General features: G+C 48.0%; 2 protein-coding genes and 1 long non-coding RNA gene across 6 annotated transcripts; 1 reads left to right on the forward strand and 2 right to left on the reverse strand.

Moving 5' to 3' along the window:
* Nucleotides 1-7,882: 7,882 nt before the first annotated feature.
* On the reverse strand, nt 7,883-42,948 carry UBE2G2 (ubiquitin conjugating enzyme E2 G2). 4 transcript variants are annotated; one of them, XM_054542398.2, is made up of 7 exons: nt 42,812-42,930; nt 42,390-42,504; nt 26,876-26,911; nt 26,736-26,781; nt 16,150-16,268; nt 12,381-12,521; nt 7,883-10,325 (listed from the first exon to the last, which is right to left on the reverse strand). In XM_054542398.2, exons 4-7 carry the CDS (start codon nt 26,774-26,776, stop codon nt 10,213-10,215), a joined length of 414 nt encoding a protein of 137 aa, XP_054398373.1. In that variant the 5' UTR covers nt 26,777-26,781; nt 26,876-26,911; nt 42,390-42,504; nt 42,812-42,930; the 3' UTR covers nt 7,883-10,212.
* Nucleotides 42,174-47,740, forward strand: LOC129052340 (uncharacterized). Its single transcript, XR_008517351.2, has 2 exons — nt 42,174-42,335; nt 42,457-47,740. It is a non-coding gene; the product is annotated as an uncharacterized LOC129052340 (long non-coding RNA).
* On the reverse strand, nt 46,708-59,635 carry SUMO3 (small ubiquitin like modifier 3). The gene is made up of 4 exons (XM_024239337.3): nt 59,167-59,635; nt 55,080-55,208; nt 50,143-50,214; nt 46,708-48,133 (listed from the first exon to the last, which is right to left on the reverse strand). Exons 1-4 carry the CDS (start codon nt 59,185-59,187, stop codon nt 48,044-48,046), a joined length of 312 nt encoding a protein of 103 aa, XP_024095105.1. The 5' UTR covers nt 59,188-59,635; the 3' UTR covers nt 46,708-48,043.
* Between the last annotated feature and the right edge of the window lie 11,879 nt (nt 59,636-71,514).

Genomic DNA, 71,514 nt, shown 5'->3' on the forward strand with positions numbered 1-71,514 from the left:
GCTGCCTTGGGCTGAGTGGGGAATAGACAAGAAGTGGAGGGTGCTGGGGACACGGAGCTCTGGCCAGGCCAGCATGGAAAGAGCCCCCGAGTCCCTCTGAGATCCCCTGGGCATCCAGCCGAGAAACCAGAAAGGCCACAACTGAGAAGTGAGGAAGACGCCCTCAAGTAAGGTCTACCCTAGATGCTGGCCATGCCTAAAGGCAAGTCCTGGCAGGAGCTACAGGAGAGAAGGAGGGTGGACATGGAGTCCCACTCAGGTACAGAGACTTGGGAGGCCCCTGTGACATTTCTCAGACCCCACCCAACAAAGCATAAAACCAAACTCAGACCAACTCAGGTGGACCCACCAGTTCTCAAGCGCCAAGGGGACCAAGAGCAACAGTTCTCTTCCGGAGAAGGGGAGAGTCCAGGGCGTCTTCCATGAACAGTTACATTGCTTTTCTCTCCATGCTCATCACTGCCTTGTTCTGAAGCAGCTCCAGCTGTGCTGAGCTGCACGGAGCAGGGGAGACATTCTCAGAGCATTCCAGATTCCAGCCAGAGATGGTGGGGAAGGTGCCCTGGAGCTCCTGGGAAGAGGGCTGGGCTAGGCCTCTCACTCAGGTGTGGACCAGCGAAAGTTCTTGTCTCCCCAAAGCTGCACAGAGAAAAGGTCCACGCCACACAGAAAAGCTCCCAAGAGCTCTGCCGCCACCACCAGAGTCTGGAAACATAACATTCAAAATACTCACATAAAATTACTCAACATATAGTGAATTTAAAAATTACAATTCCCGAGGAAAAGATAATCAACAGATGCCAACCCCAAGACGCGGCCGAGGCTGGAACCATCAGAAGAGGCTCTAAGGCAGTTCCGGTAGCGTCCTCCGGAGGCGAAGGTGAGCACACCTGGGTTGCGTGAGAAGACAGGCGTTCCCAACAGAGAAACAGAGAGCAGGAAAGAAACCTACACAAAGACTGTAGAACTAAAAAATACAACATACGAAATACAAATTTTACCCCATGGGCACGTAGCAGAATGGAGATGGCGGAAGAGTCAGTGGCCTTGAAGATGGGTGAATAGAAACGGCGTATTCTGAAGAACAGAGAGCAAAGGGTCTGTGTGTATGTGTGAGCACGTGTGGGTGGCTGTGTGCCTGGGCGCGTGTGGGCGTGGCACTGTGTGGGTGTGCAGGTGTGGGGGTCTGGCACGCTAGGGTGGTGCAGGGGCGTGGCCAGGTAGCTCCCTGGTCCATTCCCCACCCCACTGCCCTCCAGCACCTAATGTTCGGCATGTCACGGGCTCTGCCCTCCTCTCCTTCCCTGTCACCACCCACATCATTGTCCAGGGCAAACCCCAGCCCTGGGTTCTCAAACAGAAGCAGCCCAATGGAAGGTTAGGCTGACTCGGTCCAACTGAGTTCCGGGGTTGGGTCCCTGTTTGGGGGCCCATTGGCCAGCACCCCAGCCCCTGCCCACTGGAGGCCAACAGCACACCGCCCCTCACTGTGAGAACCAGAAAGGTCTGCAGATGCCGCCCAGTGTGCCCAGGAGGCCAGGCAGCCCCTTGTTAGGAAACCCTGTGACAAACACAGAAGGGGACTGGGTTGGAGATCACACTCAACTGGAGGTTACATTTTCACATTTCTTGCTAGAAGCAACCGGAATGGACAGGCATTGGCAAGCCGATTCCAGGACCTCTGGCCAGGAAGCCTGTGGCCTGCAGCTCTCTGTCCAGCTCCCAGTGTGCTAAGAGTCGACCTTGACCATGCCCCAACTGCCAACTTCAACCAGGAAGGGCTGCCACAGCCGGGCTCGCTAGGTACCCTTGCTAGGTAGCTAATTTAGTCTCGTCAGAGCCACCAGACACAGACTCTCATGACCCCACGGCATCAAGGAGGGTTACATGGCTGGTGGGGGCAGGATGAGGAGCCAACCTGTCTTCCATCCAGGGACGCAGCTCCCAGGCCAGATGGCGACCCAGCTCCACCCAGCCCTGGGGTCTTTGTAGGCAGGCCCAGGAGTGGCCAGCTAAGGGCACGTGTTTGTCTTGCCCATGTCCCCATCAGTTCCAGGGATCAGGTTCTTGCCACATCCACCTCTCAGCAGCCCCTGTGGGAGGAGAGAGGGGTGTGCTCCAACGCTGGCTGTCAGCAGGGCTGCTCTGGGGCTGGGATGAGTAGCCTTCCCAGGTGCCCACTCTGGGCTGCTCTGGCCCTAACTCTACCACGTATGCCCCTGGAGTCCACGAGCCGCTGGCCTCACTGCCCCTGGGCTCCACCCTCCATAGCAGGTCAGGGCTGACACGACAGGACATCTGCAGAGCAGCCCAGGCATGAGGAAAGAGACAGAGACAGATGGAGAGACAGAGACCGAGAGACAGAGAACTTCACAAAAGAGCAGGCCAAATGCTTTGCTGGAACTGCTCCAAAGACGCCCCCACAGGCACACACACTCTCCTACATGTGTGCACACATCTGCACACACGTGTGCACACACACACATGCTTGGTGACGTGGAACCCGAGGTCTGGGTGGGATCAGCCCCCGCCGGGACATTTGGGATCGTGCTGCAGCCCCATCCTCTGCTTTAGGAGCTCCTTCAGGTGGGAACCAGTCCAGCAGGAGAAACCCGTGAGAATCCCCAAGTCTCTTCTGCCCTTAAGCTGCAAATGTTTCATGTGGTTCCAACTCATTTAGTATATTATCCAGGATTTCAAAGATCCATTAGCAAAGGACAACCTTCCACGTTTGTTTCCATCTGAATTGGTTCCAACATGAGACAGTCCTCTGCCGGAAAGCCCCACACATGCACACAACCTGAGAACTCTTCTGGTTTCTTGCTGCTCCTCCACCAGCCCTGAGCAAACAGGAGTGCCGCGCACAGAGGCTGGGGCCATGGCAGGTGTCCAACGTGCTCCCTGCCCAGCAGGGATGTGCCTGTCATGAGACGTCCAAGGGACAGGCACCCAGCACACCTGGGGTACCCAGCACACCCAGCACACCCGGGACACCTACACACCCGGGCACCCAGCACAACCAGCACACCCAGAACACCCAGGGCACCTACACACCCAGGGCACCCAGCACACCCAGGCACCCTGCACACCCGGGACACCCAGCACACCCAGGCACCCAACACACCCGGGGCACCTACACACCCGGGGCACCCTGCACATCCGGGCACCCAGCACACCCGGGCATCCAGCACACCCGGGGCATCTACACACCCAGGACACCCAGGCATCCAGCACACCCAGGACACCCTGCACACCTGGGGCACCTACACACCCAGGGCACCCAGCATACCCGGGCATCCAGCACAACCGGCACAATTGGGGCACCCGGGACACCCTGCACACCCAGGGCACCCACACACCCAGCATATGCCGCCCCAGGCCCATGGAACTCGTGCTCTGATCTGAAAGTTCTCTTCAGACTCAGACTGGAATGTTGAGGATCCGAGATGGTGGCCGCCTGGTAGGGACCTGGCCCTGTGGTGGGAGAGTGAGCAGCTAGGCCCAGGCCTCTCAGTGGGTGACCTCCTGGAGGGATACCACCCAGGGTGGGGCTCCATCCACCCCACGTTGGAGAAGTTCTCCTTCGGACAGGCCTGAGTGGGAAGGCATCCAGGAGCCATGTTGTTGACTGCTGCCAAGTCTCAGGTGGCCCCGTGGCTGTGCCCTGGAGGTGGCCCCATGTCACCCTTGTGAGGACGATGCCCCCTTCCCTCCTGGCACACATGTGCCCACTGCTACCTGAAGAGCTGACTGGGCAAGGGGCACAGCTGAAGACAAGGGGATGTCTGACCACAGCTCAGACATGCGCTAGGCTGGGAGGGACCAAGAGAGGAGATCCTGCCCCGAGTGGCGGGCGGGGGCGGCCTCCTGGACACGCCCACCACAGGGAGGGATGCTGTCTCCCGAGCTACTCTGTGTTCTCTGTGCTTTGCACACATGGTCTTAATCCTCACCACCACTCAGGGCTGGGGCGTGACTGCCATCAAACGCATTCCCAGACCAGAAAACAAAGACCTAGACAGCTTCCCTAGCTAGTCCAAGTCATACAGCTGCTGGGGTCTGAGGAAGGCCAAGCCCCCAGCAGGCTGGCCAGAGCCACCTTCAACTGCCAGGCCCACAGCTCACCCACAGCCACTGACCAGGCAGCAGTGGGTCTGCCCCATGTCAGCCTCTGCCCAAAGGGCAAGACCACAGAACATACCCTGCTCTCCTTCCAACCCCCCCCACCACCCCACGCCAACTCCACCCATGCCTATTCTGCAGGCCCCAGACAACAGTCCTGGCGATGCCATGAGCAGCTTTCAGGTCTGTGGCCCCTACACGACAGCACCCCACCCACAGTCACAGGACAGGGTGCCACTGCAAAGCCTAAACCGGGGATAGGGCCCTGCGTCATCTCCCGACCACAGAGATGGGGCTGAATGCTCTGTGCTTACACACCTGAAAAACCAGTTCCTTTCACTTTGCCACCCTAGCCTCTCATGAAATTGTACTCAAAAAAGAAAGCGATGGCAAAAGAAAGCTACAGTATGCGTTCTTGGTATCCCTGTGACAAACGACTTAGAGCAACAGCACTGCCAGCTACCAGGCTGGCCGATCTTCACCCCAGCCCCAGGGGGGTTCTGATAAGGATGTAGGGGAGTGAGTCACCTGACCAGTGCACCACCCAGCTGGGGGCAGGGCCGCAGGCGGCTGCAGGGCCACACTTGTGGGAGGCGGACAACATGCGTGGCCACTGCACGGGGAGGAAAATCTGGAGTCTGGAGCAGAAGGAAAGTGGCTGGGGTGTCCCCGCTGAGCTGGTGGACAGAGGAACTTCCAGGCATGTAAGGGAGGGTGCTGAGAGCCGGGCCCTGGTATCTCCTGGCCCCGAGTGGAAGGTGAGGCTTTGCCAAGTGCAGCAGGTGGGCTAATGAGCCTGATGGTGGGGGGACTTAGAGGACCAGACCAGGGTGCGAGAAGAGGCGTGAGGTGGCTGTGTCGCAAAGGCCAGCACCTGAAGCGGGGGAAGGTGGAGCAGTGAAGGCTGCCCAGCAGGCCCCTAGGTCTACGTGGACACTGCATAGGACGGTGCAGTGGGCCTCATGCCACCAACCACACCCCATGGAGGCAGAGGGGCCACAGTCCTGGAGGGTGGGGGGCTTTGCAGATTCAGCGATGCATCAGGGCACGGCGAGGACCATTTCTTGGCTGGGGCTTTGGCAAAGGACCTCACCTCCCCCACCTCAACTCCTCAGAGCACGTCCTCGGACATCTCATGGCTGGGTTCACAGGGAAGCCTTCATAGGGGAAGATGCCCGGACGTGTGAGGACTTGCCAACTTCTGGTGTCAGAGCTCGGGCCCTGGAGGTCAGGTTCCACCACAGCCAGCAGTGCTCACAGTCCAGGCATGGGAACAGGGGCACAGGAGGGGCACAAAGGTGGAGAACCCCACCTCCCTGACGCTCCTACGGAATCGCCAAACCAGTGCGCCCACCCAGCAGAGGGCAGGGCTGAGACATTCAACAGGGTGAGGCCAAGGGCAGGGGTTACAGATGTTCGCCAGGGGATGACGAAAGGCATGGGCCAGCTGCCTCGGGGGCACCAGACAGTTGGCACTGCACAGTGGGTGGGTTCGGTGGGTGTTGAGGCCTGGAAGGTGTGTCAGGGATGGGGAGGGGGTGCAGGCTATGGCTGGCTGAGTGGTGCTGGGGTTTGGGGGAGGAAGCTGGTATTTCCTGCCTCTGCAGGGAGGTTCACATTGCTTTGTCCCCTCAACAAAGCCAGGCTCTCGTGACAACGGGGCACAACCTGGACAGATCTGAGGAGCTGAACACCTCCAGCTTCCACAGGGCTCAGCCAGGACCTGGGCCCAACAGCATTCCCTCCCAGATGGGGCCACCACCCCACATCAGCACGACAAGACCTCCTCCCAGGGTGCCCCCCACAGCCCAGGGTCCAGGCCCCAGGCCAACATCCAGAGGGGCTGGCATTGTCCACAGCCCCTCTCCAACCCCTGCCCCCACCCCAACCGGCCCCACGGTCCCCTCCAGGGCAGGGTTTCCAGAATCCACCTGTCCTTAGTGTGTTCACTGCCCCTTGGCAGTACCGAATCTTTGTACCTGTTTCCTGTCCCCTCCTTGTGTCCAGGTAGCATCCCCAGGGCCCTCGCCTCCAGCACAAATTCCAGCCTGCAGAAACCTTGTCAGCTCAGGGGGGCCACGGTGCAGGGCAGGCCCAGGGGAGGGAAGCTGGGGCTGCCCTGGGGTGCCTTTCTGTGCAGCTGGAGCAGTTCCGTATCCTATGAAGAAACTGATACAGAACAGCACTCCTCTCAAAAATTAGCAACCTCATCTACACAGAGACTGGACTGGAGAAGCCCCAGCAGGTGCAGCAATCCTGGAAGTGAAAGTCAGAGCTGTGGACACCACCCTTGCTGTGGCCCAAGCAGTGAACTGTGGCCGCTAACCCCCAGGAAGGGTGAAAAGCCCCGACACCCAGAAGATGAGACCCTAGAGCTTCCCTGGCCACCCCAGCAGCCCTCCCCATCCCAGGAAGCAGACAGGCACATGGGAAAATCAAGGACGGCACTCAGCCAGACAGGCAAACAACTGTGGCAAACCAGTGCCAGCAGACAAAACCCAGAAACAGAGCAAATGAAATGGTAAAAATCACTGTCAACCCCCAAGGCTATCTGTGCAGAAAGGGTCCACACAGTGGGTGGGGACGGCCGTCCTGAGGCCCGCTGGCCGGGCTGGCCCTTGGCTGGCGTCTGGGAACTGGGATTTCCGAGGGGCTCCCCGAGCCCCGCCTCACTGGGTCTGTGCTGTTTGTACAAGGTGATTTAGGCAGAACACCCACATCCCTGCTGAGAGTCTGGAACTGTAGCACAGCCCAGGCAGAAGCTGCTCACGTGACCAGTGTCCAGGTACATCACCAGGCAGGGCATCCCCAACATCGCACGCACAGCGTCCCAGCTGCTTGCAGGGTGAGTGAGGAGTGTCCTGCGTGACCCCCACCCCAGGAGAGCCCTCCAAAGCTGAGCCTGGTGCTCCTGGACTCAGCCCCAGGAACCTTTCCCTTGGCCGATTTTGCTCAGTGTCCTCCCTGTGGGAAATCACAGCCGTGACTACCACGACCTGCGTGGCCTCCGTCCTCCTGGAGAATCGCCGCCCTGGGTGGTCTTGGGGACCCTAACTCAGTATCACATTAGAGTTCTTAGTCATTAAAAAGTATGCTTAGTGAGAACACTGGGCAAAGGGCAGAACAGACACGCCTGGGGGCCTGTGCTGAGGCACTCGCCCAGTGCACCCTACCAGGAGCAGCCTGGGAACCAGCCCAGGGAACGAGGCGCCAGCACCTGGGGAAGCCTGGGGACCCTGCCTCACAGGATTACAAAGGAAAGCTGACCGCCAACTACCAAAACAGAAACAGCAAATCACTGACACAGGAATCTGCCTCTTTATTGACATGCTAAGTAACAAGACGCAGAGGCAGGTCTCATCGCAACCGACCGTGACCACAGAGGACCACAGAGGAGTGACGACAGGGAGCTGTGCTTCTACGCAAGTGCAGGAGGGAAAGGCAGTCGGAACAGCCTGCTGGCTTCTAGTGGCCAAATGTGCCACTCACACGATGGCATCTGCTGAAAAAGCTGCACAATGTCACTTATAGGTTAGTGAACACGTCTGCCTCACAGACCCCAACTAACCTGAGAATTCCAGAGGAAGACTACAGAATGACGGAAGGGAGAGGAGAAACAGAAGAAAATGTGCCAGAGCTAACCCAAGTCTGCAGAAAAGCCCCCGCCGTGAGGAATCCCAGCTGGGATGATCTGGTGTGCTCCCTGGGGGCAGCGGCCACAGGCTCCTCTGACCTGACAATACGACAAAGGGACACACACTGCAGGGCAGGGAAAACACAGAACTTTATTTCAACAGAGTGATTAGGTTCCACCACACAACAGGGACACCATGGGATTGTTTTTTCATTTAATAAATACAAATGAATAAAAATACTTTGTCAAGAGACTGCCTCTCCTCCCTCTCCCGATCTCACAGAAGCCTCCAGGCAATTGTGTGCCCCTCCAGGGCCTGCACCCACAGACCCCATCTACTTGCACAAATGACTCTTCTTTACAAAGAGGGCTCCACCTCATTTGCCTGCAAATACTACTTAGGTACAATACCGCTCCTTTCCCCCATCTCCTTCCAAATACGAGTTCTTGCCCTGCGTTCTATTTTTTTTTTTGAGACGGAGTCTCACTCTGTCGCCCAGGCTGGAGTGCAGTGGCGCAATCTCAGCTCACTGCAAGCTCCGCCTCCCAGGTTCACGCCATTCTCCTGCCTCAGTCTCCAGAGTAGCTGGGACTACAGGCGCCCGCCACCACGCCCAGCTAATTTTTGTATTTTTAGTGGAGACAGGGTTTCCCTGTTAGCCAGGATGGTCTCGATCTCCTGACCTCATGATCCGCCCGCCTCAGTCTCCCAAAGTGCTGGGATTGCAGGCGTGAGCCACAGTACCCAGCTTCCAAATTTTAAATGAGCCCCTTGTGAGAAGGAAAAGAATGTGCTGTCCACAGAAGCCCAACATGGAGCTACTTCAACCAGAAACTGTCACCCATGACACTCTGTGTGGGTTCAGTCACACAGACCACAATCCATTATGGAAGGGAGGGAGAAAAGGATCACATCAAATCTACTGTATGCCTCATAGACCATCCCTTATTTCAAAAATAGAAATTCCTATTGAAATGCCGCCTGTGTGCAACAGGCCTGATATTTGCTTCTGCATGTGGCAGATCTGTTATTGCTTACACTGTGGCCTCCTGGCCTGTGCTGCTCAGCTGGCCCTGTTACAGAACATGGGAACCACATCAAAATCCTAAGTCACAAAACAAGGGCTCTGTCCCCAGCCTGGGCCCAGGGGCCCACATGCCCACCTCCACAGCCCAGTCAAGTGTGGGGATAAGGCACTCCTCTGTGCTCTGAGCTAAGATATGGTAGAGTCCCTTCTGACTTTTGAGTTGCAAAGAATGATTTTGTACTAATAAATTCCCAGTGCATCCAGAATGTACAAAAACCCTAGAATTTCCAGTTTTTAGATTGAAAAAAAAAAAAAATTTTTCTGTAGATCCAGAAGAAACTTTCATTGAAACTTTAAAGACCTCACCTGCACCTGCTCTAGTAATGCACTAGTTACTAATATACAAATGTAAATCTTTGATGAGTATGGTCAGGAAAAAAACTGTCTGTCCTTGTGATCAGCAATAAATTTCTTTTTTCTTTTTGAGACTCAGTCTCGCTCTGTTGCCCAGGCTGGAGTGCAGTGGCGGGACCTCAGCTCACTGCTACCTCTGCCTCCCGGGTTCAAGCGATTCTCCTGCCTCAGCCTCCTGAGTAGCTGAGACTACAGGCGTGCACCACCACGCCCAGCTAATTTTTTGTAATTTTAGTAGACATGGGGTCTCACTGTATTAGCCAGGATGGTCTCAATTTCCTGACCTTGTGATCTACCTCCCTTGGCCTCCCAAAGTGCTGGGATTACAGGCATGAACCACCGCGCCTGGCCAATCAGCCATAAATTTCTTTTCTATTTACCCCATTTCTTATTAATTCACACTTTAAAAAAGCATTTCCTGGAAGTATTTCTAAGTGTAATGGTTTGTAATATGTAACAAATGAAAAAGATGTAATTAGATTATAAGAAAAGCATCTGCCTGTAAAATATGAAAGAAGAAAGGAAGTAATGGACTCCTCATGGGGCCCACAGGGAACCAGGAGGGACCCAGAAAGGGTGCCGGGCCCTTCCCCTGTGCTGCAGCTACAGGGCCCCATTTCTTCAGAAGGAGCGTTCTGGGTATTCCATCGTCCCCTGGAAGTCTGGCAGGTACAACCCCCTCAACACTCCAGGGAGGGAGGGAATCCACAGGAAGCCATGAACTGCTGGTTTCAGCGGGGAGAGGTAGTGCTGACAGCTCTGATAATCTACCTGAAGCCCTTTGTGAGGAATACTGTAAAACTGCAGTAAGCTGTCAATATTCGACATTAAGTCATCATTTCAGAAGAGAAGCCTGTTTGAAGTGGGAAAGGTTTAAAAAAAAAAAAAAAGATGCTGTGGTTCTTGCAAGTCTGCCTTGTTTGGTGCCAGCACAGAGTATCACTGTCACTAAGCGCTCCAGGGGAGAATGCTGAGCTGCTTGGCGGTGTGTGTACGCCTGTGCAAGGCCAGGTCTCACAGTCCCAGAGACTTCTGGACGATCTGCTTGGCAATCTTATAGAACTGCTCCCGGTCATCGCGCCACATTTTGGACGCATCCACGTTAGCTCCACTTTCGTCATTGGGCTCTGAAAGAAAAGGGAACACCCTCCATGTAAAAGGGAGTCTTATACGTAAGCAGCCTGGCAAGGTCTCCCATTTATTTAAAATACCGGAGGGGGCTTTCAAGAGCTGTGTCCCAGAAACAAACAAGAACCCGAGAACTGTAAAGGGTCGGCCCCACCTCTAGAGTGCTGGCCACGCAGGTCTCAGCAAAAGCCACTCTCATGACTCCTGCGCTCTGAGTGTCTGAAGACACCAGGACAAGCTGTCATCTGTCTTGCTGTGAACATGTGACAACCACCTAAGCACAGGCCCACACGGCCTCCCACAGCAGCCTCCTGGCCCACTGCACTTCTGGCACCCAGACAAGCTACACGGGGCCCACATGCTGCTTATTTCACCTTTCTCAAGACACTCTGCAGTGTGGCTTCTCTCTCACAGAGTGCCCTCTCAGCAAAACTGCCCCTCACAGCTCCTACCAAGACAATCCCAAGCAAATGTGCAGCCTAAGGTAGACACCTGACCCCAGGATACTTGACCCACCCCCCAGCCAGCGACACTGGCAGTCACCGCAGACTGCAGTTAGGAGGCACAGAGGGAGTAGCCAGGGCCTGCTGGAAGACAGAAAGGAGAGAGACCACCAGAACTGGATGACATGTGCTGAAGCAGCAGCTGTGCAGTGTGGCGGCGGCGCCGCTCAGAATGCACGTGGGGACCGGTTCAGAGCAGAGTTGATGAGGATAAAACCCACAGCTGACATCTGAGGACAGCCTGAGCCACTGCCTCCCTCCCAATCTCCAATCCCCTGGCCTGGCTCCCTCCACTCAGCACATGAAGAGGGTTCCGCCTCAGCCCTCTCAGGATGCACACTCGCATCACAGGCCCTGACCTCACGTCCCTCTAGACCCCACTCCACGGCACCCAAAGGCTCTGCAGAGAACAGCTGAGTGGCCTCACTCTGCCATCGACCCCTGGCCCTCTGCTAGGTCTGCTCTTTCCTTTCGGACTCGCCACCTTCCTTTCCCACACCCTTCCTCCTGCCTGCCCTGGAAGACTCCTCCCTGCTATGCTGTCACCCTCTGACCTACTCCATCACCTACTGCCTCATCCAGATATGACCCCACATCTTCACTCCCATGTCTGACCCCCTTTTGTGGATGGAGGCCCCTTGTCCCACACACCTCAAACTATTCCCCAAATCCTGCTGTCTCCTGAACCCAGAGCAGCACCTCTGGTAGACAAAGAACCATGAGTCCCAGAGCCTGTACCTTCAAGGTCTCCCAAACCCACCCCTTCCTCTTAGCCCTGGGACCACTCAGCCCTTCTCTTTTTTCTCCAGGCTACTGCAACACCACGAAGTCTGTTTGTCTTCCATCACACTATTGGTAACTGCTGCAAGGATGGCCCTTCGAAGGCACAGCTCACAGGACGTCACGCCCCCAACTCCAATCCCCAGGGTCTGCTGGGGCTCCTCTCCCTGCAGCCTTGGCTCCAGCCAAAATGAGCTGGCAGTGCCCCCATCAAGTCAGCCACCTCCTGCCTCTGGGCCTCAGCCCAGGCTGCTTCCTTTGCCCCAAAAGGTCATTCCCTCCCTCCTACCTCATCAACACCTACATGTCCTAAACACACCCCAGACAGCCCCACCAGGAAGTGGCCCGAGAGTCCCTGCATGTTTCTGATCTCAGGGTGCATCCCACTGGCCTCTAACTGCTGGGAGGCTTGGACAGTTCCCTAGAACATAGGAACACAGAGTTGGGGTCTTTGTCACACGAAGCTTTACACCCCCAGTCCAGTGTGTGGCATGTAGTAGGTCCTCAATAAACACCTACTGAGGGAAAAAGACGATCAAGGGCCAGAAACCAGTTAATTATGGCTGACAATACAATATACAACACCAGGCTGTGCTAGAAGGTATGCTTACAATTGGAAAAGTATAGGCAGATAACATTAAATGGCAATAACATGTGTAAACTAACTGCAAATGAGTAAAAGTACATTATAAAGACAGGATGACACAAGGCAGGAGAACACCTGCAGCCTGGGTGTCCACAGCAGCTCCTGCCAGGAGGCTCGGGCCTTACCTGCCAGCATGCTCACCACCGACAACAGGATCTTCTCCACGCTCTGTACAGGACTCCACCGCTCCGCGCTGCTCTCGTAGCCCATGGGGTCGTCGCCTGGCGCATGGAGGATGGAAATGCAGACTCTCCCATCAGGGTAGACTGCAAGGGTCAGAGGCAGCCAGGTGAGCCCAGGAATGGTGCCCGAGGCGTCACCGCACTTGGGCAGGCTCCACAGACAACGAGAACAAAGACTGCAGACACAGCAACCAAGCTGTTTGCACAGCTGGGGCATAGCCTGGGGCCCCGAGTGTCACGCTTCATGTCTGCAGGAATCCCGGTGGGGCCTGCTCACTCACTGACAGGCTCCAGGCTGACCCAGCCAGTTCTAATCAGCTGTAGTAGTCTAATCCACTTTCATATGAATTTTTTTCAAGCAATATATACAAAAAGAGTAAATGAAAGGTTATCTGGCAAATATTTTATCAAAATATATAATGTGATTAGGATTATTTACAATACTTTTCAGAGCTAGTTCCTTAGATATTTCTAATTCTATCATTAAATCCCTGAACTGGTCTGTGTAAAATATATGTTCACATGGCCATGATAAAGGCAACTGGAATTATTTAAATATCTACAAAAAGAAAGGCACCAGGATTTCTCTTGGTAGCTTACTCTAATAATAAGTAAATTATCATCAGTACAACCTGGAATGTAGGTCAATGTGTCTAAATCAAATCCCTTTCCACCAAATATCATCATTAAAAAGATACACAAGGTCTGATAAAGAGAAATAAATTTTCAATTCACAGCATGTAATCAGTCCTCTTTTACATATAATTGGGAGGAATTCTCAGATGGCTCCGTATATACTCAGATATCCAGTAATCCATCTAGATAGACTCAACGGTAAAATTATAAAGCCATTAAAGTTATAATAGAAATAGCAATTTTAAAATACATTTATTTAACTCACCTGAATTAATAAGCTCTGAATTTCATGAACATTTACAAATGTTAATGGTGATCATTTACCTTCAAACAGTCTTGTCTTTCATACCTGGTCCTATGTGTTTCCACTCATCCACTGTTTCAGTGGTGGACGTTCAGTGGTGAACACTCTACTATCCAGGAACTGAACCACAACTTCTCATTCAAGCAGAGTGTAAGAAACTAGATGCATACTTGCCCTGGACATCAGGCTGTCCACCTAAGATCCACATCCACAAAATCAGGAAGTTTCCCACTTCTGTGTTGCCTTCTCCAGGAGTTGGTCCCATAGGGTGATACTGCATCCACAGAAGCACCAAAAGCACCTGTGTCCCTGCCACAGCCCCTCCTTCACCAAGTCCCAGCAGTGCCATGTCCTAAACCTCTTGTGGATCCACCCACATCTCTTTATCTTTAGTGCTCACATTTAGTTCCCAAGTTGCTGGTGTCTCTACCCTAGACCACTACGGCCGAGGGCCTGCCTGGCTTCCTCCCACCTGTCCTTTGCACTGTACCCAGAGCGAGCCATCAGAGATCATTCTGGTCATGCCACTCCCTTGGAGTCTTTCAATGGAGTTCCGCCACTCCCAGGAGAAAACATCAAAACCTTCAGTATTGACCAAAAGGCCTGAGGTAGTTTGGCCCCGGCCTTCCTCTCCCGTCACTTCCTGCGCTAGGCCTTTGCACATGTGAAGGGCCCCTCCTCCCGGAATCGCTCAGGTAACTCCTGCTTCACTCCCTACAGATGGTCCATCCAACCACCACCTCTGCAAGGTGCTGCCTGGAAGTTCCTGATGTGACTTTGCGTTTTGTGTGATTCTCCTATCAATGTCCATCCCTGTCCTTGGAATATAAGCTCCTGAAAGTCTGTTATTATTTGCTCACCACTGTATACCAGCAACTTTCAGTAAATGTGTTGAATTGTTTTTAAAGTATTTATTGACTAATTTTTATGATATTGGTAGACCTACAGTTCTCAAACATAATTTTAAAAAAATCAAAATAATCCAATTACAGTAAGGCAAAAATTTAAAACTATATTATCTGAGCATTAAAAATAATTACCAGAACATTAAAAATAATAATCAGACCACCTGTAGTACATAGTCACATAAGGTAATCAGTTTATTGGTCATATTTGTCACTAATGCCATGTCACAGGTATTGTTCTGAATAATATATTTATCCTCAATACAATCTTAGTATTTTAATTACCTACAATCCTCTTCATAGTTGCATTAAATTTATAGCTAACCAACTTGAAACTGACTACTTCAATTACTCTTACCTATCAATTGTATTTTTTAACTTTTTATTATGGAGAATTCCAAAAACACACTCAAGTAGATAGCGTATGATGAACCCCCATGTTATCATCTAACTCAGGCTCATGGCCAGTCTCCCTGAAAGAAGGCACGCTTCTGAGCATCTCCTGTGCACACAAGACTGAAGCAGCTTTGAGATAAGAAAAGAAGTACCAAATGGTCTCTCTCAGGCGGCTGCCCACTACCTATGTGTACCAATATCTGCAGTAAATGAGAAGTCCTAAACGAGGGTTAGGACAGCAAGTCTAACAGCAGATGGCATTTCCACCAGGGAAGTGACCGGGAGTGGGGGGGCAGTTCTGAAAACCCCTATAGCAAGGATGTAAAAGGAAGAATGTAAAAGGAATGTAAAAGGAAAAAATTAAAACTACAGCTGTTCAGGAATTCCAATTCCTACTACTGGACACATTTTCAAATAAGCTACAGTACAATTCACTTAAATGACCTTATTTTTTTCCTCCTTTTAAAATTAATATATATTAATTTTAGGGCAAAAAAAGATTTACAAAAAGGAAAAAAAATTTCAATCCGAAAAAAGAATCACTTTTAACATTTTTGTAATTACTTTTCCAGTTATATATACATTTACATGTGAATTTATTTTTCAAGAGGAAATTATAACAGTCCTACTGCTTTTCCCAGTCAATATAAATAAATATTACTTTGTATCATTGATTCTTATTTTAGACCATTTTAAAAATCTACATCACATTCTAACAAATATGATATAGTTTGGCTGTGTCCCCACCCAAATCTCATCTTGAATTGTAGCTCCCATAATTCCCACATGTCATGGGAGGGACCCAGTGGGAAGTACTGAATCATGGAGGCACATCTTTCCCATGCTGTTCTCGTGATAGTGTATAAGTCTCACGAGATCTGATGGTTCTGTAAAGGGCAGTTCCCCTGCACACACTCTCTTGCCTGCCGCCACTAAGATGTGCCTTTGCTTCTCCTTTGCCTTCTGCCATGATTGTGAGGTCTCCCCAGCCATGTGGAACTGTGAGTCCATTAAATCTCTTTCCTTTATAAATTACCCAGACTTGAATATGTCTTTATTAGCAGCGTGACAACAGACTAATACAATATATAACTTAATTTATTCTTGTGTTAAAAACCTAGGTTAAGTCAAAATTTTCACCATTACAAATAACACTATGACAAAGATTAGCATAACCCCTTCTGAGCACACACCCATGTGTAAAACTTCCTCCCCAGTGAAGTAGGGTGGCTGGGTCAAATGGCATCCATTTTTAGGTGCCTGTTGTCTTTTATCTACATTAAACTGACCTTCAAAATTGAAATCATGTGCTTAATACCACCATGCTTACTTGGCTGAATTTCAAAACATAAGAAGTATTTTCTAAAGATCTACATCATAGACATATAGAATATACCACATTTCAGGTGGCTGATAATATTATCTCCGTACCTATCCTGGTACCACAAAAACTACTTGCAAAAGCACTTACTGTTGGGATGAAACATCTCACAGGTAAATCTCATCTTTGGGGGACTTAACGGGTAATCAAGTGGGAAACTCAGGATGGCAGGAAAAACACCAAACTCAAAGCAGGTGTCTTCTGGGCCCCTAGAAGATATAAAATACGTAGACTGAACTTCAAAGTACATTTTACAACGTTGACCACAATTGACAAATGGGTTAAGAACATTTTTACCACTTTAAAAATGCACGTGAGGCCAGGTGCGGTGGCTCACGCCTGTAATCCCAGCACTTTGGGAGGCCGAGACAGGCAGATCATCTGAGGTCAGGAGTTCGAGACCAGCCTGGCCAACATGGTGAAACCCTGTCTCTACTAAAAATACAAAAATTAGCTGGGTGTGGTGGCGCATGCCTGTAATCCCAGCTACTTGGGAGGCTGGGGCAGGAGAATCGTCTGGGCCCGGGAGGTGGAGGTTGCAGTGAGCCAAGATCTCGCCACCGCACTCAAGCCTGGGTGATAGAGCAAGACTCCATCTCAAAAAATAAACAAAAATAAAAATAAATAATAAAAATGCACACGAAAAGATTATCTAAGTAACAATGAATTGATACTTTTTTCTCAATGGAAAGCAATGTCCCATTCTCCTGGTTCAATCTGGTCTAAATCTTAGGTACAAGTACAAAGACTGAATTCCAGGCAGTTTTCACATTTATAAAGGTTAAGAGTCAAGCAGCAGAACCTCTTGATAAGAAGGGGATCAGAGAAAAGAACTAATGTCAATGCTCTAAGATCTGGGAGTTTTTTCTGCAGATGTGGTACCATCACATTTTAGAATAAGGATATGAATTATGGCACAGGGTATAGCAAGATTCCATTGTATTTCAACAGATGTGGGGCTAAGAGTTGTATTTCAAAGGTGATTTTTAATTTTTAAACGTGCCCAAGAAGGCATCTTTGCAACCTTCAAGAAGCAGATGAAGAACACATGTGATCAATGCTGCATACTCGGTAAAAGGCTAGGCACACAGGCACCACCACTCCAGGCTGCACCTGCAGGCCCACGTGCTGTGCCTCATCCCACTGATGCAACATTGGAGCAACTCCCCGTCATGGGCACAGACACAGGCACGTTGAGTCTCCCTGGACCTATACTTTCCTCAAGCGTAAATGGAAGAAATAGACGAAACCATTTCAGAAATCCTGCTTAAGGTTTAAAACCCAACAAGCATAAATTAACACTATCTTGACCAACAGTTCAAGGCATGATGGCCACAGGAGAGGAAGAGTGTCAGCCACCATGCCTGTACCTTCACACCAGGGACGAACTCCTCTTCTCCTACACATCACATTAATAAAACACACATTCGAGGAGTTCTAAAAGATCTTGCACCATCTTTCTTTGATAAGAAAGCAGGACTGCCGAATGACAGCGACAGACACTGAAACAGTGGAAATTGCATTGGGTGTGACTCATCAGATCAACAAATCCGTCAGTAAATCCGTTCTACTTCTATGAACTGAAAGAACAAGTCCCTTCATAAACAGCTCTGCTCCTCTAACAATAAAGGCTAAGGCAGAAAGAACAGTTGCGCAGGGGCCAAGGCCTGGATGAGCAGAGGACAGTCCACACCAGACCTCCTGCCTTCAGAAAGAATCCAGGATATGGCACAGGAAAAAAACAATTTAAAAAATATACATTTTATATCTTCAGTTAAAAAATAGATTTCTTAAAAGTAAAAATTTGTTTCAAAAATCTTAAAATTATCTTGGTACAGTGAAATTAATAACAACAGATTTGGAAATATTTATCTCTATAATTAAAGGAAAAAGACAAAAATCAAAAAGAAACTGAACGAAGAGCTTTAGCTTTCACCTGGAGGCAGCACTCAGGGCTGTCAGCAGCAACAGCAGATGCCAGCATGGCTCATGGCCCTGGTGGGGCTGATCTACGGGCAACAGTCAGAAGAGAACAAAGCAGTGATTGCTTCATGGAGACAAGATTTTTCAATCTAAAAGACAAATTTTGATTCTGAAAACTGTCTTTGCTACCTTTTCGGAAGAAGATAGTGAATATGGCCACTTTGTTTTGGGGAGCTGGGGTGGGGGTGGGGGGTTACCGTGTGACAGTCCCCAGAGCCTCAGCATGACCAGCACAGGGAACGCCACCGAGGGAGGTACGAGCATGAGCTCTTGCTACTGGTACAACAGCTGCGCTGGAAAGGGCAGTGCCCGGATGAGTACCCCCCCGGCCCACACTGGCACCCAGCGCCCAGCAGCCTGGGGACACCTCAAGCCTGGGTTACTCTGCTCCCCCAGCAATGGCCTGAACAAACACATTCCTGAAGCCCCGCCTTCTTAACACAGGGTGGGCACACACCATGTATCAGAGTGAGGCGTGGCCACCCCGAGCCTCCTGTCCAGTACAAGAGCTCAGAGCAAACGATAACCGCCACCCATTCACTCTCCACACGCCCTCTGATGAAAGGGCACCAAGGACTGTGGTTTTCATTTTACTGTAAAGCAAGGCTGGAAAATCCAACGATGAAATGACTTAGTCAAGGTCCTAGATCAATTTAGTATTAGAGTTAAGAGAACACAGTTCAAACTGCGAAATCAGAAGTCAGGCACATAAATATACTATCTTTAAAAGTAACACTGTTCATATGTCAGGAATGCTTGCCAGCACTCAATATTTCTGGCACCTCTGAGTCTAGAATAAGAAAAAATGTCTGGGTAGTGTTTTTGGAATGAGCCAAATGGTATTTGCTCAATACTTTGATAACAGTTCTTTGTTTCTCATAATAGGGCTTTCTTTAAAAAAATTTTTTTTTTAATCCACCAGGTCGTTCCTAGCCTCAGAAGCATGACCAAACATTTCCTGAAGTGCGCCCACATCTTAAATATCAAAGTTATTTGCAAATGCTCCGGTTTACTACTGGTTTGAAACTGGGGTTTCTTTCTCTTTTCTAGAACACCTGGCACCCAGACAGGAGGGCAGGTGGGCAGTGGTGTGCAGCAGCATGCCTGACCCTATGGAAAATGCCTTCCAGGCAACTCCCCAGCCAGGAGTGGGAGACGCCACAGTGCTGTTTTTGGACAAGTTTTATTGCCATACTCCCAGACAACCTCACTTCTCTTTCACCGAAGATGGCCTCACCTGGGAAACTTCAAAAGAAACAAGAACAAGGAGGACACAAATATATCCAAAGCAAATGTAAATTTTTCAAAGCCTGCAAATTATGCTGCCTTATTGATTGAAATCATGACCTACTCTTTCGGAGCTGAGCTAAGGACAAGCACTGGATTAAGCATCATGACGACCCTGCTCTCTACACAGGAGGCACGCTCGCAACAGCTCAGACTGGCTTGCTGTCTTGTGGGTGAATTAGATACAAAAGCAAATATTGAAAACACCCATGGCCTACTCCTAACTGACTAGCAATTCTCCCTCCTCACAAAGGACAACTGCCTTGTCACTGTCCTCCCCCAGAGCTGTGACCATTCCTCAGCAACAGTGTGGGTCACTTATAAAGCCAGTGAAAAGCGAAGATCAGCCTCTTCTGTCTTTCCACACTCAACTCAAGGAAGAGATTGTTCTTCTTTGCATTGCCTTTCTAACACTTTTTACTTTCTAGATAAGAGAAGCAGCAGGCAGGTCAGAGTGCCTTACGGAGCACCCAGGGCAAGTGGGTGCCCTGAGCTTCGCCAGCAAGCGGTGTTCCAGGAACTGGTGCGCTCGCCACTTCAGCTGCACGCGAGTGTTGGGAAAGCCGACTGCTTTTGCTGCTGTTCTCTTTATCAAGTTTGTCACAGCACATAGACAAAAAGTCTCCAATGCACATGTGACAAAGAATTAAAATAACAGAGAATGCATACTCATCCATCAGTATTTAAAACCTGAAGTGGATAACTAAGGGACGATGGCCCTCCAAAAGCTGGAGCCAGCTCAGCTGGAGACAGAAAGGGCAAACTGCTTCACGGGCACCCTCCACTCTGGGGGAAGGATCCGCACCTCCCTTACACTACAGAATCGACAGAGGGCACCCAGCAGGAAGGGCATGAGGGCGCCTGGCATCTGAGCTTGGGTGCATCTCCTTCTGTCAGTCCCTGCTCTGCAGTTCAGCAAAAGCTTCTTGCCAATGTTCCCACCCCACTAATGCCCAGGACAGCAGGACCAAGGTGGGCTGCACACACAGCCCCCACACTGGGCACTTTAAAAGCCCTAGGACACCGGCTCTGCTATGCCAGGTTGTGCTTGTTGCTGTGCCAGGCAGTGAGGAGTTAAACAGAAACTGATCCCAATACCCTCATAGCAAGAGGACGAGGCTGTAAGAAGCCATGATTCGGGGGAAGTGCCTTCCTGCACTTTCCTCCAGCACTTGGTCTCCACCAGGATGACATATTTGACCCTCACACCCCCACAGCAGGGCCCTGGCTCTGGTTTAAACCCAGAGATCTCCTGTGTTTCCTTTCTGTTCTGTGGTGTTCTAAGCACCCCAGGCGATGCTCAGGTAGATAACCAATGCTAAGAACTGCTGGGAAGAAAAGGGGGAACATTTCCATTTTATGAAATCATAGTAGGGGCAAATATAGCTTTTGCTCCATATAATTATTTTCATAGTTAAACCTGTCCAAAAGGCATCTACAGCCATACCCTAATTATTTTTTGCAATATAGATGTTTCTTAAAATTTTTAAATCCAATATATTTGAACTATAAAGTGTACTAAATAAGTTCATCAATTATAAGAACTTTATAGTATATTCTAACATAGACAATCACTTTTACAACATAAACTTTGACCTTATTTAACTAGGAAAATATAAGAATGTTGGAAAATATTCAAATACAGAAGTATACAAAATAAAAAGCAAATACCTCCCTCACGCCCCTTCCCAAAATTACCTCCTTGAGGTAACCAGAGTTAACTTTGGTTATTGTTCCAGCTTTTCTCTATGTGTGTATAAATTCACATACTCTAATCTACAAAACTGGATTTCTAAAAATTCAAATGTATCATGGCATTGCTGAGAATTTTAAAACACCTAAATAGAGACAGTCCATGTTCATGGATTAGAGCACTCAGTATTGATAAGATGGCAATATCCCTCAAACTTATCTAAAGATTCAGCGTAGTCTCAATCAAAATCCCACCAGGCATTTTGTAGAAATTGACAAGCTGACCCTAAAATGTAATGGAAATGCAATGGCCCAGTAAACAATCTTGAAAAAGAACAAAGTTGGCGGACTTAAATTTCCCAATTTTAAAACTTACCATGAAGCTACAGTAATCAAGACAGTGTAGTAATGGCCTAAGGATAGGCATAGATCAATGGAATGCAATTCAGAGTCCAAAAATAAATCCTTGCATTTATAGTCAACTGATTTTTGACAAAGGTGCCAAAATTCTGCAACAGGGAAAGAACTGTCTTTTCAACAAATGGTGCTGAGACAACTGGATAACCACATACAAAAGAATGAAACAGACTCCCACCTAACTCTATACATGACATTAACTCAAAATAGATCAAAGGCCTAAATGTAAAAGTGAAAAAACACAAAACTTCTACAAGAAAACATAAGAGAAAATCCTTGCAACCTTGGGTTATATACAACACCAAAAGCATGCTCTATATAAGAAAAAAATGCAAAATCACACTTCATCAAAATTAACAACTTTTTAGTTTCGAAAGACTCTATTAAGAAAACAAAATGGAGAGTTGCAGATTGGAAGAAAATATTTAAAAATCCTATGTCTAATGAAGGACTTGTATCAAAATATATTTAAAAAACTCTTACGTCCCACCAACAAGAAAACAACCTAATATAAAAATGGGGAAAAGTTCTGAAGTTCACCAAAGAAGACACATGAATGGCCAATAAGCCCATTAAGAGATGCTCAACATCATTAGACGTCAAGGAAATCCAAGTCAAATCTGTAAGGAGACCCCACTTTACACCCACAAGAACAGCTGTTATCAGACAACAGCAGTGTTGGTGTGGAAGTGGAGAAACTGGAATGCTCATACACTGCTGCTGGGAATGCAAAATGGTGAGCTACTCTAGGAAGATAGTCTGATAGTTTCTTAAAACATTAAACGCAAATTTACTCCACACCCCAGCAATTCCACACCTCTGTATCTGGTCTAGAGAAATGAACTCCATGTCCACACAGTGTGACATGACAAGTGTTTACAGCAGCATTGCTCAAAAGAGCCAAAAAGTAGGAAGCCCAAATGTCCATCAACTGGGGAATGGAAAAGGAAGGAGCTGCTGATACCTGGTTTAACATGGATGAATCACAAACATGTTCTGCCAAGTACAAGAAGCCAGGCACAGATGATTAGACAGTGTATGATTCCACACATAGGAAAAGTCAGAAAAGGCAAATCTATAGTCAGAGGAAAGAGCAGGGATTGCCTGTGGGTTGGAATGGGAACTGACTGCAAATAGGCATAAGAATCTTTTTGGAAATGTTCTAAAACTGGACTGTGGTGATGACTACAAAACTCTAGAAATTTACTAAAACCACTAACTTTTATACTTAACGCAGGTAAAACTTACAGTATGTAAATTATCTCAATAAAGTTGTTTAGGCTGGGTGCTTTGGCTCCTGCCTGTAATCCCATCACTTTGGGAGGCTGAGGCAGAAGGACTGCTTGAGGCCAGGAGTTCGAGATCCGCCTGGGAAACAGAGCAAGACCCCATCTCTACAAAGCATTTTAAAAACTAGCTGGGCGCGGTGGCGTACACCTGTGGTCCCAGCTACTTGTGGGGCTGAGGTGGGAGGATTCTTTGAGCCTGGGAGTTTGAGGCTGCAGTGAGCTGTGACCAGGCCACTGACCTTCAACCATGTCTCCATAAGAAAGGGAGGGGAGGGGAGGGAAGAAAGGAGAGGAGAAAGGAAGAGAGAGAGGAGAGAGGAGAGGAGAGGAAGGAAGGACGGACAGACGGTTCCAGACCTATTATTCTAGAATCCACCTTTTCCATTTATATTGTGTACATCTTTCCATGCCAGGATGAAAATTCCACCTGAACTGTTTTACAGCTACATGGCATTACTCTACATAGATGCTCCATAAATTATGTGGAACAGTGATGTTTCCTTTTTTATTATTATTACTGCAATGAATGTGGCAATAACTTCTTCACATAGGGATCTTTGTAACACTTTTGTTGAAGAAAATGCTATGGTGAGATTACATACAATACAAATTATAAACACCTATTTTATTATCTCGGGTTTATTTTAGCAAGGCATAATACTGCCAAGAGATGCTCTGTGACAGTCTTCAGTCAACAAGAAACCTGGACATAAAGGGAGGCTGCTGTGCCCCTGACACTTGCCCCCAGTGTGAGAAGGGCTCCTGGTAGAAGAAGCGGCAGCCTGGGAACCCTCAAGCTGGCTGCCATGAGCCAGCTGGAGAACCTGGGGGCATCCATCCACCAACTGGGCCTCAAACACACCATTCAGTAAAGGAAAGTCCTTCTTATTTCACCACAGCCTCTAGAACCACTGGTCTGGGGAGGTGACAGCAGTCAGGCATGAACCAGACAAGAAGGTCACCAAGCCAGCTGATTTGGGAATGCTGGGGCAGGAAACAGAGGACAGCAAGGGCCAAGGGACTCCATGCCTTGTCTGGCCACTGGGGATGAACAGCTGTCTAGGACTCCTTCTGTCCCACATAGTGCATCAATGAAAGAGGGCACCCACCCTCTCTGCAGCTACACCCCCGTCACCGTGGCTTAGTGGCAATGGGGTCACAGGCCATGGACCCTAGAGCTGGGCAAGACCTGTAACCATCTGTCTAGAAGATGCTGATAAACCTCTCTGTTTTGATCCAAATAAGTCAAAGAGAGGCAAAGTGACTGGGCCAAGAGCAGCAGGCCATGTTAGCAACCACAGCCACGGTGGCCACATCCCCTGGTGTGCCGCCATCCCAGCCACGCTCGATTTGATCGCAGGCTCAGACTCCACCATGAGCTTGGCAGGGTCAACAGAGTTATTTCCAGTGTTTAAAGACGCAGCCTACAGACTCTCATTATTTAGTCCTCTCATTCACTAATCTGTTCTATTCTCCATCCTAATCCCTCAACCCTGATCTTCCAAGGTAAAGATTTCAGTGCATCTTTGACATGTCTGTATCCTCAGACAAGGGCCCTAATATATAAAAGGCACTTAGTATTTGTTGCTTAGATATCTAAAACGACATTTTCTTCACTGGCCCTTAAGGCAAGCACAACAGCAAAAACCAACAGCCATTCGACTTCCGTGAGGCAAGCCCGGGTTTTAGAAATACTAGGGTAGAGAGGAGGCCCTGGAAGCCATCGAAGAATAAAGAGAAAAAGAAGAAACTTATCACCAAGGAGCAAAGACTTAGCCAGATGTCTGCCAAAATAGCAGGGTGAGACAAATCAATGGGAGGACAGTTAATTCCCTAATAGGCGTTTTAAGTGCACTTGTAAACGGCCTCTTGTTTGTGAAGGGTCTGGAACAGGACCAAAACCCACAAACTCATTAGGATCTTCAAGCAGGGGAATTCCAAACTAATGCAAAAAGCCTTGTTCAAACATAGAAGTGCTCTACCTAAAAATAGTTCTAATTACTTAAGACAGGTTTTCAAAATATTGGTTTAATTTTATACTGTTTATTTAAAATTGGTAATAGTTACCCTAATCGATTTTTAACAATGAACATTTTTTTAAAACCACACTGGACGGCTCAACTGTTCCTTTAATGATCTTCCAAATAGGCCTACTGAGGAGCCAACACTCCCCAAATACTGCAGACGCGACAGGCGCCTTCAACCTCTATGCATAGACAGGCCTCCCGCCACTCTGGGCCCCTGCAGCAGGCGTGCTGCCCCACTGGTATGAGTGCAGGTGCGCCTGCGTTAACACATGAAACAAGCAGGTTACACATCAGTTCATGTATATGATCTCCTGCTTCTACAAAAATAAAAAGAGCTGCCCCGATACAAATACACAGCCCCACAGTCCACTAATGAGGACAGCCCAGACTGTGGGACTCACCATTCATCTCATAACTGCCTTGGGGGCCACATTACACACAAACACAGATTCCAGAAACCTTCAGACACAGAAAAAATGTGTGCCATAGGCCCAAGCAATTAGGATATTACAAATGATCAGGAAATGGCAGGCGTGCTGTACCATCTGAATAGTGTTTGATGATTTTTTAAAAACATGTTTATCCAAAATACTAATTTTCATAACAATTTAACCTCCACAGACAACACTTAGCTGCAATCTGTTTCTCAGACCAACCCATAGAGCATTAAGAATTAATGTGATCCAAGCAACTGGCAAATTCCAAAAGCATAATGAAGTTTAAGGTCACATCAAGCCAGCGCTCACACTTGTTTCACAGCCCTCACTTTTCCGGTCCTTGCCCTCTAGAGCACTTCTCAATGCAACAAAATCCAACCCGAGACCTTGCTGCAAATTAAAAGACCTCACTAATGAGAAAACAAAGACTGGGCTTGGCACGGTGGCTCACACCTGTTATCCCAGCACTTTGGGAGGCCAAGGCAGGCGGAACACCTGAGGTCAGGAGATCGAGACCAGCCTGGCCAACATGGGGAAACCCTGTCTCTACTAAAAATATGAAAATTAGCCAGGCACGGTGGCGGGTACCTGTAATCCCAGCTACTAGGGAGGCTGAGGCAGGAGAATCGCTTGAACCCAGGGGGCAGAAGTTGCAGTGAGCCAAGGTCATGCCACCGCACTCCAGCCTGGGCAACAAGAGCGAAACTCCATCTCAAAAAAAAAAAAAAAGAAAGAAAGAAAAAGAAAAGAAAGAAAACAGAAACTGATTACAAGTTTCAACTTCCTAAATTTTATTTAACCTCACTTTGCTGAAAATACACTAAGAATGGCCAAAAATTGCACATTGAAGGTAGAAAGAAGAAAAAGCAAAGTCAGTCAAGGCCACAGAACACTCTAAAATCAGGGGTCCGTGTGTTTCTCTTTCCAAGCAACGTCACCCTAAGTTAAATGCCATGAATCCCAGAACCACACTGCTCACTTACTAAGCCATGTCTTGGGTCAGAAAGAATGCAAGGCCAACAAGCCCACACAAGGCAACAGAAAAAGGAGATGCAGCACAGGAAGATACGAACTGGGAGGAAAGGAGAAGAAAAAGAAGTCCTGGCCCAAAGGCAGGACAGGCAAGGCTGCGCTAACATGCCTGGTGTGGTCAGACACATCTTTGAGGACCCTTTTCTCGTCAAAATTTCAGACCTGAAGGGACTACTTCTGGAAGCCAAAGCCACCTATACCATTTGAGGTTATTTTAACCACGATCATACAACATTCCAAAATAACCACCTTAAAACTCTCAAATATATAATACATTTATTACATAATTATAACTAAACCTTTGATTGGCTCTAAGGAAACACTCATTTCTTTTGGATCAACGCTCAGGTTCTCTGCTTTCAGACCAGCAGCCTAGAAGAGAGCTGGGCATTAATGGAGAACTTAGTCTTTTTTCCAGCTGATGCTTTTGGACACAGTCACACTGCTGATGTTATTCTTACATCTGACTTCCAGCAAAGCCCTAAAAACTAGTACACCTAAGATTAACTTACATGATCAATGCCTCCCATTCAAAAAAATTCTCTTCATTCATGGGGCCTGTAGGGTGAGAAAAAATTTCACAACATTTTAACTTTGAAGGAACTTTGACAATTAAAAGTAAATTATAAGGAAGTTAACTTTGGTACCTTACCTGCTACAATTCCTTCCGGAGGATTCAGTGTTAATTCTATAAAATTAATAAGTAAAACCATTACCAAACAGAATAAATGTTACATTGTCATTTTAACAAAGCACCTTTACAAAATATATAAGCCTATAAACCACAGAATATGTGTATTAACAAGTGAAAATTCTGTTTGCCCAAAGTGAATACCTAGTACAATAACGGTTCTGATAACGACTACACACAACAGTTTGTATTTTTTTTTTTTTTTGAGACGGAGTCTCACTCTGTCGCCTAGGCTGAAGTGCAGTGGTGTGATCTCAGCTCACTGCAAGCTCCGCCTCCCGGGTTCACGCCATTCTCCTGCCTCAGCCTCCCAAGTAGCTGGGACTACAGGCGCCCACCACCACGCCCGGCTAATTTTTTGTATTTTTAGTAGAGACGGGGTTTCACCGTGTTAGCCAGGATGGTCTAGATCTCCTGACCTCGTGATCCGCCAGCCTCGGCCTCCCAAAGTGCTGGGATTACAGGCATGAGCCACCGCGCTGGCCCAAATATTTCTTTATACCAACAAAACATAGACTTTTCTTTTTATTTTTATTTTTACAAATGCAAAAGCAAACATAAGGAGTAAACTGTCTTTCCAAACTGTTCCCGCTGGTTACTTTGTTGTTTAGTTTTGAGACAGGGTCTCACTCTGGTTGCCCAGGCTGGAGTGCAGTGGGCATAGTACTGGGGAAATTAATAAAACAGTAAGCAAACATACAGAAAAAAAAAACAATGAAACCAAAAGGTGGTTCTTTGAAGAGACAGAAAATTAATAAATCCTTGCCAAATAAATATAAGGTATAAGGACTGAAAAAGAAATAAAACTCATTATTCACAGATGCTATGTCCATATACACAGGAAAGCCCAAAAGAATCTAATTAGTAAAAGTGAGTTTGGCACAGTTGCTGAATATGAGGCATATATATATCTTTCTAAAAGATATATAAAAATGCAAACAAGAATAGCCAAGACACTATCTTTAAAAAGAATAAACAGAGGGCCGGGCGCGGTGGTTCACGCCTGTAATCCCAGCGCTTTGGGAGGCCGAGGCGGGTGGATCACTTGAGGTCAGGAGTTCAAGACCAGCCTGGCCAACATGGCGAAACCCCGTCTCTACTAAAAATAGAAAAATTAGCCTGGCATGGTGGCATGCACCTGTAGTCCCAGGTACTTGGGAGGCTGAGGCAGAAGAATCACTTGAACCCGGGAGGTAGAGGTTGCAATGAGCCGAGATCATGCCACTGCACTCCAGCCTGGGTGACAGAGTGAGACTCTGTCTCAAAAAAAAAAAAAGAATAAACAGAAAGCTTCATCTACGAGTTACCAAGCCTTCCTTACAGAGCTATGGAAATTAAGGCAACGTAGCACTGGCTCAAAGTTAAACTGAACAATGGGGCAGAAGAGAGAGCCCAGAAGCATACCTGTGCCAACACAGACCCTGACTCGAGGGAACACAGAGCTATGGCCCAGAGGCAAAGGGCAGTCTTTTCCATGAATGATGCTCATCTCTAAGACCAAAAAAATCAACCCTTCCCCATCTCACACCACATATAAAAATCAAAATAGGTAAGAAGAAAAATGGAGGCAGAGTTGAAAAGAGCCACTGCCAGAGTCAACACGGATGATGCTGTGGTCCAAACGCTTGCGTCCCCCCAAAATTCCTATGTTGAATCCTAATGTATGTGGTATTGGGAGGAGGGGCCTTTGGGAGGAGATTAGGTCAGGAGGGCAGAACTCTCATGAATGGAGTTAGTAAGAAGAAACGAGAGATTTGCCTCTTGGCCATGTAAGGGCACAAGGAGAGGACAGTCATCTGCAAACCAGGAAGACAGCCCTCACCGGACTTCCCAGCCTCCAGAATTGGGAGCAATAAATGTTTGTTGTTTAAGCTCCCTGGTCTTTGGGGTATTTTTTTACAGCAGCCTAAACTGACTAAAACAGATGGCAAATAAGCCCATGAGAAAATGCTCAACATTGTGAATCATAAGGGTAATGCAAATTAAAACCACAATAAGATACAGCTCAATAGCTTCAGCATTATCAATATCTTTAGTCACAGAAGAATGGCCAAAATTAAAGACTTAAACTGCTGGCAAGTTTAGCAAGTAGATCTCTCATGCACCACTGATGGGAACGCAAAATGGTTTGGTTACCCTTTGGGAAAGAAGTTTGACCATTTCTACTAAAATTAAATATATATTGACTCTAAGACCCAGCAATTCTACTGGGTCTTATGTTGCCATAGACTTTTGTGTGAATGTTCGTAGCAGATAAATTCGTAACAGTCCCAAACTGGAAACAACCCAAATGTCCATTGCTATGGTTTGGCTTTGTGTCCCCACCCAAATTTCATCTTGAATTATAATCTCCAGGTGTCGAGGGAGGAACCTAGTGGGAGGTGACTGGATCATGGGGGCAATTTCCTCCATGCTGTTCTCATGACAGTGAGTTCTCATGAGATCTGGTAGTTTTGTAAGTGTTTGAAAGTTCCTCCTTCGCTCTTCTGTCTTTCTTGCCACCTTGTGAAGAAGGTGCTTGCTTCCCCTTCGGCTTCTGTCATGATAAGTTTCCTGAGGCCTCCCTAGCCATGTGGAACTGTGAGTCAATTAAACCTCTTTCCTTTATAAATTACCCAGTCTCAGGGAAGTTCTTATAGGAGTGTGAAAACAGACGAATACAGTAAATTGGTACCAGGGGTACTGCTATAAAGATAACCTGAAAATGTGGAAGCAACTTCAGAACTGGGTAGCAGGCAGAGGTTGGAACAGTTTGGAGGGCTTAGAAGAAGAAGGAAGATGTGGGAAAGTCTGGAACTTCCTAGAGATTTGCTGAATGCTTTTGACCAAAATGCTGATAGTGACATGGACAATGAAGCCCAGGCTGAGGTGGTCTGGAAAAGAGATGAGGAACTTCTTGGGAACTGGGGCAAAGGTCACTCTTGCTATGTTTCAACAAAGAGAATGGTGAGATTTTGCCCCTGCCCTAGAGATCTGTGGAACTTTGAACTTGAGAGAGATGATCTGAAATTGGAACTTGTGTTTAAAACGAAAGCAGGGAATAAAAGTTTGAAAACTTTGCAGCATGATGGTGCAATAAAAAAAGAAAAACCCATTTTCTGGAGAGAAATTCAAGGCAGCTGCAGAAATTCACATAAGTAACAAGGAGCCAAATATTAATCACCAAGACAATGGGGTAAATGTCTCCAGAGCGTGTCAGAGATCTTGGCAGCAACCCTTCCCATCACAAGCAGGGAGGCCTAGGAGGGAAAAATGGTTTTGTGGGCCAGGCCCAGCCCCACCGCTACTCTGTGCAGCCTTGGTACTTGGTGCCCTGTGTCCCAGCTGTTCCAGCTCCAGCCACGGCTAAAAAGGGCCAAGGTACAGCTCAGGCTGTTGCTTCAGAGGGTGCAAACCCCAAGCTTTGGCAGCTTCCACGTGGTGTTGGGCCTGTGGGTGCAAAGAATTCAATAACTGATGTTTGGGAACCTTCACCTACATTTCAGAGGATGTACGGAAACACCTGGATGTCCAGACAGAAATCTGCTACAGGGGCAGGGCCCTCATGGAGAACCTCTGCTAGGGCATTGCAGAAGGGAAATGTGGGGTTGGAGCTCCCAGAGTCCCCACTGGGGCACTGCCTAGTGGAGCTGTGAGAAAAGGACAACCATTCTCCAGACCCCAGAACGGTAGATCCACCAAGAGCTTTGCACTGTGCACCTAGAGAAGCCGAAGACACTCAATGCCCACCATGAAAGTAGCTGAAGGGGGTGGGTGCGGGAGGGCTGTACCCTACAAAGCCACAGGGGCGGAGCTGCCCAAGACCATGAAAGCCACTCCTTGTATCAGTGTGCCCTGGATGTGAGACACAGGGTCACAAAGGAGACCATTTTGAGCTTTAAGACTTAATGACTGCCCAGCTGGATTTCGGACTTGCATGGGGGCCTGTAGCCCTTTGTTTTGGCCAATTTCTTCCATTGGTAATGGGAGTATTTAGCCAATGCCTGTATTTCCATTGTATCTTGAAAGTAACTAACTTGCTTGTGATTTTACAGGCTGCTAGGCAGAAGGGACTTACCTTGTCACAGATGAGACTTTGGACTTGGACTTTTCAGTTAATGACAAAATGAGTTAAGACTTTGGGGGCCTTGCTGGGAAGGCATGATTTGTTTTGAAATGGAATGGTTTTGAAAGGAACATGAGATTTGGGAGGGGTCAGGGGAGAAATGATATTGTTTGGCTTTGTGTCCCTACCCAAATCTCACCTTGACTTGTAATCCCCAAAGTGTTGAGCGAGGAACCTGGTAGGAGGTGACTGGATCATGGCGGCAGTTTCCCTCATGCTGTTCTCGTGATAGTGAGTTCTCAGGAGATGTGATGGTTCTATAAGTGTGTGGCAAGTTCTTCTTTGGCTTGCTCTTCTCTCTCCTGCCGCCTTGAGAAGAGGTCTGTTTCCCCTTCTGCCATGATTACAAATTTCCTGAGGCCTCGCCAGTTATGCAGAACTGTGAGTCAACTAAATCTCTTTCCTTTGTAATTACCCAGTCTCAGGTAGTATCTTTATAGCAGTATAAGAAAGGACTAATATATCAATTAACCATTTAATGAACCCACAACCTTGTGTAGAACAAGGCCTACCCAAGGAAAAATTATTTCACTCAAAATGCCACTAACACCTGCTGAGAAGCCCTGATCCAGGGAACAGAGGTCCTGAAGAGACCTAAGTGCTGTCACAAGGGTGTACTGACACCCAGCAGTGAGAGGAGGCAGAGTGGCAAGGAGGGGCCAGCAAGGCAGGCCAAAGGCAAGTGCTGGCTCCAAGGGCCAAGTGCATTAAACATTTCAGGGGCGGGTGGGAACTGCATGTGAATGAGGTCGAGTACCAAGCCGACTAAGACCTTGGGTTTCACAGACACCCCCTGATGGTCTCCCTCTGTGTCTCTCCACGTGGAGTAGTAGATCAGGAGAAGTAACCACAGAACCTAATTTGCCAGGATTCCTACACCCAGTCATCTCAAATCTAGTCCCATTCTTGTGTCTCCAGCCAAACCGCCTAATTATAAGAAAAAAATAACAGATTAAGGCAGATAGACTGTAAACTGCTAAGCAGGTGGGGTGCGGGAGAAACACAATGTCAGTGGGCAACTAAGTAGAGGCCTGGCAGCAGAACACACAAAAGTTTTACAAATCACTTTCGTGGGACCATGAAGAAGAGCTCGTACCAAAGAGAGCTGGCTTTATTCTTCATCTGGAGTTCCCCTTTGGCACTCCCCTGTGTGACACCCTCCCTTAGGGAGGGGAAAGGGTGGTCTAAAAACTGCAGCTCCAGACCTGCTCCTGGCGATGCAGGCTCTGCACAGAGACCTGCCCGGGTGTGCGCTGGCCTTCCCGCCAGCTTTGTTATTCAACAGTGGCCTCTACTGGTCAATAAAGAATTGCAGCAAATGAGTTCAGAGGCTGGAGAGAATGGTTCTGGACACTTGATTTTTTCCATTTTGTTTTTTGCTTCCAAAGCATATACATGCGTACACAAAATAATATACAGTTTCATGTTTACTGATAAGAAACAAGTTCAAAAAAAGAGACGAATCTTGGTATCAGGGAAATTTTCAGAGGCCATTCCTTGCCACTTAAAATAGTGGCTTAACAAATAGCTACCACACAAAGTGAAATATAAATTTAACCTTTGACCCAGCAATTCCACTTCTAGGAATCCATCCCACAGATAACACTGGCAAAGATAAAAGATGTATACACAGGCTATTCATTTCAGGACTATTTGTAAAAACAAAAAGAAATTAAAAAGGACTCGAGTGTCTATCAACAGAGGACCAGTCAAATTATGATACATATACCAGTGGGGTACTTTACAGCTATAAATACCTCTACATGCTAGTACAGAACAAACTTCAGGACATATTACATGAAAAAAAACAAGGTGGAGAAAAGTGTGTAACTAGGGCCTTTAATGAGGTAATTAAAATTAATGTGGTCATTAGGATGGACCTTAATCCAATCTGACTAATGTCCTTTTAAGAAGAGATGAGGACACAGGCATAGAGGACAGGGCCTCAGAAGAAACCAGCCCTGCCCTATCCTTGATCTTGGACTTCCAGCCTCCAGGACTATGAGGAAATACATTTCTGTTGTTTAAGCCGCGCCCAGCCTGTGTGGTAGAGCAGCCCTAGCAAACACAGTGCTGAAACAACTGCACTGCCGTTTACAAATAATTTACAAATCAACCTTGGCCTTTATCTCACGCCATATGGAAAACTTTGATATGGATCCCAAACCTAAATACAAGAGCTGAAACTATAAAACATCTAGAAGAAATCATAGGAGAAAATCCTACTGCCACCTGACGTTTGGCAGTTATTTCTTAAATATAACACAATAGCAAGAAATATTTTAAAAGTCAATAATTGAATTTCATTGAAATAATAAAAAACCTCCTTTTTTTGTTTTTTTTTTTTTTTGAGATGGAGTCTCGCTCTGTCACCCAGGCTGGAGTGCAGTGGCGCGATCTCGGCTCACTGCAAGCGCCACCTCCTGGGTTCACAACACTCTCCTGCCTCAGCCTCCTGAGTAGCTGGGACTACAGGTGTCCACCACCATGCCCAGCTAATTTTTTGTATTTTTAGAAGTGAGGGAGTTTCACCATGTTAGCCAGGATAGTCTCGATCTCCTGACCTCGTGATCCGCCCACCTCAGCCCACAAAGTGCTGGGATTACAGGCGTGAGCCACTGCGCCCCGCCAAAGAACTAAAACTTAAGAAAATCAACACAATTTTGAAAGAAGCAAAGACTCAAGTCACTTCATCAAAAAAGACATATGGATGGCAAATAAACACGTGAAATGATGCTCAACATCACGAGTCTTATGGAAATGCAAATGCAAACCTCAGTAAGGGCCGGGGGGCGGTGGCTCACACCTGTAAATCCCAGCACTTTGGGAGGCAAGGCAAACTCCTGAGGTCAGGAGTTAGAGACCAGCCTAGCCAACATAGTGAAACCCCGTTTCTACTAAAAATACAAAAATTAGCCAGGTGTGGTGGCACGTGCCTATAGCCCCAGCTACTTGGGAAGCTGAGGCAGGAGAATTACTTGAAGCCAGGAGGCAGATGTTGCAGTGAGCCGAGATCATGCCATTGCACTCCAGCCAGGATGACAGAGCGAGAGCACCTCAAAAATAAAAAATAAAAAATAAATAAATAAATAAAACAAAACCTCAGTAAGACTGCTATACACCCAATAGAATGGCTAAAATTTTTAAAACTGGAAGGGCGCAGTGGCTCACAGCTGTAATTCCAACACTTTGGGAGGCCAAGACAGGCAGATTGCTTGGGCCCACGAGTTCGAGACAAGCCTGGGCAACATGGTGAAACCCTATCACTACCAAAAATACAAAAATTAGCTAAGTGAGGTGGCATGCGACTGTAATCCCAGCTTCTTGGGAGGCTGAGGTGGCAGGATTGCTTGAGCCTAGGAGGCAGAGGCTGCCGTGAGCCATGACTACACCACTGCACTCTAGCCTGAGTGACAGAGTGAGAACCTGTCTCAAAAAAAAAAAAAAGAAAGAAAAAAGAAAACAAAAAACAACTGGCCACGCCAAGTGTCAGCAAGGAGGTGGGGCAATGGGAACACTTAATACACTGCTGGGAAATGTGAATTAGAGGAAAACAGTTTGGCCATTTCTTTAAAAATTAAACATACACTTCCCATTATAACCCTGGTTATTTACACAGGAGAAATAAAAGCATATATCCACAGAAAGACATGTACACAAATGTTCACAGCAGGTTTATTTCTAATAGCCTAGACCTGGAAACAATCCAAGTGTCCACCGACAGGTAAATACATATACAAATTGTAGTCTATCCATGCAATGGGCTACTACTCCGCAATAAAAAAGAACAAAATACTGACAACAACACAGATGAATCTTAATATAATAATGCTGAATGAAATAAGTCTGACAAAAGGAAGGTATAAAACAACCTTCATAGTAGGTGAAAGTAGATGGGTCACCACCCGAGAACCGGGCAGAAGAAGGGAGGAAGGGAGAGATGAATTAAAAAGGGGGCAGGAGGAAACTTTTGGGGATAATAGACACATTCATCACCTTGACTGTGGTGATGGTTTCATGGGAATACACACATATCACAACTCACAAAATTCTATGCTTCAATACGTCAGTTTACTGTACATCAATAGTACCTCAAAGCCTTTTTTTTAAGGTGGCTGGGGAAAAAGACAGTATAAAGGCTAAAAAGACGAAGCACAAACAGGGATAAAATAATTATAGTATGTACAACCAACACAAGATTAGGGGTACATAAAGGAATGGGAATATATAAAGAACTCCTACAAGTCAATAAGAAAAAGACAATTCACGTAAAATTGGTTTAAAAAAAAAACATGAACAGACATTTCACAAAGGAAAAAATATGAATGGCCTATCTACATGAAAGGATGCTCGACTTCATTCAGAATCACAGATGTACAAATTAAAACCTCAAGATACCGCATCATACTCATCAGATCACTAAAAACGAAACACAGCACACCACCAAGGTGTGAACAACCATGATCAGCACTGGGAATGTTCAGCTGCTGCTGACAGCAATACATACTGGACAACCACACTGAAAAGCAGTTTGGCATTACCTAGTAAAGCTGATTATGAGTGTTCTGTGACCCTGTGTTACGACCCAAATGTGTTCACCAAGACACATATTCAAAAACATTCACAGCAGCATTATTTGTAAAAATAAAAAATTGGAAATAACTCAAATGTCCATAGATTGAATGGATGAATTCTGGCTTATTCACAAAATGAAATACTACTCAACAGTGAACATAAACTATGGCTACAGTTATGCACAACATAATGCCATTTCAGTAGAGGATAGGCTGCATATACGAAGAGGGTCCCCTAAGATTATAATGGAGCTGAGAGATTCCAATCACTAATGATGTGTGTTACATTTTGCCTGCAGTATTCAGTACAGTCACATGCTGCACAGGTTTGTAGCCTAGAAGCAACAGGCTCTACCATATAGCCCAGGTGTGTAGTAGGCACTACCATCTGGGTTTGTGTAAGTACACTCTAGGATGTTTATACAATGACGAAATCATCTAACAACACGTTTCTCACTACCCTGGCATTAAGTGACACGACCATAAATGCTTCAACATACATGAATTTCAGAAACAAGGCTGAGCAAAAGATTTGATTCACAGAACACATATTGTATAATTCCATTTCTACTAAGTTCAAAAACAGGTAAAAGTAAACAATATGTTAAGTGGTATATATAAAGAAAAGAAAGACTTACACAAAATTCAGAAGGGCAGTTAAGTTTTGGTGGTGGTAGGAAGGAGCACAAAGACTTCCAAGTTGCTGCCACTGTTCCATTGAAACTGGTGCCATGGACACAGATATTCATTTTATCATTTAATCTGAACATACACCTTTTCTATACTTCTACGTATACAATATTCTTCACAACAAAAAGTTTTAAAACTGGGCAAGACCCTGTCTGTACAAAAATAAAGCTTTTAAAAACTAAAAAGGGGCAATCATGGGGAAACGTGACAGTAATAGGAAGGACAGACTGAGTCTGGTGGTTCGGGGAGGGCTCCTCCCTCTAGTGGGGAGGGCACAAGTGATGAAACCAGCCAGGGAAGGAAGTGTCACTGCACCCAGGAGTCCAGGAGAGGAGCACAGCAAGCCTGGAGAGTCGGTGGACAGCAATGAGGCCAGGAGGGCTGGAAGAGAGGGAGCCAGGGCAGAGCATGCAGAGCCACACAGGGCACCATGAGAACTCTGGCTCTGCTGTGACAAGGGTCCTGAGCAGGGCGGCATGATCACTCTCTGCCACGCTAAGGGCAGAGGAAAATGTGTCAAGAGCAGGAGGTAGAGGACCAGCAGGATTCTACGCAAGAATCTGGGCCAGAGGTGAGAGGTGCTTGGACCAGCAGCGAGCAGTGAGTTAAGTCTGGGATGAAGTCTAAAGGAAGGACACCAGATTATATGCGGCTATAAAAGAAAGTGAGGTGTTAAGGACATCCTAAGGATTTTAGCCCAACAACTGGAAGAACGAGGCTGCTGTCAGTGCAGAGGGGGAAGGTTGTGTGAACAATGACAGCGGAAAACGCAGGAGCTCAGTTCTAGAGCTCAGTTTCACACATGTAAGTTTTGGGTTCCTATTAGGTACTGTACTGGGTTAGTGTCCCCTGAAAATTCAAGTACACCCAGGCTCTGTGACTGTGACCTTATTTAGACCAGACTGGGTCTTTGCAGATGTAATTGAGTTAAAATGAGATCACATCAATTAGGTGGGCCCTAAACCCAATTACTGGTGTTCTTGTAAGAGAGAATATGGGCACCAATGCACACAGGGGGAAGATGGCCAGATGAAGATGGAAGCAGAGATTAGGATTACACTACCCCAAGCAAGAGAATGACAATAAACGCCAAGGATGACCAACAATCACCATTAGCTGGAAGAGGCAAGCAAGGGTTCTCCCCTCGAGCCCTCAAGAGGAAGAATGACCCCATCAACACCTTTATTTTAGATGTCTGGCCTCCAGAACTGTAAAAGAATAAATTTCTGTTGTGCTAAGCCTCCCATGGGCAGCCCACTTCTACCTGGGTCTATCTCTGACACTCCTAGGAAAGGCTGGATGATGAATGAAGACAGAACATCAAGACAAGACAGCAGTTTACAACAATTGAGTTCTTTCCTGGCTCTCCTTTTTTCCTGTTTATGAACCTAGGCAAAATCATCTTGTCTGTCGCTCAATTCCAAAAAATCTGTAAAATTAGGGGGCTTGAACAGAATCATAGCCAAGGTCCCACCACCTCTGAATTTCTGCAGTTCTATCACTACTCCCAAATACAATAAAGTGTGCCTGAACACCTATCCAAATCTATCTAAACCCCTTCTATGTACAGATTGATTCTGTCAAGTCCACCTTTACACTGGAATGTGCTACCTTAAAATATGTTATGAGGACAAACTAGATAAGATACACACACAAAAAAAACACTAAATGATATGCAAAAAATAAACACTAAATTTTATTACATTATTAAGATACAGGAAAAACAAAGTCCCCTCAATAACACACTGTATTCATCTTCTGTCACTGCTGTAACAAATTACCACAAATTTAGTGATTTAAAACAATACTCATTGATGATCTCAGAGTTTCCAAGTGTCAGAAGTCTGGACACAGCATGGGCCAGCTAGTTCTCTGCTCAGAGTCTCACCAGGGCTGCCACTCCAAGTTCATTGACGTTGCTGACAGAATTCATTTCCACGGGGCTGTTGGTCTGGGGTCATTCACAGCTTCTTGAGGCTGCCCACCTTCCTTAGGTCATGGCTCCTTCTTCCATCTTCACAGCCAGCCACAGAAGGTAGAGATCTTGTTATATGTTGAATCTCTCTGACCGCCCCCATCCTGCCTTCACTGACTGCTTTTGAGCCTTATGTTATTATTTGATCCTCCACGGTAATCCAGAATAATCTCCCTCTCTTTAGGTCTGCTGATTAGTAACCTGACTTACATCTCCAAAGTCCCTCCACCGCAGTACTAGAAAGTGCTTGAATAACTAGGGCATGGGAATCTTAGGGAGGTATGTTTAGAGTTCTACCTTCCACACATAGTCCAAAATTTCATGTTAACATGTAAAAACACACAATACACTTCTGTGACAAACCTTCGGAAATCAACCATTATTTAGGTCTTATTACTGCAAACTAATTGACAATATAATTGAAATAACAGATGACGCTTCTGTCACGACAGTAAAAGGGAGAACATATCTTTGCTAATGCAAATATCCTTAGAAAATGCAAGTTCAACAATGCAAAGACTGGCCTGAAGCAGCAGCCTGAACTTAATTTCCTATGCAGGGGTTTAATGATTTTCTTCTCAATAAAAATGAGAAAATACCTGCTCACAGTCTAGCCTAACCCTAGAAATAGGGCTAAAATAAAACTAAAACAGAGACACAAACACAAACCAGGATACCAAGAAATGGTAGGTGTTCACACATCTGACCCACCAGCCAGGTTTCCCATGAGGACACAGAAGTAACAGTCCCCCACATCCAACCCTCTGTTTGAGTATGAACGTTGTCAGAATCAAAATGGAGTCACTTTCACCAAACCCTGACAACACGGAGGGAGGTCAGGATGAAGACAGAAAAATCAGCCAGGTGTAGGGGCACGTGCCTGTAGTCTCAGCTACTCAGGAGGATTAAGTGAAAGGATAGCTTGAACCCAGGTCAAGGCTTGCAATGAGCTGTGGTTGTGCCACTGCACTCCAGCCTGGGTGACAGAGCAAGACCCTGTCTCAAAAATAATAATAATAATTATTATTATTATTATTATTTGTCAAAATATGCTTAATTTCTATTGCTAAAAATGCTAACAATCATATGAGCCTTCAGCAGGTCATAATCTTTTTGCCGGTGCAGTCTTGCCCAGATATTGATGACTGCTGACTGATCAGGGTGGTAGTTGCTGAAGGCAGGAGTGGCTGTGGCAGTTTTTGAAAATAAGACAACAATTGAGTTTGCCACAGGGACTGACTCTTACTTTCACAAAAGATTGCTCTGTAGTCTGTGATGTTGTTTGACAGCATTTTACCTATAGTGGAACTTCAGTCAAAACTGGAGTCAATACCCTCAAACCCTGCGGCTGCTTTATCAACTAAATTTATGGAATAGTATCAATCTTTTGTCATTTCAACAATGTTCACAGCATTTTCACCAGGAGTAGATTCCATCTCAAGAAATCACTTCTTTGCTCATCTATAAGACTCAACTCCCCATCTGTTCAAGTTTGATCATGAGATTGTAGCAACTGAGTGACATCTTCAGGCTCCACCTCTAATTCCAGTTCCCTTGCTATTTCTACCACACCTGCAGTTGCTTCCTCCCCTTAAAGTCATCCATGAGGGTTGAAATCAACTTTTTCAAACGCCTGTTGTTGATATGGTGACCTCCCATGAATCACAGATGTTCTTAATGCCATCTAGAATGATAAATCCTTTCCAGAAGACTTTTGATTTTCTTTGCCCAGATCCATCAAAGAAATCACTTTTCACGGCAGCTATGGCCTTATGAAATGTATTTCTTAAATAAGTCAAAATTGCTCCTGGATCCATGGGCTGCAGAATGGGTGTTGTGTTAGCAGGCACAAAAACATTTATCTCCTTATACATCTCCATCAGAGCTCTTGAGTGACCAGGTGCACTGTCAGGAATAATATTTTGAAAATAATCTTTTTTTCTGAGCAGTAGGTCTCAACAGTGGACTTATACTCAGTAAACCATGCTGTACACAGATGTGCTGTCATCCAGGCTGTTTTTCCATCTCTAGAGCTCAGAGTAGATTTAGCATAATTTTTAAGGGCCCTAAGATTTTCTGAATGATAAATGAGCACTGGCTTCAACTCAGTCAACTTAAAGTGACCGACATTAGCCCCTAACAAGAGAGTCGCCCTGTCCTTTGAAGCCAGTCATTGACTTCTCTCTAGCTGTTTACGTTGTGTATGGCATCTCCTCCCAATACTGTATAAGGCTATTTTACGTACCTTGTAAATCTATTGCTTAATTTAGGAGCCACTTCCATCTTGATCTTAGCTAGATCTTCTGGAGAACTTGCTGCTTCACTTTGTGCTTTTATGTTATGGAGACAGGTTATTTACTTCAATCTCATGAATCAACCTCTGTTAGCTCCCAATTTTTCTTCTGCAGCTTCCTCACTGCTCTCAGCCTTCATAAAACTGAAGAGTTAGGACCTTGCTCTGGATTAGGCTTTGGCTTAAGGGAATGTTATGGCTGGTTTGATCTTCTATCCAAACCACTAAAACTTTCTCCATATCAGCAGTAAGGCTTTTTCACTTTATCATTCATTGTGTTCAACAGAGCAGCACTTCTGATTTCCTTCAAGAACTTTTCCTTTGCATTCACAACTTGGCTAACAAGAGACCCAGCTTTCAGCCTATCTTGACTTTCAATATTCCTTCCTCACTAAACTTAATCATTTCTAGCTTTTGATTTGAAGTGGGTAGAGTGCAACTCTTGAACACTTGAGCCCACTGTACAGTTACTATTGGCCTAATTTCAATGTTGTTTTGTCTCAGGAAGAGAGAGGCCGGGAGAGAGATGGGGAAACAGCCAGTCAGTGAAGCACACACAACATTTATTCGGACTACCATCTTTTACGGGCATAGTTCGTGATGCCCCAAAATAATTACAATAGTAACATCAAAGATTACTGATCACAGATCACAGTAATAGATTAAAATGTGACAGAGACACGAAGCAAGCAAAAATGGTGCCAACAGACTTGCTCCCATGCAGGGTTGCTTGTAAAAAACCTGTAAACTTGTAAAAAATGCAAGATCTGCGAAGTGAAGCTCAATAAAGCAAAGCGTGCGGGAAAGTGAGGTGTGCCTCTATGTTCTGCTTTAGCAGACACTAGGTGGCGAGCGTTATTTGAACGTTTACAGGAGGCCCTGTGTATCTGCGGCTGCATATCCATGGATTCGACCAACCAGGAATACAAAATATTTGAAAAAAATAACAATAAAAAATGACGATTTAAAAATACAAGTAAAAAAAAATCAGTGTAACTATTTGCGCAGCATTTACATTGCATTAGGTACTATAAGTAACCTTGAGATGATTTAAAAGTTATGAGACGATATGCATACATTAAATGCAATACCACGCCACTTTATAGTAGGGACTTGAGCATTCGAGGATTCTGGTATCTGCAGGGGGGCCTGGAACCAATTCCCTCCAGATACCAAGGGAAGAATGACCATACGTGAGTGAGCCTGTATTTGCAATGTTTTGGTCTGCTTAAGCCAAACATCAACTCTCACTGTGCGGTGTCACCAATAGTTTTACGAAATCAAGCTACATGTATATTCACCACTTTTTTTTTTTTATCACATTCATTCTTTTAGCTTAACTTTCTTCCAAAATTACCCTCAATCTAATTACAAAAGCAGCGGCTAACTTTATTAAGAGTTACACAGCAGGTATTTTGCTAAGCACTTCACCTGCAGTATCAAGTTTAACCTTTTAAGATAAGGTAACTGCAGAGACAGAGAGAGGAACAAGGTCAAAGAGTTAACAAGCAGAGAGGCCGGGTCTGAACTCAGGCCCTGCTCTTAGCCGGCTACTATCTTGTCTCCACCGGCGAGTCAGGTTCCTGGCGCTTTCAACACAATGGCATTCCAAGACTTCTCGCAGCACTTCTTCCAAGCGGGCATTCGGTGTAAAACGATGGAATGCCGAGTGTTCCTAGGTTCTCATTTCTCCCTTCGCTCTCCTCAGACATTAGAAATACCTAATTTACCGGGTAGGAAAGCACTCGAGAGGTTTTCTCAACACTACCTAGGAGGAGTGACAGGTGGCACTGTTCAAAAACCCTTTTCCTTCATTAGAGGGAAAGCCAAAATCTGACCTTTCAAAGCTCCACCAACGAGCCTTTCCCCTTTTAACGCATACACTTTTCCCTCCTAATTCCGCAGCAGCAAGTCAGGCCTTCTTCCTCAAGCTCTCACTGCACGTTCTCAAGGCTGCGAAGAAAAGAAAAAATAGAAGAGAAAAAAAAAAGCCCGCAAAGACTCAACTGTGTGTGCTCTCAACTAACACGGCGCCGGCGCTGCCTTTACTGATGCTGGGAAGGCTTCTCTTCACGACTTCACGCGTAAGAGCGGGCAGCCGGCGCAGAGCGCGGCACTCCGCGGGACCCACAGCGGGGCTCGCGGTGGAGGCCCCGGGCCCGGCTCCCCGGCCAGGCTCCCTGCCCCAGCCCCGCCGGACGACGCGGGCCCGGGAGCAGGAACGCGGGACGCTGCTGACGGCCCGGGTCCCCGAACTCACGTTTGTACTCGGCCATCAGCCTCTTGAGCGCCGTCCCCGCCATGGCCCCGCAACAGCTGCGCTGAGCGACCTCGCCTCAGCCGCGCGCGTCCCTCCTGCCCCGACACCGGGGACTGCTTCCGGGCCACCGTCGCGGGCCCAGGAACTCTTCCGGGGCGTGGCGCGTAGCGCGCGTGCGCGATCGCCGAGGCGCGCTGTCTGGGTGGTGGGAGCTCAACCCGCAGCCGCGGCTACCGTTCTCTTGGCTCCTGCCCCCGCCTTAGTCGCTCTGCGGGGTTGGTTCGGTCCCGGCACTTCCAGAGGCCTCAGGGTCCTGGTCTTGTAGAGACTTCCTGAACGGTGGCGCCTGTTCTAGTGTGTGTGCGCTAACTGCCTGTTCTGTGCCAGCCGCGCGCGGCCAAGGGCGGGAGGACGGGGGTTGTGGAGGGGAGGATGGAAGTTGGGGAGAGAGGGCGGGGACGAGATAGGAGCTCGGGGGTGGGGAGGATGGTCGCGGGGCGGTCCGGGGCTGGGGACGATGGGCCTGAGGCGCGGGTACGCACTGAACGTTCCAACCGTCCCCGGCCGGCCGGGTTTCAGGTTTGAAAAGGTGGGAAGGTTAGCTGTCCTGGCGCTTTTCCTCCACGTGTTGTGCGGCTCCGCTGGAGTTCGGGTCCAGCACCTTCTACTCCGAGGGAGAGAGCCGCGGGGAGAGCCATGTTCGGGCCCGAGGCTCGAACTGACCGCCGGCTCTGTAGAGCAGCCTCGACCCCAGGGCACCCCCGGGAGAGAGGGCGCGGCTCAGGTTCCTGCCCGAACCCCTGGGGTGCTGAGACTCCCCAGCGCCCCGCGTGGGCTCCCGGCCTCTCCACAGTTGAGGATCCTGTAAAGAGCGAGCCCTTTTCCCGTGATGGCTGTAGTGAGTGGATGTGCTTTCCCGATTGACCCGCTGGGAGTAGATGAGCCATTTTAACCCACATCCTTACTTCACAGCACAGTAAGTGCTTCGTGGCTGTCCAGTGCAAGGATGTATATACACACACACCTTTGCCAAAAGTTTGCATCTCTTGCCTGGCTGTTTGTTGCAATAATCTATCATTTGTCTTTTCTTTTCCAGCATTGCAGATGATCCCTTTAAAAGAAGTCTGATCACATTCACACGCTGCTCCGCCCATTTCACTCAGTAAAGCTGAAGTCCTGCAGTGCTTTGCTCTGCCTCAGGCCACCCCGCCGTCCTCCCAGACCCTCCCTCCCTCTCACTCCACTCCAGCTGCCCTGGCCTGGTTCAGAGTCCCTGACTCTTCCCTCCCCGGAAACACTTTCTGGCGGCTCTTGTCCCCGACCCTTCCTACCCTCTTTCAGTCTTTGCTCAAATGTTGCCTCTTCAGTGTGGCCTAGGCCATCACCACCCGGCCTTCACCGCATACCTTTTTCTCTGCAACACCTACTCAACACACCGTACTATAGAACTTACTAGCATGCTATAAATGTATTACCCTTATCTGTTGCCTCTAACCAAAAGCGTGTTCCATGAGAGCCATGGGTCCCTGCCTACTTGTCTTGTTTCTGGGGCAGCCTCTGTACCTGGATACCGTATACTCTTAACACGGATTTGTCAAATCAAATGAAATTTAACAATACAAACTTCACAAGTATGCATAGTGTAGGAAAATTCCCCAAAATTCAAAATTTCAGTCTACCTCTATCTTTTCAAATGACCACAGTGCTTTATAAAAATGACATGGTCCTTTGAGACTGTTTCAGAGTAATTTGTGCAAATGCAATGTGCAAAAAGTCACAGTGGAGGCGTTTCCTCCCCCATTCAAGAGCTGCTCTCTCTCTAATCAGACAGCACCCCACACCCCAAGGCAGACTGTCCAGTGCTACTAAAGGAAAGCAGCTCCCCTTTTCCAGTTATGGGAAATGTGGGCAATAAAGCATTACTGTCAATGCCGTGATGCTCACTGTAACATCATATGCTTGTTTTCATAATTTTATCAATCTTTTCCAGACATCTTACTGTAGAACAATGTATGTTCTCCAATTATTATTTTTCAGAAATGTGGTTTACAGCTTCTATCAGGATTAGCTTCAGCTTCAAGTGACAAAAGTCCAAAATATGAGTTGCTGAAACAAGTCTCTCCCCTCAACAGGACTGTTACAACACATTATCTTCAGAGAACCAGGCTCTCTGCAACATTTCATGGTCATCGTTCAGTACCTTATGTGAAATTCAAGTTTAGCTGGGCATCCTGTATTTTAATTGGCTAACTCGTGGAACTCTCAACTTGGATCAAGTGGCACTGGAGTCCCAGGGATTCTGAGCAGCCAGTGTGTAATACTGCCTGGCAGCACACCCTGGGGAGGCCAACTGTACAGAATAAAATTAATGCTTTCTATCTTTAGCAACTAAAGTTCTGAAATATAAAAAGGACCTCACAGCTTAACCCATGTTATATGGTGGGGTTTTCCCATGAACATCACGCGTTTCCAGCTGGACACTCCTGCAGCATGGCTAAGATGACAACTCAAGTTTCCTGGGAGTGGGGGTTCCTGGGATGTGAACCTTTCGGTGCAAAAACTGGAGAAGTTCCAGTTGGGACCTCAGGCATAGATACCAGGATAAATAGGGCCTCTCTCCTCCAGGAGCATCAATTTAACCCAAAGATTCTTGGAGTCAGTTTCACATAAGTAATGTTGTTAAAAATAGTAATCCCAACAGATCTATTTTTCCAAATGCACCATTTGCATAAATCTCAGAAAAAAGACAACTTCAAGAACATACCTTTGCTGGGCACCGTGGCTCACGCCTGTAATCCCAACTACTTGGGAGGCTGAGGCAGGAGGATCACTTGAGGCCAGGAGTCTGAGATCAGCTTGGGCAACTGATTTATGGTTTGGATTTGTGTCCATGCCCTTCTTCTTCTGCCATGATTATAAGTTTCCTGAGGCCTCCCTAGCCATGCTTCCTGTACAGCCTACAGAACTATGAGTCAATTAAACCTCTTTTCTTTATAAATTACCCAGTCTCAGGTAGTTCTTTATAGTAATATGAGGATGCACTAATACAGCCATATAGTGAGACCTCCATCTCTACAAATCTTTTTTAGAAAGAAAGGACATCCTGCTGGTTCTGCTGTGAGGTGTTGTGGGTGGAAGTTCAAGCAGCGCTGCCCTAATACATCCACATATGCTCCTGGCCATTATTCTCATCTAACCTACGGTGCCTGGGACACATCCCTTTCCTCATGGATTTTGGCAGCCGCTTTGCCCCAGGCTGCCTAGGGAATCTGGCAGATGTCCCCATCTCTGTATTGTGCCTTAATCCGTGCACTCTTCCTGGTGCAAGTGAATCACGTGTTCCACCTCCACAGCTGCCCATCTTTCTTCACCTTGGGTTCACTCAACTGATGGGCTAAAACAGCTCATTTTCAACCTGGGTTTTGTTACACCATTGCATACTGGGAAATTCTTAAAGCCAAATCAATGTCAGTTCAGTTTCAAAGCAGATAGGTAAGTTGTCCATGGCAGAAGGAAAGCCGACTTACATTCAAACACCAGAAAATGAGAGATGTCCTAGACTAACACCCAAGCTCATCTGCCTCTAAAATCCATCCTTTCTTTACGTACGAAACCCAGGAGAGGGAGCGTAACATGTCACAGTGATGCTAGCTCAGATAGCTGTCAGCCAGGAGGTCTCTGAGGAGAGGATGCATCCCTCAGCAGGAAGAAGGCTGCACTAGCATCGGTTATGTGCCAGGGGAGGGGAAATGAGCTGCCAGGTGAATACTAACCTTCCAGTGGCTAGCTTTTCAATCAGTTTCTCAGTGCAGTGGCCGCGTGGAATGGTCAATTCAAACACTGAATTGTACCAGCATGCCCCAACCTTCAAATGCAGTGTTTAGTAGAAGCCAAGAGACAGAATACCAAACTATATTTACTGTTTACAGTAGTAAAGGACAACAAATAATGTACAAATTGGTGAATAAACACAACAGAGCCAACAAACATCCCACCCGAGCCCATACAGCAAACAGGAAATGAGAACATTTCAGCAAGATTTCAAGCAAGCAAGAGATGATGGGTCGTTGTTCAGGTGACTATAAAAAGGCAGAGAATGGCCACCAAGCAGCAATGGAGCCTCGGGGAAGGACAATAGGCAGAACTATGAAAATGTTTAATTGGTATAGATCCCAAAATATTTCACAGAACTGAAATCACCAGACTAATGCATAAATTCAATACATATTTGGAAAGCAGCACGGCACAAACCCACGAGAAGAACATGAAGTCATCATTCCATGGGTTCATTTGTAACCACACTTGGAAGTAGCTCGTATATACGACAACGTTAACTGCAAATTCAGCAATACTTAATCTTAGTTTTTTATGTATAGACCATAATTATTCATCAGAAGCAAATACTAGAAGAAATCTGAGGCCACAACACCATTACCAAATGAGAAATGTGGGAATTTCTTCAATATTAAGAGGGAGAAAAAGGCCAATTTTGGTTGTGCCAATCCTTGCCTGTGTACCAACGCCAGGTACTGAGCAGGGAGTGGGGTGGGAGGGGTGGCAGGGGGGTGGGTCCTGGGCCTCAGACCCCGAGGTTACATGCTTGAGGGCCAGAGAGCATGTGGGGTCAAATTACCAAAAGACTCGGTTATTTTTTAACCTTCGAAGAAGCATTCCAGTATTTTCCCTTCAACTTTTCCATATACTGACAAAGCTTAAATTTGCAATATTTAGCATTTTAATCACCTGTGCCTGTAACAGCAAGTGACAGTCTGCCCTCCCTACCAACCTTGCCCCCAATACCTGTCCAACAGCTGCATCCCCACTGCAGGAAACACCAATTCTCTATGTGACTGGAGTGAGCAGGGGAGAGGCAACCAACTCAGGAGTCAGATCCCTGGCCAGACTAAAAGCGAACATTCAGGCTATAATTTTGGGGTTAAAAAAATGTTTTAGGAGGGGGGGAAAAACACAAATGAGCACACAAAAAAACCCAAAATATCTTGCAACTCATTTTACCTGAACAAAGATAACAATTCTGATTGGCCCAATTTAAGTTACAGATTCATCCCTGCAGATATAGTTTTGAGTTGCACTTGAAGTACATCAAAGAGAGGAAAATCATTGTGGTGAATGTCCTCGAGTTTCCGCAGACGCCTTTGTGGTCGGCATGGTCACGTGCTCACCATTCAACAGCAAAGCGAGGACGGACGGCCTGGGATGGGGACAGGCCCCCTAGAAACTGTGCCCTGCCAGGCTGCTCTCCGGCGCACCTCCTGTCTGCTGCTGGAACACGTCGATGGTGTCCTCGTCCTCCATCTCCAGCTGTCATGGTTGTCACAATAGGCACAGCGAGAGAGAGGGGAGCCTGTTAGTTTTCATCAGAGAGTGGGAAGATCCTCGCTGGCATGAGTGTCCCCTGACACTAGCGACATCACCTGGTCACACCTTGGCTCTTGTCCGTCCCCTCACTGCAGCTCAGCATGCATGGAAGAGGCATTGTTGTATGCTCACTACAGCCCTTACAGTTCAGCAAGCTTCCCCTAACAAAACTCACAAAAGCAGATTCAAAGCTAAAATGTTAACTGAGAGAAAAACTGAGTCTAGAAGATAAACTGAAATGTCTAAAATTCTTACTGAAAATTACACAAAATCAGATTCTAATTAAGAACATCTGATTAGCAGCACTGAGTCCTAGGACCCACAGGAGACTTGCGCTTTATACCAAGTGCGGGGGACCATGCCATGAAAGCCAAAGCCCCCAGCTCACAGAAGGGCCCGTCAAGTAAGGGTCCATTGCCGGCTTCTCCCCGCCCCTCCCCATTCAAAGCCCAGGCAAGGTAGTGAAACACCACCGCTCACTTCTCTCCTCCCGACACAGTGGGCACAAAACACCCACCCTGATCTTCTTCCATCCTCTAAGCAAGAGGAAGCTTCTGTCTGCCAGTTCCTACACAGACTCAGCAAGGCCGGAAGCAGTCATGCTCCCAGATGGAAAGGAGTCCCATCAGGGCTGTCGGCCACCCTCACCCTGCCACCGACACTATGGGCTGGAGGGAGAGCCCCCAGGCAGGGCTCCCTCTGCCTCTCAGTCCACCTGTCCACAGCCTGCCCCCTGACCCCCAGTCAGGCCCCGGAGACTCCACGAGGCCCTCCCTGCTCAGCTGCTCTCAGCAGCTTCTCCCTGGTGAACACTCCCAGAGCTGCCACTGTCTCAGCGGTGTGTAGATTTCCTAAAGTAGCTAGAAATGGATACTTATTGCAAAGATGTTTTCAATATTTATTAAATACTGAATATTAAATGTTTAAAATCTTAAATGTTTTGCAAAAATATTTCCACATAAAACATTCCAGTGGATTCTCACAACCTTGAAAGGGAGAAAAAGCAGGTATTGCTTCCATTTATGGACAGACAAAACTGAGACTCCACAAAATGAAGTGACACTTGGTCACGGGGCCATCAGCTGACAAATGACAAGAGCTGCAACTTGAACCAAGTTTTTTAAAAAAGTCTGTTTCGGCTGGGCGCGGTGGCTCATGCCTGTAATCCCAGCACTTTGGGAGGCCGAGGCAGGAGATTGAGACCATCCTGGCTAACATGGTGAAACCCCGTCTCTACTAAAAATACAAAAAAATTAGCCAGGAGTGGTGGCGGGCACCTATAGTCCCAGCTACTCGGGAGGCTGAGGCAGGAGAATGGCGTGAACCCGGGAGGCAGAGCTTGCACAGTGAGCCGAGACCGCGCCACTGCACTCTAGCCTGGGCAACAAAGCGAGACTCCGTCTCCAAAAAAAAAAAAAGTCTGTTTCCAAGTCCAAAGCTCTTTCCACGACAGTATGATGCCCTGCAACATGACAGATGAAATCTCATTCATTTCTGCATGTGCCTGAGAGAAACAAGCTGTGCAGACTGATAATCAGGTGTTATGGCACATTCTGCCCACCCACGTCACTTGTGCAAGATGCTTAAAGGACACAAGCATCCAGCTGGCCCCTGAGCTGCACACGGGCTACAACAGCAAGTGTCCAGACAATGAGTGGGAAGGGGCCACTGAGTGGTCCTTGCACCCCCACTTCCCTTACCGTGAGGATGGGCCCAGCACTTGGCTCCATCTCCAAACAGCAAGAATGATGTCTGCAAAGCAGTTTCTCATTTGAAAATTTAAATTTAAAATTTGAAAAATAAATAATCTAATAATCAATATCATTAAGGAAAAAAAGGAAGGCATTCTGTATGAGCTCCCATCTACGATTCTCAAACAAGCGTATCCCAAATGGCAGTTACCCCATGCAAATCCGAAGTCGCCCTGCAACCATGCGAAGCCAGCTCCATACCTGTGCTGGAGTGTCAGTTTCATTAATTGGCTGCCCGTCGAACCTGAATCTAATCTGTCTCATTGACAAGCCCTGAAAAGGAAAAGCAGTGGCCATTAAATATTTCCAGATACAGCTTAATTCAAAAATCAAATATTTTAATCCAAGTATCAGCATTCTGATATGCAGATTTATGATCCAGCTCAGTATTAAAAACTCACCAGTGGGCCTACAATCTCTTTCACACGGTGCCTGACACCACTGCTTTCAGAACCCACTTTTCTACCATCTTCTCTCTGATCAGCTAAAACAGCTCATTTTCAACCCAGGTTTTGTTACACTATTGCATACTGGGAACTTCTTAAAGCCAAATCAGTGGCAGTTCAGTTTCAAAGCAGATAGGTAAGTTGTCCATGGCAGAAGGAAAGCTGACTTTCCTTCAAACACCAGAAAACAAGAGATGTCCTAGACTAACATCCAAACTCATCTGCCTCTAAAATCCACCCTTTCTTTACATACGAAACCCAGGTGAGGAAGGGTAACGTGTCACAGTGATGCTAGCTCAGACAGCTGTCAGCCAGGAGGTCTCTGAGGAGCAGGAAACAAGCTGGACCAGCATTGGTGATGTGCCAGAGGAGGGTAAATCAGCCGCCCGGTGAATACTAACCTTCCAGTGGCTAGCTTTTCAATTGAAGTTTCTCAGTGCAGTGGCCGCGTGGAATGGTCAATTCAAACACTGAATCTCCTCTGTCCTGGTGCCCTGACCTGCCCTGGGTCATCCCTCCCACTTCTTCCAGAAGCCGGGTAGAACTTCTACAATGCTGGCACCACTACTTCCCCCCTTCCCCCCTTTACAAAGTTCTCAGCAAGGAACAGGTTGTGTGCCAATGAGGGACAGATAAGAAGGCTGTGTGAGGCCGGGGAGCAGTCACCACCGTGACTTTGGCCTTGAGGAAGGCAGCAGAAAGGAGAGCACGCAGCCCTTTCTGCGTCCTGAGGGAACGGAGAAATATGGTAAGGGGCAGAAACATTTACTCAACGAGCAGTTCTGATTTAACTGAAACAGGACAGACGGGGTTAAAACGTGCATCTCTGCTCCCTCCTGAAACCCCACTGAATGACGTAAATGAAAAAGGCACAAACAGGAAGGACAAAGAAAATGGGAGCGGGGATGGGCAGAGATGTCAATGCTGGGCTGAGCCAGAGGCTACTGAGGCATGGACACTGGTGGTCTGATGGACACTGGACTAGGATCCTACGGCGGAGGGACTGGGCACACCCCGACCTGTGAGGCAGAGCTGTGGCAGGCGGCTGATTCTGAACAGCTGCCTGGAAGTTCACATGCAGACCCCTCAGGCAGGACCCCCACAACCCTGTGCCTCCCACAGCAGCACACAGGAGATCTGCTTTCTGAAGAGGTGGGTGCAGAGATCCAGGCGCAGAGCAGAAACAGGCCTATGAAAGCACGTGCCCTCAACACTGTGCGCCAAGCCCCCTCTCCCCTCCAGATGTGCCCCCAGGAGGCTGGCCGGAGCCTGGAGGACTCAACTCTCAACCTGTAGCATCTGGGTGCCTCCAGAACCTGCAATCCAGACAGATCACCCCATGTGGATGCACAGCCCTGGCAGCACAGCCATCCATGTACACAGCTTTTCAGCAGCTTCTCGGTGCTCCATGCTTGCACAGAAGTCAGCCTGCGTGACAGCAGTTAGGGAAAGGCTCACTGTGCAGCAGCCCAGAGAGGAGGGGAGGAGTGCAGAGGAGAACGGACAGGAAGGAGGCAGGAGAACACTCCCAACACAGGCCCACACATGCACACACCCACACATACATACACATGCACACACCCACACACACAAATGCACACACCCATACCCACACATGCACACACCCACACATGCACACACATACACACACATGTGCACACACATGCACACACCCACACACACACGCACACACCCATACACACACATACACATGCACACACATGCACACCCACACACCCACACATGCACACACCCATGCGCACACACATGCACACACCCATACACACATGCACACACCCATACACACACATGCACACACCCACACATGCACACACATGCACATACACACATGCACACACCCGCACATACACATGCACACACATGCACACACCCACACATACACACACATGCACAAAACACAGACATACACCACACACACCTACACTCACGATTCAAATTTTATGGGAAGTAAAAAATACTACTACCTTCAGAAAACAATCAATTGCTACTTAGGATGGGTGTGGTGGCTCACACCTGTAATCCCAGCACTTTGGGAGACCGAGGCAGAAGGATCGCTTGAGCCCAGGAATTCGAGACCAGCCTGGACCACATAAGGAGACCCCATCTCCACAAAATAAAAAAATGAGCCAGGCGTGGTGGCGTGTACCTGGAGTCCCACCTACTCGGAAGGCTGAGGTGGGAGGATCACTTGAGCCCCAGGGCTCAAGGCTGCAGTGAACCATGATCACACCACTGCGCTCCAGCTTGGGGGACAGAGTGAGACCCTGTCTCAAAAAAATAAATAAATTGCTACTGAGAAAAAAAGAACACTCAAAGAACAGAAAGAAAAAAGAACTTTTGGAAATTAAAAATCATGACAGAGATGAGAATGTCCACAGAAAGTGGAAAGATAAAGTTGAAATGACCTCCCGGAAATGAGCCCAAATACAACAATAAAGCCCAAAGCAAAATGGGAGAAAAATTATCAAATTTAAAATACCTAGGACAATGAGCAGCAGGAGGAACAGGAACTCCAAAAAGAGGGAACAGAGTCTGGAGAAGGACACAAATTATCAGAGAACTAACATAAGGCATATTTCCTGAATAAAAATAAACGTCCAGACCCATAAAGTACCCAGCAGCATGAGTGAGAAAATCACCCACCTCTGAGGCACATAAGGGAACACTGGAATGCCAGAATATGGTCCCAGATACTTCTAGGGAAAAACCAAGTTACAAACAAAGCACAGAGAATCAGAATCCACTGAACTTCTCACCATTTTTTTTTTTTTTTGAGACAGGGTCTTGCTCTGTCACCCAGGCTGGAGCAGTGATATGACTGATATGACCTCAGCTCCCTGCAGCCTCCACCTCCTGGGCTCAAACAATCCTCCCACCTCAGCCTCCTGAGTAGCTGGGACTATAGGCGCGCGCCACCACACCTGGCTAATTTTTTTTTAATGTTTCATAGAGACAGGGTCTCCCTGTGTTGCCCAGGCTTGGCACTGAACTCCTGACCTCAAGTGATCCTCCCACATCAGCCTCCCAAAGTGCTGGGATTACAGGCGTAAGCCACCATGCCTGGTGAGCTTTTCACTTTTAACACTGGGAGCTATTCTCATGGCTGACCTCTGAAAGAAAAAAGAAAAAAAAAAAAGAGTTTCAACCAAGAATATTACGTGCAGCCACATACTGAAGTGTGAAGGTTTATAAAAGCAAAAGTCACGTTCAGCCATGCAGTGTCTCAAAGACGCTGCCCTTCTGTGCCCGTTCTGACAAGACCCTGAAGGATGTGCTCCGCCACAAAACACAAAAGGGAGGAGGACTAATCCAGGAAACACCCAAGAGAGAACCCAAGTTTCTAGAAGGATTTGAACACGAGGCCCTGGACCACGGCTGAGCAGCCAGCCTCACAAGCAGCAGTGCAGGTGGGGCAGGAGGGGAGCTCCGGGAGAGCAGGGGGAACGGCAGAGCCCCCGCCACATGTACACAGCCCCACACACCTGCCATCCCGCAGTGCAGAGGAGAACGTGGGCACCCGGGAAGTCACACACACAGTGGCCATGAGCCCAGGCAGCACAAACTCCAACAAGGGCTAGGGTCCAGCACCAGGCAGAGGCTGGATCACGGGGCCTGCACGGCGCCAGGCCACTGACTCTGCTGGGAAGACCGGGACCTGCATGTCTGGAAGCTCAGTCTCACCTTTTGCAGGTGAAAATAAGATCTGCCATCAGCAAACACGAAGAAAGGAAGTCAGAGGGGCTGCGTGCCAATAAAGAATGCAAGGCGGTCGCCAGTGACTGCCCCTAGGAGCAGGGTACCCAAAGTGGGAGGGAAAGAGGAGGAAATCTAACTGAAAATCCACAGGCAAAAGAGTAAAATAAAAGGGCAACGAGTTGCTGTATTTTCAAAGCGGCTGAAGAAAAGCAGCCTCTAGGTCCCACTCAGGCAAGCAGGGCTCCCTGGGGAAGGGCACCTGGCTGCACGGCCGGGCCCCCGACACACCAGGCAGCAGCTGGTGGGCAAAGCCCATAAAAGTGGCCTAGAGAGGGACCCCCTGGCCCAGGGTGAGTCCTCCACAGCATTACCAAGAACAACAGACACACACACACACCACGTCACACACAGCAACCAGAAGGCATCCACCCAGCTGGGCACTGCCAGTGAGGCAGCTCATTATCCTGAAACTGGGGAAGAAGGGGAAAGAATCACGCACTTTCTTGACTTTCCTAACAAAATGGAAAAACCACACTGCAGATGAGGGCGGTGTCTCTCCAGGGTCACGCCAGCTCATACGCGAGGACGGGGTGACAGCGGCATGAGGCACATGCCACCAGCAGCCCCAGAATGGCCAGACCTGAGCAGGGCCCCCAAGAGCCTTCAGCATCACAGACTTCACAGATGTTAGTACCCCATGGAGAACACAGCACCCTGGGCAGCCGCCCTGTCAGGAAGAAAAACCCACCACACTTCTCTGAGCCTCTAGGTCTCTCCACCTTATAAAAGGCCATGGGGGGCAAGCCCAGCCTGGACCAAGTTTACAGCACAAGCCCCCGCCTGCCCATCCATGAAGAGGGTGCCTCGAGCAGCTGCATCTGGGTCCAGCCCCGACGCTCGTGCTCTGGGGATGCCTGGAACGCACAGGACCAGCGCGCACACGGGGTGGCCCTGCGGGGGAGCGAGGCACCGCACCTGCCTCTCGCAGTAGGCCTTCATCAGCTTGCTCAGCGGCGTGTGCCTCTTGATCTTGAACTGCACCACGGAGCCGTCCTGCCCGGCCACCTTCAGGTTGATGTGGTCATTCTCTGTCTTCACGCCCTCCTGCAGAAGACACCAGAGACTCGCCTCAAAACCGTGTCTCAAAATAACCGCGACTTGAAAGGGCAAGTCTTTAGGTAATTGTTGGCTTTTCAAAGTCATTAAAACCAACCTAATTCTTAAAATTCTCCAGCAATTCAGAGTCACTTGTGATGGTTTTATTTTTTACACAGAATTTATTTTTAACTTCCATTTGTTAAGCATCCATGTGTAAAACAATGCAAGTCTATGGTCCTCTGACATTGTTAATTCAAAGAAAAAAACCTGTTTAGTAAGTCTAGGGAAAAATAAGAGAAAATCCATCTTTATTTTAAAGTTATTCTTGTGGGCTGGGCACGGTGGCTCACACCTGTTATCCTAGCACTTTGGGAGGTGACGTGGGAGGATGGCTTAAGCCCAGGAGTTTGAGACCAGCCTGGGCAACATAGCAAGACCCCACCTCTTTTTTAAAAAATTCTCATGAAACCAGTAAAAATACATATCCAAAAGTCATGCAGCTATACAGCACTAGTAAAAGAAACCAAAAACAGAAGAAAACATGTGACTCAGAGGAACCCTATGGGACATTCAAGTGGTGACTTCGGGAATCCAAATGAGGACAGCCACTCCCCACAGCAGGTGGCCAGGCTCCTTCTCACTGCCCTGACATCGGCTAATGTGAGGGAAGCCACCTCCGAGTACTTTCTGGTTTCAAACTGTCCTATCTGAGCGGCAGTAGGTGGTACTATTTTATTTTTTAATTCATGCCATACTTGAAGCTACTCAGCAATGGCACAATCGGGGTGTCTTGTTGCCTGAAAATGCATTTTGAGTTGAGGCAAAAAGTTGACGTCAAGAGACTGGGAGCCAACTTCGGGGCAGCTCAGTCTGAGCAGAAAAGTGGGGCACCCCTCTGCCGGCCTGCACTGCTGGGATAAAGTCGTTTGTGAGTGAAGCAATGAGGCAGGGCCCTCCGGCTCACTCTGAAAGTCAAGTCTGGAGCGTCCTGGTACCCTTTCATCCCATGCTGAGCTGCTGCCCTCAGGGAGCACTGTACATCACATGCCTTTTCTCTCCACTTCTCCTTTCCTTCCCTGGCTGGGAGAGGGACAGCTGTCCCAGCGATGCCTAAATACAGGGAGTGGGATGTAGAAGGCTCGCCTGAGGGTGAACCCGGGGACTGCACCCATGCTTGGTTCCTGGAGACCCTGGGGAGGTATGGTGCTCTGTCAAGGTAGCTAGAGTGGCCGGCAAGGGGCCTCAGCAGTGAGGGCCTCCAGCTGCGAGCCTGAAGGTGCGTGTCCTGGGGCGGCACTCACCCCCCAACTCCAGTCTTGGGCCAGACACCCCTGCCCACTCCTGGGATGCCAGTGGCTTGGCAGCAGCCTGAGTGGTGAGCTGGCACATCCCCATCCCCGCATCCCGAATGTGGCCTCCAGCGCAGGGAAAACTGGCCTAGGAAGGAAGAGCATGCAAACAGCTCCAGGCAGGATGGAAGTGGGGACCCCTGCATGAGCCCCCTTCACTTCCCCAAGCATGAGAATGCACTGGCTTCTTTAGGGAAGGAAGGTATGAGTGTGTTCAAAGGCACAGATGCAGGGCCCAGACGTGCCCCCACAGGGTAATGGCTGCAGCCCCGGGAGAGGCTGGGGCAGAGCAGGGCCGGCCACAGTGCCTCTGCTCCAAACAGATGGACACCAGGAATGACGATCTGTCCCAGACCCCTGGTGAATTCCTAATAAGCAAGTGAACTCGTGAGTTAAAAAGTGAAGCCCTAAAAACATGGGCCTCAGTTTGCTACAGTCAATCCTCCACCTCAGCTACCCAGGGAAGTCAGAACCATTCTCCTGCCTGACCCAAAAGCTCTTCTTTCCAGCACCACTGGGCCCCAGAGTCCACTTCTTCCCCTTCCTCAGAGCCCCAGAGGGCAGAGCTGCTCCCACATGGGCTCAGAGGGGACCCACCAGGAGTGGGGCCTGTGAGGTGGCAGCCACTCAGTCATTCTGGAATTAAACAACTGTTTTCAACGGAATTGGAGCCTGAAATTGACCACATGGCAGAGCTAAGTGTAAATACTGCTGAGAAAATGAATATCATATGTATTTTATTACATTTACTCTTCATTAAGAGGAAGCCACCTACAAAAACATAAAGAAAGGACATTTATATTTGGCCTAGTTTTAACAAGTATTTAAATATTCAAACAACTCCAGAGTGGGAGAACTTTGATTTCACTGGAGTCAAAATGTAAAAAGCAAAGGTCACTCCAAATGCCATCTGGATAGGGCAGGTTTCCCTGGAGTCTGACCACAGCAAGCAGAGTGCAGACTTCCACACAGGCCGCGACCATGGTTCCGGACGGTTCCATGCCACTTCCCGCCAGTGTCTGGCACTGAGCCTCCACCCTCATCTGTAAAGGGAGAGTGGTCACCTCCAGGACCAGGCCAGTATCAGAGACAACCTCCTTACAGAGCCTTTAGCTCTATCTTCCACTGGGATGTAACATAGAGGACAACAGTGCACACCAAGGGCTTCGGAAAGGTTCTCTTTTTATGAACACTGGAGAACGCGACTACAGACCCTCCCGAGAAGGAATGGCCAGTGCACCTGAACGCAGGGTGCATACCCCAGGACTGAGACTGGAGAGAGGCACACCCCAGCGTAGCAATGGGGGAGACTAAAGCCCACCCAAGGCTGGATAAGGAGGGGTGGGCGCGCATGGCGGGGAAGGCGCAATGCAGAGAGGTGGGCGCACACCATGGGGCATGATAAGGAGGGGTGGGCACACTAAGGGGCGTGATGGGGAGGGGTGGGCGCACATCGTGGAGGGGGTGACGGGGAGGGGTGGGCGCACACTGGGGGTGTGATGGAAAGGGGGACGCGATGGAGGGGGTGGGCGCACACTGGGGGACGCGACGGGGGTGGTGGGCACACACTGGGGGTGTGATGGAGAGGGCGACTTAATAGGGAGGGGTGGGCGCACACCAGGGACGCGATGATGGGGAAGGGTGTGCGCACACCAGGCGGCATGATGGGGAGGAGTGGGCACACACCATTGGGAGGCGTGGGCGCACACCAGGGGGCGCGATGGGGAGGAGTGGGCGCACACCGGGGGACGCGATGGAGGCGCACACTGGGCGCGATGGGTGGGAGTGGGTGCACACTGGGGGCACGATTGGGGAGACACGAAGGAGAGGGGTGGGCGCACACTGGCGGACGCGATGGCCGGGACGCGATGCGAAGTGGGTGAATACCGGGGGCGCGATGGGCGCCCTGGAAGGACGGCAGTGCTGCTCACAGGAGCCAGGCCCCTCAGAGCGCGCCCCTCGGGGGTAACCACAGACGCTTGTTCCTGAGACGACTCCGTGCACTCGACACGGGATCCCGCACCCAGAGCGATGCCGGGGGAGAGGGCGACCCCACCCCGCAATGACTCAGGAGAAGACCACGCAAAGACGCTTCGGGGACACTGCCGGGGCGGGATCCGAGGGCGCCGCGCTCGGCAGGAGCAGCAGCGCGGCGCCCGACACCCGGCGGTCAAGGAGGCACTAGGCGCGCGCCGTCCCAGCTGCGGAGGAGACGGGCGTGGAGCGGAGGCGTGGCCAGGCCCGGAGGGGGCGGAGCTGGCGGCACAGCGCGCTTCGCGGGGGGGAGGGGGCGCGCCTTGGGCAGGCCCACCTAGGGGCGGGGCGTTAGAGGACGGGGGCGGAGCCTGGCGGGGGCGGGGAGCGGGGCGGAGCCGGGCTGGGGGCGGAGCCGGGCTGGGGGCGGGGCGCGCCGCCGAGCGCCGCCGGGCGGGGGAGGGGAGCTGCGCGGCCGGACGGGAGCGGGGGAGGGGCGGGGGCCCGGGCGGCGCCGCAGGCCTGAGCGCGGGTCCCCGTGGGCGCCGCGGTCTCCTAGGGCCGCGGGAGCGGCGCGCGGCGGCGGAGGCGCCCGGGACGCCCGCGATGGACGCGCGTGCGGGCGGGGGCGCCGCGCTTACCTTGGGCTTCTCTTCGGACATGGCTGCGCGAGCGGCGCGGGCAGGCAACGCGGAGCGGGCGAGTCACGCTCTCGGCCCCGCCGTTCTCCCGCCGCAACTGTGCGCGGGGCCGCGCTTTATCCCCCAAATCCCGGCGCGCCCGTTGGCCGGCACGGGGTCACGTGGCTGCGCGCGTGCACGAGGCGCGCTCCCCGGGGCGTCGGGCGCGCGCAGGCTGGGCCGCGGCTCCGGGCGGTTGGAGATGCGTCACGGGGCGGGTCCCGCGCGACCCCGGCGGGTGCGGACGCTCTAGGGCGCGGGCCAGGAGCGTTTACGGGGAGTCTGGGCCCTGGGGACCCCTGCCCGCCTCCCCGCGTCGCCCGGGCCCCGACTCCTTTCCTGGGGACCGCGTTCCTGGGGCGCCGGGAAGTGAGGCCGGGGCCGCCGCCCATGGCCGCAGGGACCTGGGGCGGAGGAGGGAGGACCCTGTGGGTGACGTTCCCTCTCAGGAGCCGCGGACAGAGCGGAGAAGGCGGCCCTCGGGGTCCCGTCCGCGGAGGCCGCGCGAATCGGGCCAGCACCCTAGACGATTGGGGGCGCCACCCGCCTCCCTGCAGCCGCGGTTTCCTGTCAGCCCCAGGCCGGGCTCCTTTGGCCATCGGTCCTACGGGGCTGCCCCGGGCCATCCAAACCCGTCCTCAAGAAGACCCCTTTTACCTATGAAGAAACTGAGGCACTGGGAGGTCAAACCACCCCCAGGTCAGCGCTGGTGAGCGGCGCCAAGCTTGGCCAGGCCGCCACGTCGCCGAGCGCGGGCAAACCCAGGCTGGACGCCGCCAGTGCCGGCGGAACGGGGACCGCGTGGAACGCGGGAAACGCGCTGGAGCGCTGGGCCGGCAGGACGGCCTCCCAGGACTTGCGGGCGCCATTCCTGGGATGCCCGGCCCGCCCCGGCCTCCATGTCTGTGATCCCAGGGCCTCGGATGGAACGGACCTGCGGGCAGACACCCCTGCGTCCCTCAGGAGTGCCAGGGTGGTGCCAACCGGGGCGTGGCGGAGGTCTCATCTGATGGTGAGCCCGGCCGAAGGCGGGGGAGGCCGCACTTGACAGGCTCAGCTGGGAAATGGCAGGGCCTGGATTTGAACCTAAGCGTCTGAGCCGTATCTGTCCTGCCTGGGAAAGGCTTAGCCAACTGAGCAACGTCGCAAAGCCATGGAGACAAGTCTTCATGGACCATAACTTCACAAACCGTCTTCTACTCAAAAATTCACTTTCTTGGCTAGAGCCCCCACTTCAGAGGGGGAAGGTGGCTGAAGTCTCTCGGGGAGAGGGTCTGAGAGTCAGCCCCAGTCCCAGGCAGGTCATAAGGTGTGGTCCCTTCCTTCTGGAACCTGGAGCCCAGGGCCTCAGCAGAGGATGTGGAGGTGGGCGGCCAGCTCAGACTGTCCTGGGAGGGGGCTCCGCAACCAGCCCCTTGCGAGAGGACGTGGCACCCCAGAGCCCACAGATTGCTGGCCCTGGAAGTGCCCTAGGGCAGGCAGGGTTCAGAGAGTTATCGACTCCAAGACACCGTTAATCATAGAACAACCCGACCGTAGGTAGCACAGACACAGTAAACTCCGGCAGGCTGTGGATGATGGCAGCCCGCTTCAGTGTTGTGGAAGTGACAAACACACAGCTTAGAAGTCATGAGACACAGAACCCAAATGTGTTACCACTCGAAATTAAGCCAGTTGGTGTGTCACGAAGTGATGCGTGACTACAGTCATGGATAAGGGAAAAAGAGGCTCAGATGACATTAGGTTTTAAAAAGCCAGGCTATAAGACAATGGTGGTGTGAATTCAATTCATGCTGTGTCTGTCTCCCACACTCTGACCTGCCCCGAATCCTTCATGTGACAGCAAAGATGCAAAAAGGCTCCGTCGCAGCTGTGGAAACACAAAGGACACCGCTGGTGGACCGAACGCCAAGAGGTTTCTGAAGGACACAGCCAAAGGGGATCGAATGGACGGAGGAACCAGAGCTCAGGAAAAACCGTGGCCTACCACGAGCACAGGGTAAAGAACCCAGATGGCCAGAGCCCCTCCAGAGGGTCGCCACACCTGGCGATGGTCCCAACAAGAAGACTCACGAGAAGGCAGGGAACTGGCAAATGAGTGACAGGATTGCTGACATGAAAGCTCGACCCACGTGCTGACTAGGAGAGGGGTCCTGGCTGAGGACACAAAGAACCGCAAGACAAACTCACAGGACTCTCGTATGATGGAGAAGTTAAGAGAGGAAAGGTCGGGGCTGGGCTCAGTGGCTCATGCCTGTAATCCCAGCACTTTGGGAGGCTGAGGCTGGTGGATCACAAAGTCAGGAGTTCGAGACCAGCCTGGTCAACATGGTGAAACCCCATCTCCACAAAAAAATTAGCCAGGCCTGGTGGCGCATGCCTGTAATCCCAGCTACTTGGGAGGCTGAGGCAGGAGAATCGCTTAAACCCAGGAGGCGGAGGTTGCAGTGAGCTAAGATCGTGCCATTGCACTCCAGCCTGGGCAACAGGGTGAGACTCCATTTCAAAAAAAAAAAAAAAAAAAAGAGGGAAAGTCAGAAGGCCAAGACACCAGGCATCAGTACAGGAAGGGCTACATCCACCTGACAGGAGCTGCAAGAGAAGGTGGAAAAAAGGAAAGCAGGACAAAATCAAAGACAGAATTGAAGAAAATATCTCTGAGGCCAGGCACGGTGGCTCACACTTGTAATCCCAGCACTTTGGGAGGCTGAGGCAGGCGGATCACCAACTGAGGTCGGGAGTTGAACCAGCCTGAGCAACATGGTGAAACCCCATCTCTACTAAAAATACAAAAATTAGCTGGGTGGTGTTGTGCGTGCTTGTAATTGTGGCTCCTTGGAAGGCTGAGGCTGGACAATCAGCTTGAACTCAGGAGGCAGAAGCTGCAGTGAGCCAAGGTCGCACCACTGCACTCCAGCCTGGGCAACTGAGCAAGACCCTATCTCAAAGAAAAAATAAAAATAAGAAATTTCTCTGAACTAAAGAAATATTTGACTCCATAAATGGAAAGGGCGCCTGAGTATCAAATGGCTGAGTGAGAAGACTGACACAGATGTGTGGCATGTGAGGAGAAATCCCTGAGGCGTTCAGAGATGTTTCTACTTACAGTTAGAGAGGACTGGTTGCCTCAGACAAACCCAACAAAAATAGCCCAAAAATCAGTATAAAATATTTTTTAAATCTGTTTAAGGCTATCAGATAGCTACCAAAACAAGTCTTTCTGTGAGGGGCAAAGACCTTCCCCCACCTCAAAAAAAAAAGGGAAGTGTTTTTTTCCTTTGAAGCACTTGGTGATTAGTATCCTGTGTTAGCCTAGACTTCCATAAAAAGATACAGACTGGGGGCCGGACGCAGTGGCTCCTGCCTGTAATCCCAGCACTTTGAGAGGCTGAGCCAGGCAGATCACCTGAGGTTGGGAGTTTGAGACCAGCCTGAACAACGTGGAGGAACCCCATCTCTACTGAAAATACAAAATCAGCCGGGTGTGGTGGCGCATGCCTGTAATCCTAGCTACTGGGGAGGCTGAGGCAGGAGAATGGCTTGAACCTGGGAGGCGGAAGTTGTGGTGAGCCAAGATAGCACCATTGCACTGCAGCCTGGGCAGCAAGAGCGAAACTCTGTCTCAAAAAAATAATAATAAATAATACAGACAGGGCAGCTTAAACCATTGATAGTTATTTCCCAGCCTCCAGACAGTTCTAGAGACTGGAAGCCCAAAATCAGTGAGCCATCAGGGTTGGTGTCCAGTGAAGCCTGTCCTCCCAGCTTGTATGCGGCCAACTTGGCATGTTCTCACAATGGCCTTTCTGCTGTGTGTGCAGAGAGGGAGAGATCTCTGGTGTATCTTCCTCCTTTTACAAGGACACCAGTCCTCTGGGATTAGGGCCCCACCCTTATCACCTCAATTAACTTTAATCACCTCTTTAAAGGTCCTGTCTCCAAATGAAATCACATTGGAGGTCAGGGCTTCAACATGTGAATGCTGGGGGACACAATTCAGTCTCACATAGGAAGTGGAAAGAGGTTGACACACTGAGCAGAGCTTTTGCATCTTCTAGGGTTGGAGAGACAATAATTGGTGACAGCCCACAAGATAGGGAGACTCTGATGAGTGACCCAGACATTCAGCTGAGAGCACTGAGGGCTGCAATAGGGGAGGAAGGCTGAGGGGTGAGTAGATCCTCCCTCTCAATGTCTGAAACCAAGCTTCCAAAGGGCTCAATCCCAGACTAAGTTGATCTGCCCTCTTTCCCACAGCCAGCCCGAAGCAAAAGGAAATATGCAGAGGAAAATAGCATCATCCAGGGCCTCAAATTAACTAAAATATTTCCATATACAATATCCAGATTTAAAGTGTACAAAGAAAACCAGGAGACAAATGATCCAAAACCAAAAAATATATATATAAATATAGTAGGAGTAATTCCATGGGATTATCATGTCAACAGGATATTGACATTATCATACACAGACTTTAAGATAATGTGATTAATATGTTCAAGAAAATAGATTATAAGATGGAAATGTTCAGCAGAGAAGTGGGGTATATAAAGAATTTAATGGAAATTAAAAAAAAATAGCTGAAGTTATAAATTCAATGGATGGGTTTGAAACAGATTAGACACAGTGAAAGAGATGATTAATGAACTGAAAGATAGGTCAGAAGAAAATATTCAGGCTGGGTGCAGTGTAATCCTAGCACTTTGGGAGGCCGAGGTGGGTGGATCACCTGAGGTCAGGAGTTTAAGACCAGCCTGGCCAATATGGCGAAACCCCATCTCTACTAAAAATACAAAACATTAGCCAGGCATGGTGGCGGGTGCCTGTAATTGCTTGAACCCAAGAGATGGAAGTTGCAGTGAGCTGAGATCACGCCATTGTACTGTAGCCTGGGCAACAGAGCAAGACTCTGTCTCAAAAAAGAAAGTTGATCAAAGGTAACAAAACACAGATTACAAATATACTATCAACATCAATCAGAATAGATTAAATTACAAATATACTATCAATGTCAATCAGAATAGATTAAAAAAACACGTGGTTACATACTAAAGCTGCTGAAAACCGAAGACAAAGAGAATAGAAGCTAGACATATACAGGAGAAACTAAAGGACTTACACCTGACTTTGTGACAGAACCATGGAAGCCAGGTGACAATGGAATTCACATCTTCAAAGTGCTGAAAGAAAACAGTTAATCTACATAGAATTTTATACCGAATGAAAACATCATATAAAGGCAGAAGTGAAATAAAGATATTTCAGAAAAAGCAAATCATAGAGAAATGTGAAAGGCAAATAAAAACTTGGGATCCCAATTCACTCTGCCAAAAGGAAAAAATTAAGCTGAAAGCTGAATCATCCAAGAAGCTGCCTTTCCTTTAGTTTCTAAGCAGATAGCTAGAGATAAAAGGTTAAACATCACCACAAGTAGCTGCTGTAAGTTCACCTTATCTTATGGAAAGCGCCAATTTGCTGGGCATAAGATGAATACACAATTGACTCCTCCCCACCGGCTCCTTTTCTCTTGCATCATGTACATTCAGTCATGTGACCACACCCTTCCTCTTTCCCCTCTAGCCCACTTTTCCTCTTTAAATACTGAAGCCCTCAGAGTCATCTTTGGAGAAAGGCACAGACCACAGGCTGTTTCTGTGATTCCATGCTTTTTTCTCCCGGGAATTGTTCTTAACCTTGGCAAAGTAAACTTCTAAATTGATTGAGACCTGTCTCAGACACTTTTTGGTTTGCGGAATTAACTGCCAGAAAGCATACACTAAAATAAATACTAAAAGGATTTCTTCAGCAGAGGGAAAGTGGTCCCAGACGATAGTATGAAGTACAGGAAGGAATGAAGAACAATAAAAAGGCTGCATATCCGGGTAAATCTAAATGGACACTGACTGCATAGAACAACAATAATAATGTCTTCTGGAGTTCTAAATAGATGTGGAATTAGAATAAGTGATAATGACAGCATGAGGTGGGAGGAATTAACATGTTCTAGGGTTCTTGCAGTGTCTAAAAAGTGGTAAAGGGGAGGACAGACAAGTTTAAGATATTTTCAGAAATGCAAATATTCACTGGGTTTTCCATCCACGGATCCTTATTGAAAGAATCATCATGGATTCACTGCAGCAAAATGCAAATGGAACTCATGACAGGGACATTCAAGCAGGATCAGTGTGTGCTGTTGAGTGGACCGTGCACTGCACAACTCCAGGAACATCTGGAACCCAACTCCAGGAACATCACTGGTTTTAAACTACAGTGTGATGGATGAGTTCTTTGAGAGTTCTGTATTGTTTCCTGGCTGGAAAAAAAAAGTAAGCAAAGAAACCAGCAAAAGTCAATTTTAATACTAAATACTTTGTACTGCACACTGTAAAAAAAAAAAAAAATACAGTATCTGGGATTAAAATCCCAGCAGATTGTAACACAGTGGATGTAAGGGGTAGATGGAGGAGGAGACAAGAAGAAGGGAAGTACAAGCACACTACAGTTCTTGTCTGGTTCAAGGTGAAAACATAGATAAAGATATTAATATTTGTTGATAGAATAATGGGAGTTTAAACACATATGAAAATGCTCGGATTATGTATGCACTTTTCTCTATGTATGTTTCATTTCAATGAAAAAGTGGTTTATAAGGAAAAAAATTTACCCACCTGGCCAACATGGTAAAACCTTGTCTCTACTAAAAATACAAAAATTAGCTAGGCATGGTGGCAGGCGTCTGTAATCCCAGCTACTCAGGAGGCTGAGGCAGGAGAATCGCTTGAACCCAGGAGGTGGAGGTTTCAGTGAGCCTAGATTGTGCTACTGCACTCCAGCCTGGGCAACAAGAGCAAGACTTTTCTCAACAAAAAAAAAAAGAAAAAAAAATTAGGATAATCTGAAGAAAATTAGAAGTAACTTTCAAACCACTGGGAGAAAAGCAATACAGCAAAAATCAACCAATGTAACAAATTCATTAAAAGAGATATAAACAATAAAAATAATAATGGAAGACAATGCATAGCACTTATGTGAAATGCATTCCCCTATGCCTTTATATGTATTAATGATAGGAGGTAGCTACTATTATCGTGCCATTTTACGGATGTGGGAGCTGAGGCAAAATCATACAAGGGTAAGGTTCCGCCTAGCATGTAGCAATCTGGGAAGAGCATTGCCCCTAACCTAAAAACAGAAACGTCGAATGACCTACAAAATCATCACTGTTCTTAAATCTATCAGGGAGCTGAAATTGCAATGTAATCAACCAGTCTGAAATCCAAGGATAGACAGGGTAATTGGCTCACCCTTGACAAGGAACAGGAGGAAGATGGAGCTGCTGTAAAAGTGGACGAGAAGAATCAGACAACCTTATTAGAAAATTGCTTAAGACCAAGTGTGGGCTTCTGTGCAAATACAGAACCCCAAGAACTGGAGACACAATGGAGGCTCACCCTGCTTATAGGCTCTTCCACACATCACACCCTGGGCACTCACAGGAAAGGCTGGAGCAGGTGGGAGGCCAGAGGAAGCAATATGTGATGGCAGAGACCCTGGGAGGGGAGCAGTCACCACTGTGGTAGGGGGTAGGGGAAAAAAACCCCACCACACAGTTCTTCCTTATGGAACAGATGCCTTGAGATGCCAGGGACAGAGGAGCAGAAAATCCTGTCACCTAGGGACCTGTGGCTGGGGAAAACAACAAGAATATAATTCCACCTCTAAGGGAGGGGTTGAAACATATGTACACTCAGCCCTTCAGAGGTCTTCCATCTCCAGGGAAGGAACAGGATTACTGAAAAAAATCCCACTCCGAGACTCAAGGATGTGAGTCCTGCCTGAGACTGAGCTGGACCAGGGCAGAGAGAAACAAGCAAGAGCAGCCCTCCTGAGTGAGGGGCACCAACAGGCCCTGTCTCAAGGGCAGACATGCAAAGAAGACCTAAGTTAAAGGTGCAGAGGAGGCACATTGAGAAAAGTCCTGCAGCAAACCATCCTTAACCCCAAGTTCAAGGTCGTGCTACCCTCAAGGTGACCACAGCAACAGCAAAACTCAAATCCAGCTCAACTCCTAGCTCGATTGACTCAAACCCCCATGACGACAACTTAATGGGGAATGTTCATTTCCAGATAGAAATACTGTTGTCTCACATACAATGACTGGCTTTCAGTAAATAATTATGAGGCACAAAAAAAAAAAGAAAAAGAAAACAAAAACCACAACCAGGAGACAAAAATCAGTAGAACCAGATTCAGATATGACTCAGATGCAAGGATTGTCAGATAGAAATTTATCTTAAAGGTTCTAGTGGAAACAGTAAACAATATGAATGGAAAGGTGAGGATCTTCAGCACAGAGATTGAAATGCTAAGAAAGAGTCCAATGAAAATGCTAGAGAGGAAGGCTACCTCCAACAGGCTCATGAGTAGGCTCAACACATCTAAGAAAAGAAGCAGTGAGCTTCCAGATAAGTCCACAGAAATTATCCAAGCTAAAAAACATGAGGAAAAAGTGGAAAACAAACAAATGAAACATCAGACGTAAAAGAGCAAGCAGAAGCCCTGGAGTGATTTCAAATGGTCTAACATATGTGTAATTGGAGTAACAGAAGAAGAAGAGAGAATGAGGGAGAAGAAATATTTTAAAAACAATGGCAAATTTTTTTTCAGGTATAATGAAAGACACCACATGACACATCCAGGTTCAGAAAACCATAGCCAGGATTAAAAATCTTTTTTAGAAAGAAAACACCATATTCAGCTGCTCAAAATCAAAGACAAAGAAAACATCTTGAAGGCAAATACCAAAAAAAAAAAGATACATATTACACCCAGAGGAACAAGGATAAGAAGTACAACACACTTGTTAGTAGAAACTATGCAAGCCAGAAGACAATGAAGTGACATCTTTCAAGACTATAAACCCAGATTTCTATACCCAGCAAAACACCTTTCAAAAATGAAGAAGAGACTTCCAATGCTGACAATATGGAGCAAGCCCTCTCCAGCCTACATTCTTATTAAAGACAAGGAAAGCTCTGGATAACACATAAAAAACTATCTGAGGACTCGGAAAAGTTAACAGTAGGAAGCAAATTAGGGAATGAGACTGAAACACAAAGAAAAAGCTGGTGAGTGATTCCAAGTATTTTTCATCCTTCATCACCCAGCTGAGACCACAGGCTGACCCCTGTGTGGAACTGCACAACATGTGCAGACAGAAAAAACTCCAAAAGAAATTCTGTTTTTTTTCCTGGCCAGAGGAAAAGAGACCTTGCAAGTCAAAGCATGTGGATTGAATTCAGATTTTTTGTTTGGTTTGGTTTTTCACTTTTTTAATCTTTCCCAGCCCTCTCCCAAGAGTGTCCCATCATAGTGCTACACTAGGGTGGCAGAATGGACCCCAAACCTCAAGAGAAATATACATCTTCTGGCCACAGACCCTAGAAGAAAGGAGCCTTGCGATCCAAAGAGCATTAGGGATGTTCCTGTTATTTTCCCCTCTCTTTTCTCTTGCTGCTTAGTCCATGGGCAACCTCCCTGAAACTGTGGTGGAGTGTGGGTTGTTAAAGTTCCCAGAGAAATCCCTTGCTTGTAACCAGAGGACTGGTAAAGGGGGCTCATGGGGGCTGGTGAATGTGGTACAAATCTCAGCAAGAGAGAATTGAAGACAGGGGTCCCCTGACTCTGTGAATGAATCATCCCTGAGCTGGGCATGGTGTGGCGATTCAAAGCGACATAGCAACAGCTTTGAGAAAGAACTGAGAGTGAAATCTTGGCCCCTGGGAGGTGGGACAGAGCTTGCATTCTGAAACTCACAGGACAGGGTGCTTGACAAAACAAAGAAAAAAAGAAAAAAATCATCATCCTCCAAAGGATTTTAACAGGACCCAGAGTCTCACAGCATATCAAAGTGGCCAGTATAAGATTTATTTACTTGGTATATAAAGAACCAAGGAAAATGTGATTAATTATCAAGGGAAATGACACCAACATATGTCACCCCAAAATGATGTGGGTGTTAAGATAACCAGACAAAAACTTTTGCAGGTTGCTTTTTGTTGCTGTTTAATTTTTTTAGAGATGGTGTTACCAGTGGAGCATGTCCAGGTTCTTGGCGTTTTGAACAATGAATTGGATGAAGCACACAAAGCAAGGAAAGAATGGAGCAACAAAAGCAGAGATTTATTGCAAATGAAAGTACACTCCACAGGGTGGGAGCCGCCAGAGCATAGAGGCTCAAGACCCCTTACAGAATTCTCAGGGGTTTTGATACCCTTTAGAGACTTCCCATTGGTTACTTGGTGTCCACCCTATGTAAATGAAGTAGTGGCCTGCAAACATTCTGATTGGTTGTGGAAAGCAACCAATCAGAGGCTGAAGTGAAGTTACAAAGATTACGCCCTATGCAAGTGTATGATTGGTTGTGGAAAGCAACCAGTCAGAGGCTAAAGTGAAATTACAGTTACGCTTCTATGCAAACAAAGACTTGGCCTGCAATCAGTCTGACTGGTTGCCAATCAGAGGCTGAAGTGAAGTTACAAAGTTACACTCCTATGCAAACGTCTGATTGGTTGCAGGAAGCAACCAAGCAGAGATACCTTCAATTTTCCATCTGCCACACAGAAAAGGGGTAGGGGTGGGGGTGGGGGTGGGGGTGGGGGTGGGGGTGGGGGTGGGGGTGGGGGTGGGGGTGGGAGGATTTGCAAAGGCAGCCTCCGGTTCTTTTGTTACTTAGGTGTGGAAAGTTGGCGTTTTCCTTTTGATTTAGTTCTAGGAAGTCAGCATGAATTGGCCTTAGGTTCCCTGCTTCCAGACCCTATTCTCCTGCCTCAACGGGGTCTTGCTCCATGGCCCTGGCTGGAGTGCAGTGTCAAAATCATAGCTCGCTGCAGCCTCAAACTCCTGGGCTCAAAGCGATTCTCCTGCCTCAGGCTTCCAAGTCACTGGGACTACAGACGTGTGCCACCACGCCCAGCTCTGCTGATTGCTTATTTAAGTAAAAGTTAAACTCTCTTGAAATCATTAGAAAGACCAAGGTTCTCAGCAGAGAAGTAGAAAAAAAAAAAAAAATATATATATATATATATATATATATATATTTTTTTTTTTTTTTTTTTTGAGAAGGTGTCTCACTCCGTCTCACCCAGGCTAGAGTGCAGTGGTGCGATCTTGGCTCACTGCAACCTCCGACTCCCGGGTTCAAGCGATTCTCCTGCCTCAGGCTCCCAAGTAGCTGGGACTACAGGCACCTGCCACCACACCCGGCTAATTTTTTGTATTTTTAGTAGAGACGGGGTTTCACCATGTTAGCCAGGATGGTCTCGATCTCCTGACCTCGTGATCCACCCACCTCAGCCTCCCAAAGTGCTGGGATTACAGGCGTGAGCCACCGCACCCGGCCGAAAATATATTTTTTAAAGAAACTTAGAATTTAAAAATAGTAATAGGAACTTTTTAATCCCCTGACTGGCCTCAAAAGCAGAATGGAGTTGTCAGAGGAAGATTCAGCGAACCTGAAGGGAGGTCTGTAGAAATGATCCAATGTGAAGAACAGAAAATATTAAAACTAAACTAAACTGAGCCCCAGACACCTGGGGGGAAAAACAAAAGGTCTAATTTTCATGTCATTTTGGAGTCCCAGAAAGATTGGTAAAGAAAAACTGTTTGAAGAACTAAAGACAAAAAAAAATCACAAATTTAATGAAAAAAGATAAATGTATAGATTCAAGAAATTCAGCAAACCCCAAAGAAGATAAACTCAAAACCACAATCAGGAACATGATAATCAAAGATAAAAAGTTTTGCAGTCAGCCAGAGGAGGACAATACCTTACCTTCACGGGAAGCAGTTCAAGCCACCGCACACTCCTCATCGAAACCGCGCAGGCCAGGAGGCAGAAATGACCTTGTGAAAGCGCCGAAGGCAATTCAGTTCAGAATTTAATATCTAGTGAAAATGCTCTTCAGGAAAGGCAGTGAAAAGACATTCTCAGATGAAAGAAAATAAAGAGAATTTATAGCCAGCAGGCTATGTTTTAAGAAATGATAAGGAAGTTCTTGAGGCAGAAGGGTACGTGATAACCAGACGAGGAAGCGAAGAACTCCAGAATGGTTAAAATTAACTAAATATAAAAAACATTTGTTCCAGATTTTTAATCACCTAAAAGATAATTAACTGTTTAAAACAGGAACCAACAAACTTTTTCTGCAAAAGAACAGACAGTAAATATTTAATGCTTTCCTAGCCAAAGGCTGGGAGACTCCTCAACTCTTTAAACAACTCTCATCACAGAAATGGCCCAGCACGAGG

The sequence above is a fragment of the Pongo abelii genome, chromosome 22 (genome assembly GCF_028885655.2).
Source record: "Pongo abelii isolate AG06213 chromosome 22, NHGRI_mPonAbe1-v2.0_pri, whole genome shotgun sequence".
Classification (NCBI taxonomy): domain Eukaryota; kingdom Metazoa; phylum Chordata; class Mammalia; order Primates; family Hominidae; genus Pongo; species Pongo abelii.

Excerpts from the sequence above, each read along its gene's own strand:
- SUMO3 (XM_024239337.3), bottom strand. The coding sequence starts at position 59,187 with ATGTCCGAAGAGAAGCCCAAG. Across the intron at positions 55,209-59,166 it reads TGTCCGAAGAGAAGCCCAAG|GAGGGCGTGAAGACAGAGAA; the intron begins GTAAGCGCGGCG and ends TGTCTTCTGCAG. Across the intron at positions 48,134-50,142 it reads AAACTGACACTCCAGCACAG|CTGGAGATGGAGGACGAGGA; the intron begins GTATGGAGCTGG and ends CAACCATGACAG.
- UBE2G2 (XM_054542398.2), bottom strand. The coding sequence starts at position 26,776 with ATGAATGAAGAGAATTTTTTTGAATGGGAGGCATTGATCAT. Across the intron at positions 12,522-16,149 it reads TGAGATGTTTCATCCCAACA|TCTACCCTGATGGGAGAGTC; the intron begins GTAAGTGCTTTT and ends TGACCCTTGCAG. Across the intron at positions 10,326-12,380 it reads GGTGGTGAGCATGCTGGCAG|AGCCCAATGACGAAAGTGGA; the intron begins GTAAGGCCCGAG and ends CTTTTCTTTCAG.